This window comes from Amblyraja radiata, chromosome 4 (assembly GCF_010909765.2).
Source record: "Amblyraja radiata isolate CabotCenter1 chromosome 4, sAmbRad1.1.pri, whole genome shotgun sequence".
Taxonomy (NCBI): Eukaryota; Metazoa; Chordata; class Chondrichthyes; order Rajiformes; family Rajidae; genus Amblyraja; species Amblyraja radiata.
The window spans coordinates 99,163,406-99,235,494 of NC_045959.1; the positions used below are offsets into that span (position 1 = coordinate 99,163,406).

Genomic DNA, 72,089 nt, shown 5'->3' on the forward strand with positions numbered 1-72,089 from the left:
ATTAGACCAATACTCGAACAAATTTGAATATTTGAACAAAAATGTGTTTTAAGTCTGGATAGAGCTCCTTTCAAGAAAACATTCTATTTGGATGTGTGGGTGAACAGATCAGCAGACTTTGTGAACAAAGGCTAGATCTCCTCGAGGAGATACAGTTTTTTTAGACAGCATCATGTACATTAAATGTGCACGACACAGCAGCCGCCCCTGATCTAGATTGCAGGCATTTTGGCAAGACATATGCCGTGATACACTCGTGCTGACAGTGGAGCAAGAACTAATGCAGATGCAAATTTTATTATGTTTCTAGGATCTATATTTCTAGAATATCAATAAACAAGCTTAAACACATTTATGAAGTTATTATGTATAATGTCAAGAAAAGTCCTGTCTCGTCGTGAGGTTTCATAATTCAATGCTGTGAGCTCTGTAGAACCAACCATTCCAGACACAATTGAACCCAATTTGCTCTACATGTGCCTGCCTCACGATACTGCCCAGCAACAAACAAGGAGTGTTTAATCTTGATTCCACAATCACTGTTGGGTGTGGACAATGTTTGATGGACAATTTGTTTTGTTATCTCTTGGTTAATTTGGTTAAACAAAAAGGAGCTGTATTCTTGGTCAGTGAGTGTCAGTATTATTTTGGCAAATACCCTCTTCTGAAAATTAACAATGGATTTAATTGACTAAGATTTTTTTTTTTTTATTTCTAATCAATGCTACACACATAAGCTATTTTTCAGATAGAACCATGTTGCAAAAACACTGTACTAATATGCTGATGAGTAGGTCAAATTATTTAATGGAAGTATTTAAATCTATTGTATACAGTACATTAATTAAGAGTAGACTACACACCCAACCAGATTTCCTGACTTTGATTTTAAATCTTCTTGTATATGGGGGAGCAACCATGAGAAATAGATTTTGAGGTTGTAAGCAGTTGTACTATTTTTTCATTGGTGGAACTTTTCTCAAATATATCACCATCAAATTTCTATCAAAGGAAGGATGTGATGACATGGTCCCTTCTCAAACCTTATATCTTATGACAGAGAAGGACATTCAGCTCATCAAGTCTTGCAGGCTCTCAAAGTAATAATAATAATAATGGATGGGATTTATATAGCGCCTTTCTAATACTCAAGGCGCTTTACATCGCATTATTCATTCACTCCTCAGTCACACTCGGTGGTGGTAAGCTACTTCTGTAGCCACAGCTGCCCTGAGGCAGACTGACGGAAGCGTGGCTGCCATTCTGCGCCTACGGCCCCTCCGACCACCACCAATCACTCACACACATTCACACACATTCACACACAGGCAAAGGTGGGTGAAGTGTCTTGCCCAAGGACACAACGACAGTATGCACTCCAAGCGGGATTCGAACCGGCCACCTTCCGGTCGCCAGCCGAACACTTAGCCCATTGTGCCATCTGTCGTCCCAAGTAGTCCTATCCCTGTACGTATCTCTCTGTAACCCATTATATCTCACATGTTCATCATCTCCACACTAATTCTTCAAGCACCCACCTTCACAAGATGTAACTTACAGCCATCAATTAACCTGCCAACCAGCACAACTTGGAGGTGTGGAAGAAATCTACATAACTTACAACCTTGAGACAACAGCACTGCCTGCTGCCCTGACTTGAACAGAATGGGGACTGAAATATAGGATTTTATCTGCAGTCTTGTTAGTAGGCACTAACACCCTTTTATACAAAATCGCAAATTTATCTTCATTACACTAACATTAAGTAGCAAAGCAATAGCGTTAACTCCTAATTTGAAAGAATGCTATCTGCAAAAATCTAGTGAGCTCTGCGGTATGGATTTCTTCTTCTCCTACATCAGTTGCTGTCAGTTCAAGATTTCTCATACCGACAACTGTGTCATCTAGCTGAGAACTACTCACATTGAGAAATTCTCTTAAAGAGTAAGTAAGAAAATATAAACAACATCTTTTTACAAACATTTTAAACATTTCAAAGGGTGTGAAATAGAAGTCAGGATATATGCATGAGCTGAAAGGAGAATTATACATAATTAATTTACGAGTCACAGAATTTTAAAGTAATTAGCTCAGCGCGTTACACTTTCAACATATAAAATCAGTATCAGAAAGGTTAGTAAGTCTTGGTATGTAATAAAATCTCACACATCTTGCAACAAAGTATAACATTTATGAGAACATTATACAGTGAGAAGGAATTATACAGGAGAAGGACCTGAAATAGTGCAATTTGTGAATAAATAGGAATTTCTGACAACTATATTTTCATGTTTCCCTGTGTACTAGTAGTTCTCCTTTTCACGGTGTTACGGTGGAAACTTTTTCCACCAACACAGTTGCAAATAAAAAGCTTTGTTCAGTGACTGTTCTGTGCAGAAAATAGAATCTTTAACTGAATGAAGACAACATTAACTAGCAATAGTAAAAGGTTTTAAATCACCTTTTTGCATCGTAATTTATGGAAGTGTAATGATATGACAAGGAAAGTTTCTGCTTATGTTTTTTAAGGATAGACTTTTGTAAATAATCATTTCATGCCGTTAAAAGATATTAATTCAACTCAAATAAACAGCAAAAGGAATGTGTTTAAAATTGGACTGACATGAAATAAAATGTCTGAACTCTGCATATTTTCTGTGGAATTCTAAGTTAGTTCAGCAGAAGAGTTATTTTACAGTACAAGGATTCATCTGGAATGATTGTGAGATGGGCTTGAGTCCATGGGGAATGCCAATACATAAATCTAAAAGATTTTCTTTCGCTCCCCATCTTCCCTTTGCCTTTGAGTTTCATATCAGTGCTGTCAAGATGAAATATTTGTACCATTCTACACCACCACCGTGGAATAGCCATCTCTCTGTGATTCTTCAGCCATTAACAATTAATTTCCCAGATATTTGTGCTGACAACTGGAAGTTGAGTACTGTGGATGGATAGAAATTGATGTGAATTACTGATAGGAAAACGGAATGCCCTTCTCTCCCATGCAATACAATTGCATCACCCAGCCATGAATGCCTTTATTTGCTCAACTCCTCTCTGATTCACCTCTGCCTTCCCTACACAGAGATATTGTACTCTTATTCCCCCATTCACTGAGACACTCAACTCAGCACTCTTCTGCGGAACTAACTTCGAATTCCCTATCTCAAACCAATTGTCCCTTTCACCTTGATACGTGCAATCCTTGTAAGATAATTTTTCCTCATTCTTCCCATTGCCAAGAATTTATGGGTAGTGAGTATTCCTTCCATGGGACTTTCCCAGGGCAGCCATAATCTCTCACTTTGTTCAGCCTTTGGAGTTTTAGTTTTAGTTTTACTTTAGAGATACAGCAAAGAAACAGGCTCTTCGGTCCACCGAGTCTACACCGACCAGCGATCCCTGCACACTAGCACTATCCTGCACACTAGGGACAATTTACAATTTTACCGAAGCCAATTAACGTACAACCCTGTACATCTTTGGATTGTGTGAGGAAACCGGAGCACCCGGAGAAAACCCACGTGGTCACGGGGAGAACATACAAATTCCATACAGACAGCACCCATCGTCAGGATCAAACCCGGGTCTCTGCTATAAGGCAGCAACTCTACCGCTGCACCACCATGCTGGATGGATCACCTTAAACAACTTAAGTCAATTGTCCAGAAATGTTGTTACATTATACTGCTGTTTCAAGATTATGGAGATGACAGCTTTTTTCCCTGAAGTGAAACACAATATCGATCATTTCCAGTAATTGGATTTGGTACCTTGGGGAGAACTGGATGGTATCATTCACCATACAGCATTCATTTTGAATCGTTTTGGAATAACTGATCTTTCTGCTCCAGAAGCAACAATCACTGAGCCTCCGGGCCCATCTCTGTCTCGTCAGTGTAGCTCTGGCACAGGATCCCTATCAGTTTAGTCTTGCATCTCCCTTTAATTATTCTGGCCATTCTGTTATGACACTCCCAATCCACCAAGGACTACGCTGTAACCTCATAACCAACCACCCCCTCCACTCCTGAGCTCATCTTCTCGAGCCTCCAAACTGCTGTCCACTCAGGGTACTGGAACTGATCTCCTAACTTTCTAAAACCCAATCCTACAAGGCCGCCAAATGACCTCCGACAACCCCCTCGCTCACTTCACGAGCCTATTGCTTACCTCATATCTCCCAGAGATTCTCGGAAGATCGTCGGTTTCAATCTGTCCGAATCTTGGCCACAATCCCTCCCTTGTCAACTCAAGTCAAAGACAACCCACATTCCACCCCACCCCTAGCTAGGCACTGCCCCAACCCCTCAATGCCATCTACCAAACCAGCCAAGACTCAGGCCCAATCCCTTCTCCCCAACCACCTTCAAACCCAAGAACATGCAGTGCCTGTTGGGCTGAATTGACGGACATATACCATGGGCACATAAAGTTTACAGGACGGCCACATACACCATGGCCACACAATATGTACAAGAGGGCAGTGACTACTAAAGCAGATATCAGCACCAATCTTGGTGACCTAGAATCTCTAACCATAAATATTTAACTGTAAATAATAATAATAATAATAATAATAATAATAATAATAATAATAATAATAATAATAATAATAATAAACTTTATTATGGACTCAAGGTCCAGACAAGGGGCAACATTACATTAAAAATGCATTGCATATCAAATATCATAAATATATTTAAAATCATGGTATATCACATAAAAACATCATAATTAATATTTAACAAAAAATCCACAATACTTAAGTTAAAAATCCAGATTAAAAGATGATCAACGTCCTACAACGAGACAACGATACCATTGTCTCCACAGCTGGGATTCGTAGCGTGTAGTGCTAACCCTTATGTTTGTCAAGGCCACAATAAGCACATTTTTAGAGTCATTTATCATGCAAATGAATTTATACATGTGGTGTCTTAGGATAGCTTCTAAAGTACTGACTCCTGCAGCCACAAACATATTACTGGCACTACACCATCTAGGTTGCCTTAGCAGTGTTCTCATGGCATTGTTATATGCCACCTTTAGTCTCTGCATACTTGTCTTTAAATAATTCGACCACAGGTGCTCAGTGTAGAGTGGTGTGCAGTATGCTCTAAATAGCGACATCTTCACCACATCTGCACACGCACCAAATCTACGCAAGAGGATATTTGCCTGTACATACAGCATGCGTCGTTGCCTATAAATATCCTCATCATCTGTCATTTGTTCTGTAATAATATGCCCTAGATATTTTATCTTATTACAGACACTAAGATTGTTGTCAGACAATTTAAAAACAGGATATTTTAGGCATTTATCCTCTTTGGTTCTACAGACCATAACAGCACTCTTACTAGCATTATATTTAATGTCATGTTCCACACCATACATGGAACATATAGTAAGGAGCTGCTGGAGACCAGCACTGGATGGACTAAAGACCACAAGATCATCTGCATACATAATATGGTTCACTAAAATATTACCAATCACGCACCCAGTGTTACAGGCTTTCAATTGTTTAGACAGATCATCAATATATAGAATAAAAAGGACTGGGGACAAAATTCCCCCTTGTCTAACACCATTGCTAACCCCAAATGGGGCTGAGACCCTATTGCCCCATTTTATTTGCATAGTCTGGCGGGCATACCAGTAGGCCAGAATTCTAACAATGTATTCAGGCACCCCTCTTTGACTCATTTCACCAAACAGCTTTCTGTGATTAACACGGTCAAAGGCTTTGGAAGCATCAATAAAGCACATAAGGATTGAAGAGTTTTTGCCTCTATATTTGTTTACAATCTCCTTTAGGGCATATATGCATTAGTCAGTGCCATGTTTAGCTTTAAAGCCAAACTGGTTATCTGTGGAGTTAACAAACTCATTTATTCTATCCAGCAGAACTCTTTCTAAGACTTTTGACAATATGCTGGCTAAAGCTATGGGCCTGTAATTATTTAGGCTGCCTACTTTACCAGCTTTGTCCTTAATGACCGGCACTAACAGGACAGACAACATTGAGTCTGGTAACAAGCCATGAATCATAAAGCCAGTAAAACAAATAGCTAGGAGAGGAGCTATCCTCATACTCGCATACTTAAGATGTTCAGCAGAAATATGATCCAAGCCACTTGCTTTGTTGTTGGACAGCTTGTTCATGGCATGATACACCTCATGTGACATAATCACCATCGAGTCATTACTCTCAATATTTCCACCCTATACAAGTCACCTTGGACACAGTTGAATAAAGTGCTATAATGTTGTCGCCATAACTCCACGATATTAGCTGTTCCGGAGATTCCATCTACAGTACATGGTAGAGATGTTTTGCAACTGCTAAGAGCTCTCACTTCCTTCCAAAAACCTGTAGCATTGTTACTTAGCAGCTTCTTAGCCATGGAATCAGCCCTCATAGCTTGCTCATTTTTACAGATGAAGCGAACAGCATACTTATACCTTGCATTAGTGAGCTTCTTGTGCTCAAACACAGGCCCCTGTCTGGGTCTACCAGCCATAGCCCATGATTTGGTGGCTTCACGGGCTTCAGTATGATACTCAGCTACATACTTATTCCAGCCAGGTCTGATGTTATGTGTCTTATTTTTATGCTTGCAGTAGGGCTTACTGCCTACATATAAGGCGCTTACTATATCATTATACATGGAGCAGATATCTCTCCTATGCTCCATATCTTTACAATTAACATTGCTACATATTATTGCATCTTTAGGTAGATGAATATTGCTTAAGGATTTATCTGTATGGGCATAATAGGCTAGGATGTCTTCCTTTGTAAGCGTTGACCAGTCCAGTTTTTCTGTATTAAAGCTATTTCTGTTTCTTCTCTATCTATATATTCCTTCCTGGTTTTATTTTGAGATTGATGAGTCAATTCTCCCTTCCAGGTGACATCAGCTGAAACTTGAGTTGTGTTGAGTCCCTCGTAGAGTTGGCACCCTGTGCCTTGTGTGCAAAATGCAGGCAGGTCTGACATCCTGAGGAACATGGGCAACACGTGAGGTTACTTCTACATGGGAGTTAAACCCCTGTCCTATGGTACGAGTTAATTCCAAGAGTTCTCCCGAGTTTGCCCTGATTCGAACTCGGAGATTTACGGTAATGGTCACTTGTCGGTACTCGAGGCTCTCGTGGACATTTTTCAACATGTTGAAAAATCTTCACGAGTCTTCCCGAGCTTACCTGCCGTTAGCGAGTCTTCCCGAGTACCTGCCGTTAGCGCTAAGAGACGTCCCCGAGCTCTGACGTACCCGCTACGTTCATTCTCTGTGCTTACCACGGGTTTGATTTTATTAAAACTCGGGAGAGCTCATGGAATGAACTCGTACCGTGGGACAGGGGTTTTAAGCATTCCCCCACCTGCATGTCTCCAGGAGTGCATTAAAGTTGTTTCACCAGGAGACTGATGTTATTCATTCTTTGTCTATTTTTGTACTGATTTGTGAACTGTGAGAAATGTTAAAAGTCTAAAATGTCTCTCACGTCCAGCACTATGAACGTGCAATGATCAAAAACAGAAACGAATCCATTGGGAATGGAATGCGGTGCATGTGGTAATGTGAATAGAATGTGCTCGGATCCTCAAGCAAATTCTTCATCTCCTCCAGATTTTGTTAAGATTTCTCATGGAGTCGAAATCAATGTGTGAGCCCTGACATTCACTGGCATGTAATTTTACAACAATGATAACTGATGCAGATTTACACAGTAACAAATGGTCAAGGACAGATCCAGAACTCAATGCACACTATCGGCCTTTGGTTTATAACAAAGGTACTTAATTGAATTTTCACTCTACATTCTCTCTGTACAGAAACATAAGAAATTAGCAAAGACAAGCATTTAGGGGAATTATGTTTACGACAGATGCCTATTGTGTTTACTGAGCAAGAACTGTAATAAAGTGGCTTAAAAAAATGATTTTGTTTCCCGAGGTTTATCCACGGCTCATGTTGGAACTGTGTACAGGCCAAAGTTCATTTTTATCATGACTCCAGAGTGGTAAACACATCTACACTTGTGCACTTTGTTCCTTGACAAATCACTCACAGTTGCACAATTTATGACCTCTTTGTTTCAGACGAAAGAAACACGCATTAGACTTGCCGAAGAGAGTTGCTTTATTTCCTTTTCTGTAAAAAAAAAAGGTGCATCTGTGGATATTTGCTCAAAGGACATGTTAATGTTCTCAAAGTGTAGGGACTCACAGGAAATGAAAACATATATATACATTCTTTTGACAATTTAATCCTGAATAACACTGGAATCACCTAAGACAAAATCATTGATTATGTTGAATAAGGAATAAAAGAAACTAGTGCTTACATATTATATATTCCCTTAATAAACTCTGGTTTATTTTAATATTCAGAATGTTACCAGGAGACTGTGTTGTGATAGTTTTACAACGTGAATGGTTTAGGTTCAGTGTTAACAAACAACCAAAAAATATGCAAAATAATGGCAGTTATGCAGTGGTTCAACACCCTTATGTTTGATGACCTAAACAGGCTCCTGTCGGCCCTGTGTCTCTTAGCTACTGGGGAAAGTGCTGCATCATGTTTGGAGGCTTGCTATTCCTTTAAGAGGCTTTGCCATGCAGTCATGAGTCATTAAAACTGTTGTACCAGACTTGTAGCTGCAGTTCAAGCCAGATTGTCACAAAGGTTAGGATCGAACTCGGACATATGCAGCTGTAAGTTGTTGATAAGTGCTGTGGGTAAGTGCAGCTTTACCAACTGCGCCACTGTGGTGCCTCCGCACCCTATCCAAAGCCTCCACATCTTTCCGAGATGGGTCTTCAAGAACTGCACACAATACTCCCAATGTGGTCTAACCAAACTCCTATAAAGCTGCATCATGACTTCCTGACTCTTATACTCAATGCAAAAACCTATGAAAGCAAGCAATACCATATGCCTTCTTTACCACTCTGTCTACTTACGATACGATAACATTTTATTCATCCCCGGAGGGAAATTGGTCTGCTGACAGTCACAAAACACACGGTGCACAAATTAAAAGTGCAAAAAAAAAAAAAAAAGACAAGCGACTGTTGGGTGGCTGCCATGTTCACAGCGCCTTCACCGGAATGAACCAGAATGTTCAACAAACAAACAAAGACTTATCCCCTGGTCAGAGGATTCTAAACTAGAGTGCCCCCACCCCCACACCAAGTCCCCTTTTGTTCTCCCACCGTCCCTCACAGCGGTCCCCCCACGCCAGGTCCCCATTGTCTTCCCCGCCCTCCTCACGTTCCACCACTGCCGAGGTTCCCACTGCTACCGAGGCTCCCGTTGCTGTCGAGGCTCAAGCTGCCGCCGAGTTTCCCATCGCCACCACCGCTGACCCCTGGTTCCTTCGACCTAGGCAGGCCACGCCGCCCGGCTTCTCCGCAGTCCCCTTTGAGGCCTGTGGGGTGAATCGAGCCTACCGGGGCGCATTCCGGTCATTGGTCGTCGCTCCGGACATCGGCACCGCGGTTGTTCAGCGGGTGGATCGGGCCATTTGTGTTGCCACTTTCAGGGAGTCATGGACTTGGACACCCAAGATCCCTCTGTACATCAATATTGTTAAGGGTCATGCCATTTTGCCAATTCGACCTCCTAAAGTGCAACACCTCATACTTGCTCAGATTAACTCCATCCGCCATTCCTCTGCCCATTTCTGTAGCTGATATATATCCACTGTATACTTTTACAGCCTCACAGTTTGCGACCCCAGCAATGTTGGTGTCATCTGTAAAACTAACAAACCAGCCCATCTATATTTACATGTATATATCACAAACAACAGTGGTCCCAGCATAATCCCTTGTGGAACTCCACTGATCAGCTCCAGTACATCGGCGAGACCAAGCGCAGTCTCTGCCATCATTTCATTGAACACCTCCGCTCAGTCCGCATTAACCTACCTGATCTCCCAGTTGCTCAGCACTTTAACTCCCCCTCCCATTCCCAACCTGACCTTTCTGTCCTAGGCCTCCTCCATTGTCAGAGTGAGGCCCAGCGCAAATTGGAGGAACAGCACCTCATATTTCGCTTGGGTAGTTTACAGCCCAGCGGTATGAACAATGACTTCTCTAACTTCAAGTAGCCCTTGCTTTTCCTCTCTCAGCATCCCCTCCCCCTTCCCAGTAAATGCCTCCGCTCCTGACATACTAAACCGATAGGAAAGTGCTGAAGTAACTCAACGGGTCAGGCGGAATCCATGGAGAACAACGCTAGGTGACGGTTTGGGTCCCGACCAGAAACATCACCAATCCATGCTCTCCAGAGAGACTGCCTGACCCGCTGAGTCACTCTAACATTATGTGTCCTTTAGTGTAAACCAGCACCTGCAGTTCCTTGTTTCTACTCTAAACCGATTGTACCTTGTTCATGGTATGCCAGGGGTGTGAAGAAATACTCTCTGATTGTCAGCTCCACCCATGATGAAGAAGCATGATATCATCCTGCATTAAACCATCCCATTGATTCATCGCCAAGCACAGTCAGCGCACAGCAACTATGGTATGTGTACTATTTAGAAATAACACCACGGTTACTCACCCAAAGCACTCCAAAAGCACTCATAAACCTATAACCTCTACTATCAAAAAGGCTCCCGGCACATAGTTGCCCAATCTCTCAGACGATGTAAGCCAACTATTGACTTGTCCAAACCTGTGAAGCTAGCTACAACCCTATATGATAAATTGCCTCAAACCCCCAATATATTGTTGGACTTAACCAGCTGTCCCTAGTCAAGAGTCAAAGAGAGTTAGTTTAGTTTAGTTTAGTTTACTTTACTTTTGTTTAGTTTAGAGATACAATGCGGAAACAGGCCCTTTGGCCCATCTAGTCTGCACCGACCAGCGATCCCCATGCACTAACACTATCCTACTACACACACTGGGGACATAAAAACATAGATAGAAACATAGAAAATAGGTGCAGGAGTAGGCCATTCGGCCCTTCGAGCCTGCACCGCCATTCAATATGATCATGGCTGATCATCCAACTCAGTATCCTGTACCTGCCTTCTCTCCATACCCCCTGATCCCTTTAGCCACAAGGGCCACATCTAACTCCCTCTTAAATATGGCCAATGAATTGGCCTCAACTACCTTTACAATTTACAACTTAAATTTTTACCAAGCCAATTGGCCTACAAACCTGTACGTCTTTGGAGTGTGGGAGGAAACCGGAGCACCCGGAGAAAACTCATGCAGGTCATGGGGAGAACGTACAAACTCTATACAGTCAGCACCTGTAGACAGGAGTAAACCCGGGTCTCTGGTGCTGTAAGGTGGCAGCACTACCGCTGCGCCACCACAATAATATTTGGCAAATGGTGTTAACAAATCTCTAGAGTTGAGATACAGATTTCAAAGCACTTATCACTTCCTGTGCTTTAATGAGAGTCCATGGAAAGAATAGTTTGCTTCTCATCCAACAACATTTCTATTTATTCCCCCTCTGTAAAGTAAAATCTTTGCAGGGTCTAAATTATATTTACTAAAAGGAGAAACAGAAATCAAGATGGTGTTTTAGCAATGTTAATATAATTCTCCCTTTGTCTTTTCTTTCACTGTTTCTGACTGTTTTTGACCTTGCCACCTTGTGATGTCAATAACTTGAGAGTCTGTACATCTATAAGTGATTGTAGTTAAGATTTGACAAACTGTACTCAAAATGTTTTCTTTCTTTATGCAGGGCTTTTAACAGCTCTTCAGTTTATTAACAAATGAAAGTGACAATGTCATAAATCATGTCAGAACATATTAACACACCACTTGTGTACAACTTCATTGTGACAAAAAGTAACATAGTGGGGTCAAAAGCGCATCTCATAACGCAATGACCCAGCAAAAATTTAAATGAACACATTTAAAGCTTTTGCTCCAATCGTGAATATGGACAATAAATCATTTGTAACTATGTTTTATGGCTTACATCATCAGTCTCATTGTCTCCCATTTCAGCAGGCTGGTGATTGCTATTAACTAGAAAATAACTGGCAAAGCCTAAAAAAAACTATGGCTATAAGAACACACCAGAGACTGGATATTTTACAGAAATTTCTTGAGACCCCAAAGCTTTACCAAGAGCTGTGAAGCCCGATCAGGATTTAATGGAACTTTGAATACTGCCCAGGAACAGGCCCTTTCACCCACAATGGCTGCTGAACATGATCCAAAGCTAAACTAATCTCATCTGCCTGCACATGATCCATACCCCTCCATTCCCAGCACACCAATGTGCCCAGCTAAAGGCCTCGTAAGCACCACTATCATCTCTGCGTCCACCACCTCTCCCCACACTATGTGAAAATCCTGCCCCGCATCTCCTTTAAACTTTGCCTCTTTCATCTGACGGAATAACCTATCTATGCCTCTCATAATCTTATATACTGCTAATAGGTCTCCCCTCAGCCTACGAAGCTCCAGGAGAAACAATCCAGGTTTGTCTAACCTCTCCATATTGTTAATGCCCTCTAATCCGGGCAGCATACTGATAAACCTCATCTGCACCCCCTCCATAGCCTATGCAATAACAAAGAATGTCATTGTACCTAGGTAAAGTGACAATAAAGTAGTGTTGAATCATTGAATCATTAAATCCTCATCCTTCCAACATTGGGGCATCCATAACTGTACACAATACTCCAACAGCAGCTTAACCAAAGTCCTATAAAGCTGCATCATGACATCCTGACTATAATGTTTAAGAAAGAACTGCAGATGCTGGAAAAACGAAGGTAGACAAAAATGCTGGAGAAACTCAGCGGGTGAGGCAGCACCTATGGAGCGAAGGAATAGGTGATGTTTCGAGTCGAGACCCTTCTTCAGACTGATGTGGGGGCGGGAAGAAATAAGGAAGAGGCGGAGACAATAGGCTGTGGGAGAGCTGGGAAGTGGAGGGGAAGGAGGGTGAAAGCAAGGACTATCTGAAATTGGAGGGCAGTGGGGAAGATGAGGAGGGATAGTGCGGGGGACAGGAAGAGGTGAGGAGTGGGGGAGGTGGGGGATAGAGGGATATGATGGGGAGAGGAGTTATGGAGGGAGAGAGGGAGAGAGGGAGAGAGGGAGGGAGTGACTTTGGGAGTGACTGAGGGTAGGGGAAAGGAGAGGGAGAGAGAGGTGAGGGAGGGATTGGGGAGGGGAGGAGGAGAGGGGAAAGAAGAGGAAGGGTGAAGAGGAAGGGGAGAGAGTGCTAGGGATGAGGGGAAATGGGCTGCGCCTGTGAAGTTGGGGGCTATGGGTGAGTGGTGGAATATTGTGTTGGGGGACCAAGACTCCTGTGTGACAGGGACCCAACAGGTCCCACTTAGTCTAGTAACTATCTATTGTTAAATTGATAAATGTAACGCCTACAAATTTGAATGAGTAACCAATATAAATCAAAAGAAAAGTTATACAAATGTAAACTACTCTTCTAATGACATTGTGATTATTAATTCTTCCTTCGCTCCATAGATGCTGCCGCACCCGCTGAGTTTCTCCAGCAATTTTGTCTACAAAGGGTATTATGTTTTTGTTCCTAAATGCTTGAATCGGAAATCTGAAAGGAGCATTTCATGTTTTACTGAAAACTGGAATCATTGGATGTAGAACAAGTATAAGATAACAAACCAATATTACTTTCAAAAAAGTCACCTTTTAATCTGTTTTCAAGGAACAAATAACAATACAAGCAATGACAATAAAAATGCATTGGCCAGCCTAAACGCCAGTTTGTCTTTTTATACACTTTGCATTATCAAAGCCAACAATCCTCAAGACATTTGTTTCAGTAAAGTATTTACACTTCATCACATAGGTAGTAAAGTTTGCATTTTATTTTGTCTTGCATATATTTAACCTATAGACAGGCGATATCGACGTGTTTATTTTTTTTTACAAAACTTACAAAAGGTAATGCAACATCGAATTTACCTGAGAGGAAATTTGTTCTTAGCATAATGTTTCTTTTCTCAAACTACCAAAAGGACTACACGGGTGATTCTTAATAGACAGAAAATGAAGTATCCTGTTACAGATACTGACGTAGTTATTGTCTTTAAATTACATAAGTACCATTAACTTAGAAGGTTTACATTCATTACAAGAAGGTTGTTTAATTTTGAACCATTTTGATTTAACACTGATCACTGCAATGCTAATTGCATTTTGTTTTGTACAATGAAGTTTTCAATACGTGGAAGAATGAGTCCACTTGTTACCCTGTTTCATACACATTGACCACCATGAAGTCAATCACTACAATGGGAACTCACATTACATTAACTAACCTTTATTGTCACTAAGTCACTTCAAACATAATTTGCTTCCATACATAATCATTGTAGGGACCAACTGAAACAGTAATGTGGGAAGGTTTGTTTCCATCACACACACCAGTGAAAATGAGGCAATGTTAGATTAGTCCTGACTACAGTACAGAACACACCTCAGTTGTTTCTTCACATCAGTTTTGGCATCTGTTCCATCTATATTCCGAAAGTACTCATTACAGCTTTTTGTTAAATACAACTAAATGGATCCAAAATAAACAGGCAGCTTTACTAGCTGCTGGAGGATGTGCCTTTCCTTGGAGATAGGGCGGAAATTATGTTCAGAGATGTGCTGTTATCTGACTCCATGGAGCTGTTCGTCATCTGTCCACATTGCCTGCTGGAAGGGTTGAAAGTCCTGTAAAGTTGAAGTCAGTGGAGAGAAAAGAGTTAGAGAAAGTCTGGCCAAAGTTCCCTTCAGTCAAATCTTGCGAAAATTAGGTGCCATTTTTATGCTTGTGATTTTTTTTTTCATTTTTATAATGCCATATATCTGAAAATGTGAAATATGCTGAGCCCAGGATGATTTTAAAATATTTGCCAGAGGAAGGGGTGGAATTAATTAGAATTATAGTGCCCCACCAAAACTATCTGAACGGAACACAAATTTCAGATGCAGTGGTTTGATCCTGCCTGCCCGATTCTTGATCTGCAAACTTAAGTGCACTACTTCCTGGGCTGCCTGTTTCTGCTTGGACTGATGTTGCCGAGACTGGGCGGTCAACAAAGATGAAAGAATGCATTAGATTGCATCTGAACTGAGTGACATGCTGTACAATGTCACAGAACAAAACAAATGCAACTGACTGGAAACAAAAATACAAAAATCAATTAGCAAGGTGAAATAAAGTTTCATTTTATTCAGCAATGTAAGTGCACCTAAAATTACCAGCGTTGTCATTTTCCTAGCTCTCAGAGGAGAACTGAACGCAACCAAAAATCCTCAATTTGCCCTGACGTGAAATTTCACCTTTTACCATCAGCAAATATTGAATAGTCATTAACTTAGTTCTGTCTTTAAAGAAATAACATCATTCAAAATAAATAATCTTTTCCCAGATATTAATGAAAAATAAAACCCACCGAGAACAAACAGGGGCCCGGCGTGGGAGGTGGGGGGCGAGAAGGAAAAGGGACATCGGGACTATATTGAATACTTTTGTAACTTTGTCACTGCCCTATACTTGCGTACTTGTGTATTGTATGCAAAACAAGAATTTCACCGTAACAAGTAAAGTATCAATCAATCAATTAATAATATGCAAGACAAAAACAATCTGAAGCATGTCCTTTCTGAAGCTGGTGATTATCTGCTTTGACCATGTAAAGAAATTAGCTGATGGATTGTACAACTGCTTTGATTTTTCTCTGTACAAAATGAATGAGTGAATTAATTAATTAATTAATTAATTGGATGATTGATTCATGAATATGTTTATTGACCAAATATTCACATTTAAGGAATTTGCCTAACTAAACAGAATAAGACAAAATTTGGGGATGAGAATAGATTATATTCGCAGCATGGGATATTTCAATGTATATGTACTCAGCAATACAGTGGATTCTCCTATAGCTTTCCTGTTTGCAGCTTGGCATTGAGTAGACATGCAATGGAATGAGATATTTGAATAGATGAAATAAAGAAAGAAGGGAGAAGCTTATATATATGGAATAAACAGCATGGACTTATTTGGTCTAATGTCCCGCCTATGCAGTGTAAATTACATCAAGCTTATTCTGCCATTAGTTTACCTCCCATGCTTTGATACTATTTATTGTTCCTTTATTCTATAACATAGTAAAATCATATTTATCTTTTTACTTATTGCTTGCTTACAAATTAATCTCATTTTGCAGACATTAGGCTACCTTGTTAATTTTGATATCAGTTTTAGACAGCTGAACACATCAAAGTAATTGGCATAGATTTTAAATTTGTACAGGCAGACTCCCCACCATAACAAGTATTGACAATAATATCAAAGATATTTTTGACGTTGTTCTTCACCTTAAAGCTCCCCACTCCACAGAAAATACTTTCAAAATATATACTTGTTTTTATGTTACTTCAATATGACAAATTTACGTGAAGAAGGGTTTCGGTCCCAAACATTGCCTATTTCTCATCGACGCTGAGTTTCTCCAGCATTTTTGTCTACCTTCGACTTTCCAGCATCTGCAGTTCCTTCTTGAACAAATTTACATGTTTGTGTAGGAAGGAACTGCAGATGCTGGAATTGGTGATGTTTCGCTTCTGTCTGAAGAAGGGTCTCGACCCAAAACATCACACATTTCTTCTCTCAAGAGATGCTGCCTGTCCTGCTGAGTTACTCCAGCATTTTGTGTCTATCTTAAATTTATTTGTTTGCTTTTATGACAGAGAATTTCGGACAATGCTTAACTTCTGCAAATAGTGTTCACTTTTACTCGTCCAAGTAACAGATTGGAAGCTTACCCCAGAAGCTGAGACCGTGGTCTGGCCAGAGGGTGAGCAGCTTTTCACTCTCGGTATCTCCTCCTGATTCGATGCAGAAGATGATGAGGAAGATGGAGTCATTGCGACTGTATTGCTTGTACCTGCAAAAAGATAATTTGAGCTAATGAAGCATCTTGCTGAAGGTGAATATAATACTTATCTTTCAGATTTTTTCAACTAATAATTGCAGACTCACTTGAAGTGCTCTTGGACTTGTTTAAATTTTTAGGTTTTCTTTTTCGAGTCTGGATTCCTTCTTTCTTCATTGCCAGAGGCCTTGCGACCTTTGCATGTGAAGGAAAGTATGTATTTTTGAAAATGTTGTGAAATCTTAACTAAGAAATAACAAATGTAAGCACATCACATCAAAATATTTTCATTTTGATGCATTGGGAAATGTATAATTCCTCAATTATGATGTACCATATATTCATAAAATTACTACATTCCCCTGTTCATTGTAATAGAATATTTGCAACCAATTTTGTATTACAATTTCAAAGTAAAATTCTCTGAAGCACAGCAGTTAACAGGAGCCAAATAGCCAATATTAAAGATTGTTTTTTTCCTTTGATGCTGTTCGTATATTAACATACTCAAAGTAAGTCACTTTATTTGTCTTTTCTGAGCAGATGAAATGCAGACATAGAAAGTTGTCTGTTAATGCTATCTGCACATAGCTCTTTGAATTTCTGCCGATATGGAAAAATCTTGATATCCAAATGGTCAATAATGGAAGAATGTAACATACCCCATGAAGTTTCATATAAAGCCCACATGCATTGCAGACTGGCTCTCCCTCGGCATTCCTGCGCCATAAAGTGGTGGTGGATGTATGACAATTGGCACAAGCCAGGCCAATCCGTCTGGTGGACGACTGCAAGATAACAACAGAACTATTGTATCCAGGATGTACAAAGTATGGATAGCTACAATTATAATTATTGCAATCATTTTCTTACAGCTAATATCATAACGTTACATCTTAACATTTTCAAAAATTGAATCATAACATTACATCTTAAAATTTTCAAAATGTAAAGCAAGCCCAAACTAAATAAATTATAGGAACAGGATTGGGCCCCTTAATCCTGTTGTGTAATTTAATAAACTTATGGCTGGCCTGTTACCCCACTCCAAATATCTGTCTTTATCCTTTACTCCTTAATATATTGTGTTCACAATAATTTCTCAATCTCAATTTTACAATTAACAATCTACTTATGGTAAACTTCACTAAGAGTCATAGAATCATGTACAGTAGTTGTGCAGCAAAAATTGTGATCTTCAGCCTACCATATCCACAAAATATTTACCCATCTACACAATCCCATTTACCTATATTGTGTCGTTCTATGCCTTGCCTACTTAGGTATCCTGTCTAAATGCCTCTTATACATAGTAATTGTATTTGATTCCACCACCTCTTCTGGCAATACCAGATAAAAACCATTTTCAATATAAAACACTTACTCCTCAGATCCCCTTTAAAACTCCTATGTCTCACCATGAAACCTCTTGCTTTTGAGCCAACCATGGGAAAAAAAGATATTGACCATCTACCATATCTCTGCCTTTCATAATTTTATATGTTTCTATCCAGTCATCTGCTCAGCTTCCTTTGCTCCAGGGAAAACAACCCAGCCTATTCGGTCTCTCCTAATAACTAATGTATTCCAATCCAGACTGCGTACTAGTGAAACTCCCTTGCATTCTCTCCAGCACAATCATGTTTTTGTGGCAACCAGAACTGTACATAATACCCCAAGTGGACCTAACTGGTGTTTTGTTAAATTGCAACATAGCATCCTGATACTTATATTCTATGCCCCAATTTATGAAGGCAACATGTCATATACCCTCTTCACCTCCCTATCTATCCATGCTGCCATTTACAGGAAACTGTAGACTTGGTTCAAAGTCGCTCAGTTTATCAACATTCCTTAGTGCCCTTTCATTTCCATATCGGACCACAATAAGACTTCCCAAAATGCATCATCTCATACTTGTCGGGATTAAATTCCATCTGTCAATGTTCAGTCCAATTTTCCAATTCATCTATATCCTGCTGTAACCTTAGATAACCCACCTCACTATTCACAACATCACCAATGTTCATGTTCATACCTCCCACACTCACATCCACTGTTAATATATTTCAAAGGTCCCAGCATTGATGTCTATGGTACACCACTGGTCACAATCTGAGAAACATACTTCCACCACTACCCTCTGCCTCTTGAGGAAAAGCGTTCCAACCTTCCAATATAGGAATATTTCCATGTATTGTTTCTCATACAACTGGCTTTCATTTTTAGACTATGACTCCTAGGTGCGCTGTTCTCAGCCAATAGAAGTAGTTTCCATCTTTATCTAACATTAATATCCTGAAAAGCTCAATTAAATTGCTGAGTAAATTACAACAAACTTATTTTGTGAAATCTCTCAGCATAATATTATCATAGAACAGGGATCTTTTGGGTAAAGCTACACCATAATTTGCTCCAACAGTGCTTGAAACTGATCAAAGCATTCCAAATAAGGCCCTGCTTCCTGGATTTTCCAGATCTTTAGCATAACTCCTACCTTCTTGAATTCTTATCTTATAGCAATAAAGGTTAGTATATCATTGCATTATTATTTGGTACCTGTTCATGACATTTTAATAATGTAATTGCATTACGTAATAATTTACACTTTATGCAACTCCAGAATAAGTGACAAATAATAAATTAGGCTGATGCAAACATTTTAAGTATTAATCATAAACAGAGCAAGATTGACTCAATAGGCAATACCCGTGGGTATATTTATTGCAAATAAAAAGTGACAAAAACAAAAACCAGTATCACTATGACATTAATTATTTTTATTTTTTCAGTCTCATTTCAGTATGGGGCAGTTTTTCAGTAAATTATATATCACTAATACAAGTAAACTATTAATCTCAACTATTTAAAAAATGCCACCAAATTTGTAAGTGGGTGAGGTTCCACTCAAAGATGCAGAAATACCTATACCAGTCAAATGCAAAGAGAATGCAAAGGCAATTCAGCTTTGTTCTTTGAAAATTTATCAAAGTTTACTTTTAAACAATTACAACAAATGATTTTCTGTGGAGCTGTTTCATTGCTTTGGCATTGCAGCCGCAATAAAACATACATTATGACTGAACTGGTTCAATTTCAGCCTTTGACCCAAGATGTAAAGTCACACCCTATGCAAAGCTACTGCATTGGCTCCAGTGCATTTTGCAGTGCAAAAATAACACGACCTCAAGAGTCAGGTAAAATATCCAACTCTGTTAAGTTCTAGGCCAATATTGATAACCCTATCAAAAGCACTTTAGAGAGCATTGTGTTGAAAAAGGAGAATAGGGGTTAGGTGGGAAAATAGATCAACCATGATCGAATGGTGCAGCAGACTCGATGGGCTGAATAGCCTAATTCTGCTCATGTGTCTTATGAATCAATACACGTTAAATTCTCGAGTTCTCCCTGATAATAGCATGGATTGATCAGCAAAAATGACATCAAATATTTTTAAACTGTTTCTCCGTTGGCTAAAAAGGCATAAAACTACCTGTCTGACAACATTAATGCAATCCAGCACAAAGTGGTTGGAAAAAATGCTCATGCATTGCAACTGTTCATCTTTTCCTGAAGCAGCTTTATGTCCTTCCAAAAAAAGGAACACTGCTTGTAAACCCTGCTGTTTTATTTTTTTCTCTCAAATTAATTCATGGCCTCAGTGCCAACTGAATGTAATAGGTTGACCTCCAGTCTCTGCTGAAACTGCTGTCTTCCAGGATACTCTATAACAATAGCCCAGTATATATTGCTCCTGGACACAGTTCTAAGAGGTCGTTTCTTGGATTGCAAACAACACCAAAGCAAAAACACTGCGGTTTTAAGTCAAAAATGAACCTATAATATGTGCTACAAACGTGCTTGAACTTTTTTTTTTTTGGGGGGGGGGGTCTGTAGGATTTAGGCATGACTTCATTTTTGGATCTCACTAATGGCCCTTGGAAAGGTGGAGTTGAGCATTGTTCTTGAAAAGGGGTGACAGTAAAAAATATGTGACATCAAAGAGCCTGTACAGGGTAAATATAACAAAGGCATCAAAGTATGGTTTCACTGTACTGAACAATATTTGCAGGGGATAGAAAAAATAATGGAAAAGTACAGTTTAAAAATATTAAGCAGATGGCATAAACAACTTATTACTTTCAGACGAGCGTTATGCTAATCATTTTCTGTTGAATGACCTTGGATGTAATTCAGTTAATTTGGAAAATATTGGGAAATTATTTATTACATCACTCTACAGAATTATGTATGCAGACGTGTATTTATTAAGCCACTTATATGACATGCCAAGGTGATTTACTGCCATTACACTTTTGACATGTAATGTAATATGCACACAGCAGTAAATATGTTTCAGTGATGGTGGTTGAGGTGAGGATATTAGCTACAACGTCAAGAAATATCTCTTCAAGAAATCCCACTTACTCTTCCTCAATATAGTGCCATGAAATATATATCTTTCAATCAACCTGGCAGAATAAATAAGACCTAGGTTTCATGCATATGTTAAAGGCAGCATATCTTCCAGTGCTGCACTCAACTGGTGTTGATAAGGTTTATTTCTCTTCATTTTTTTTCTAAACCAGCATTGCAGTTCCTTGTATCTAGCAGGTTTTTTCCTCTCTGCATGGGAAATGGAACCAGTTCATTTGTGACCCAGATCCCAAAGTACTGCCAATTGAGCCCCAGTGAACACATATGGCTTACAAATGGTTCCTTGAACTCATCTTTCAACAACTAAGATTGCCGATTAACTTGTAGATTTACAGCTTGCAAATGGAGTCCATGTTGGGTTATGTTTACTTGCTGACTGAAGATTGTGGTAAATTATTAAATACGTCTGAGTTCAAGCGACTGCTTTCGTGTCTCTCCACCCCCTTCTGATTACACCATTGCATGTGCATCTTTACTTGGAAAATCGTATTAACAGAGTCTGAGGTGGAGGTTCAAAGTTTAATGCTAAAAACGGGGTGGGTATACGTTTAATTATTGGTAGCGTTTCAACATTTTAAATTGCCGTTACCTTATTTTTAAATTATCGACCTGTTCTATCCAGGATCGTGAGCTATCTATCAATAAATCTAAAAATTCCATCGTGGTTTTGTAGTATCTGAGAGCAACTGTATCCTGGATCCTTAAACCTAAATCCTAATCGTGGATAAAATACGCCTGAATTCGCTGCCATCATACGCATTGCCTTCATCTCCTTGTTTTAGTGGGGACTGTTGGCCCTTCATAATGCAAGCAGAAGATGATTCCCTGTCGCCTTATCTCACCCCACCTTGACCATTTGCCTCGTTAAATTAAGTGGCTGGGAGTGTTCAATGTTTTCCCACAATAGACTTTAACACAGCAGTCGATGTGATACCTTTTTTTTTAAAAAGGGCACATTCAGTGGGAATGGCTCAGTGATTAGAGAACCCAATTAACGCCTTTTAACTCGTTTAACCTGGAGAATAGATGCAATGATCATTTTTTTTCTGGGAGGGAGGGGTGGTGGGATGCCTCCTTTGGGTTTGCCAGGTCGGGTTTTGTTTTATTTTTCATCCGTTTAACACCACGCTTTCTCTATTCTGTAGTTCGCACGCGACTGTTGACAATTTTTCCTCACCACGTAACAGATTCATTTAATTCCACGGGCAGCAAAGAGGGGAAAAACAAACCAAAAAGAACATAAACCCTGGCATGGTCTTGCTGGGGACATTATATATCTGTAACTTTCGTGTATCTGTCTCAAGATTAAAAATAAATGGACTCATTTTCAAGTAACTGGGGTTGCATTACGAAAACTGGTTAGCCTAGTCGATGAAAGAATTGAAATACACAACTTTACTGCATTCACTTCGTCTAAAATTAGAATTAGAAAGCTGCAGGAGTTGGTTGGACGTCTCTTGCCTAATAGGGACGATTCACCCAAACAACCGGATAGTTGTGTATTTCCAGTAAGAATTTGTTTTAATTTTCGATTTACTATGTTGTTAAGTTTCTTCACATGGCATGTTATCCCTAAAAGTATATTCCTTCAATACGTGTGCTTAGGTAAGCAATCTTGAATGTTAGTAATTATCAACGAAAACTGGGCTGGTATGTCATAGAAATCGTGAATGGATCTGAAACATATACATAGCAAGGAACTGCAGATGCTGGTTTACACCGAAGATAGGCGCAAAATGCCGGAGTAACTCAACGGGACAGGCAGTGTCTCTGGATAGAAGGAGAGAGTGATGTTTCGGGTCGAGACTCCTCTTCAGACTGATTTACATGTGTTTGTATATTTCTGAAATGCACTTTAATGCGAAATGAATCCTGAGATGTCACTTTATATTCATGGAAAATCCTGTATTGGGACAAATCCTAATTGAGAAATAAATGTTTAGAGTGGCTGAGTAATATCATAACAGTGGATGCTTTACAGTCATAGTATAATCTATTAAAATACAGATTAAATTGTTCCCGAGTGCAAAAATAAAATCTTAGTGATGCATTGGATTACAAACGCTAAAAAAAGATAAAGACCAATGTTTCTCTAATTAACAGAAGCTTAAACTCTGCATGCTATTCTTGGAAGTATTGCTGCCTTGCAGACTGAAGTTATCATTCATATTTAAAGATAGTACCTGCTGTGTCTGGATTGGACTGGCGGGGTTACATAAGCCGCTTACCATTCTCTTCTGCGGTTTGATAAGAGGTCGGCTGAGTCCGTTCATCTTATGGTACAAACCGCAGGCGTTGCACAAGTAATGGCCGGTGCCATCGCGCCGCCAGAGGGGAGTGGACATGGAGCCACAATTGACACACTCGCGGGCCTCGGATAGCTCGTCCAGTAGCTCTGCCGTCCACGAACAAAAAATAAATAACACCAGTTGTTGAAATAACGTACACAACATATTTCACCAAAAATTGTGCAAAATGGTTGCAATGAATCAACGTCTGTGCACGACTACATTATGATTGACTAAAAATATACACGATTGTCTGTAAAGCGTTTCCGTAGATTCTGAAAAGACTGAAAAGCAAACCTTTCCTCCCGACCACCTCAGTGAATCAGAAGAAGAGTTTTAAATGATCTGGGGAAATAATATTTCGCTATGAATGGAATTCTGTTCTCCAGCGGTATTTTAAATTGTGTGCATATCACACATGGTGGACATTTTTTTTAATGTTTAAGGTTGATGATTACCAATGTTTGAAGAAGATTTGAATTTCTATTTTAATGTCTAACGAGTTTCAATTTTTAACGTTGTCTCATTACATTTGTCCAAATTACCTCAATATTCCAAATGCTTTCCCATGCATATTTTAAGGAAGTGGGCCAGCCATTAAAACAGGGAATTGATTTGCCACGACAGAATACTAAAAACAAAGGCCTTAAGGGTAAGAGGTAAGCTCATTGACAAACATATATAAAGTGAGCTAGGAAGGAACTGCAGAACTGCTGGTTTACCAAATATCATAGAGCGGAGGGTTTACACCGAAGATAGACACAAAAAGCTGGAGTAACTCAGCGGGACAGGCAGCATTCTCTAGAGAGAAAGTATAAGGGTGGACTCTGAAGAGGGGTCTCGACCGAAACGTCACCTATTCATTTTCTCCAGAGATGATGTCTGACCCGCTGAGTTACTCCAGCTTTTTGTCTCTACATTTATAAAGTAAGTTTTGGTCTGGATTTACTCGCTCCAGTTTTTCAACGGAGGTGAAGAACTCTGAAATTAAATTGATGATTTTGTCCAATCGAACAACTGGTGGAATTTTAGAGGAATGCATCACCTTAAATATCGGGTAGCGTTACTGCAGAGGATTTATCTCTCCGATTTCTCGAATGGGTGCTCGTGCTTATTGGAGAAGGATTTGTCTTCCACAAAGCACGACCTCCCGCCTAAACTATTATACCACATCTAATTCCAAGTCAAAACAGCACCAGCGGTGAACCCTGGGCTTTCTCTGTTGAGCTGGGGAATAGCTGACTCCAATGCTCCGCTTAAATGGACACAAAGTGCTAGGATAACTCAACGTCAGGTCATGCCTCTGGAGAACATGGATAGGTGGCGTTTCTATATGGATAGGTTTCTACATGGATAGGTTAGAAACGTCACCTAACCATATTGTCCAGAGATGCTGCCTGACCTGCTTTGTGCCCTTTTGAGTATTAACCAGCATCTGCAGTTATTTGTTTCTCCAATTCTCCGCTGCTAGTGATTTTTAGTTAACCGGTGACTCAAGAAAACGCTTGGTAGCGAGCTAACAAAACCGACCACAAATCTAGCGAGCAGCTACACGATGCAGAGATGTTTAAAATAAATAGTGCTACATGGATAAATGGAACATCAGTTCTCAATCTGACTGGCAACATTTCTGCCTTCGATTTATACAAATCATTTTAAATAGAGAGTTTACTCGTTGGTATTCTAATGGTGTTCATATCCATTTATTCTTCCGGTATTACTCTATCGATTGCAGTGACAACTAGCGGTTCTAAATTGACCAGAAGCTTCCTTTCCGTTAATCAATGCAGTCACTGAAAGCAAGGCGCTGGCCAGTGAACATAACATGATACAAAATGGCAAGTCACCGAGTTACGTGCATTTCGTTAATTACACGTTAATTACGTGTATTGCTTTCTCGTTGGATAGCCGTTCAGTGTTGATGTGCTTGGAGATGCATCTTACAGAAAATATTATCCTACAAATTAGGTCAAACGGGAAATGTAACGATTAAAATTTCACCTATTGCTTAAGTCCCAAAGTGGATGCTGTGATTACAACTGCAAATGCTGGAAATACTCGACAGACAGATCGTGCAGCATCTGCGTGTCAATGATCTCCCATCGGAAATCTTTCCTCTGTTTCTCTTTCCACAGATGCAGTGAGTAATTCCAGTATTCAATTTTTTATCAGATTTCCTGCATCTACAGTTTCTTTTTTTTTTAAATCTTCGTGCCTATATATACTGCATTGATTACTACAAAAGACATATACCAAGAATGGGGGACGTTTGAAAGAAGATGAGTGTGTGTCCCTCCCTCTCACTGCCTGCTGCCTGGCCCTCTGAGTATTTCCAGCAATGGAGTATTTGATTCCACAGACATGGAAACATCAGAGACAGGGAACCAGACGCCATAGATGTTTCAATTCAAATGGAAATCCTCAGCATATCCGCATTGTTCCACAATTGGTGAAAAAGATTCTAATTGTTAACACGTTGTAGCTGCGCAATCTACTCCTGTGAAATAGACTGCGGCATGTCCTGCAATAATTCTCGTCTTTTCATATTTGTGTATATGACATAAATATGAATGTTGTCAGATAAACATCTGGGCAAATAAACTTCAAAGGTTTCAAAGGTCTTTTATTGTCACGTGTACCAGTGATATGCGAAACTTCCCCTTTCCTATTCCAAAATGTTGGCGGTTCCGCTCTGAGTCTCTAACAGTTGCTACATTTTTTGTAATAAATGTTCGTAAATCGCAATACTTCAAATTGTCAACGTCTTGTGCGGTGATTAATTAAAACAAAACACTCGACGCGAAATAAATTAACCCCCACATCCCCGCCACCGACATTCGGCATCCTCATCTTCCTTCCCAAGATTGCTGGAGTTGTCGAGGCCAGGGCCACGGTTATCTGGTAGTTTTCAAGTGAAGGAACACGCGCTCTTTGCACTTTTCTCCGACCTTATAAAAACGCTCGACCTACAGCCTCGGGCAATAAATCATTTGCGCTATAATGCCATCAAATAAGACGGCTGGACCTTCCTATAATTGTCCTAGTTAATAATGATGATAAATGAACAGGGAATCCCCGTGGGATCCATGGGACGAAATAATTTTACGCTAGCAAATCCATTTACAAATTATGTTGTACCATTGTAATAAGCGTGTTTAATTTTAAAAATGTAACACGTTCAAAATGCACCTTTTTTCATCCCCTTCAAAATCTCGAAGATGGCCCGAGGGGACAGAGAGAGGTGTAACGTCCTGCTAAGGGGCTGCAAAATGCTGGAGGATTTATATGTAAGCTGCAAGCCTACACTACAAAGAATTACTCGAGACAATGTCTCCCAGAGATTGATCACTGCAACAACAAACATCAAAGCAGCGAAAGGAGAGAATTAATCCTCCATATATATATTCGCAGCAGTTGCTGTACAAACGCTGCCTTCAAACAGTTGAGGTGTTTCCACAGTCTAACAGTTTACTTTGCGGGTAGTTTAAAAGTTAATTGGTTTAACGCAATTGTCTCTACATTTACAATTCGCTTTAATATCTAACTGAAGAGATGTAACAATGTGGCTCCAAAGGGAGCTAGCAAACGAACGTCGAAATCCATTGCCAAATGGTGCGGGTTTACGTTGAAAGGTGACTATCCACGGTCTCGGCTGTATGGTGCAGATGGATATAATTAAAAACGACAATGTGCTAAATGCAGAAGGCAAAACACTTCCAAGTTCTAGAAGTGTGAGACATCAGAAAAAGGAGCCAGCCAGGATGCCAGACCCCCAAGGCCTGTTTCAATGTACAGAACCGTCTCCTCCATTCAAACAAGACATCGTTGATTCAACAACTCATCATTATGTCAGCATTCAGCAATGCGTAAAGAAAATAGTCTTTGTCAGTTCCGATTTTTGGAGTGTGTGTTTAGATATTTTGGACCATATTCCGTCTGGATAGAATTCATATCCCAAAGGCGAAATACCGCTCATAACCACGTATTGGTTATGATTACATTTTCTCTGCAAACTCTTGGGCAACCCCCCAACTCTAAACAAAACTGAGAAAGCAGCTGCCTTATTGCATTGGAACAGGAGACTACATTTATTTAACCCATCTCACATATAGCTGCACAGTGGCTCCAAGTATGAAATACTTTACATTTCAAAAGGTTCCGACTGAAAGTATTTATAATTAATTCACTGAGAAGTGAAAATAATTAAATCCCATCTCCTTGTCGTCGTTTCCTATTTTTCACCAGATCCAAAAATCTAGCTGCCATATTTCGTCAAACTGAACCATTCTCAGTTGTTTATAATTCATTTTACAATAACAAGTACAATAACTTGTATACCTATCTGCAATGATCTTATAAAAACCTAACCCAGAAATATTCTGTTCACTATAAATTGTGAATCCATCTAATGTGAAATATTGTAGCAACAACCAATGATTCATAAAATGGCTTCACGTTATAGATTTAAACTTAGGTTGTGAACTGTGTTTTTTTTTAATTTACCTGGCCTTATCTTATTTACCTGATTGGCAAAAAAAATATTCGTTTAATTACGAATTAAGTTAAGAAGCAATTGTTATAAGTAACTATAGCAAGGTGGATACGGTGGCGCAGCGGTAGAGCTACTGCCTTACAACACCAGAGACCAGGGTTCTATCCTGACCACGGGTGCTCTCTGTATGGAGTTTGTACACTCTACCCGTGACCCGCGTGGGGTTTCTCCGGGAGCCCCGGCTTCTTCCCACACTCCAAAGACGTACAGGTTTGTACTTTAATTTGGTTGGTAAAATAGTAAATTGTCAATAGTCTGTGTAGGATAGTGTTAGTGTGCAGGGGTCACTGTTCGGCGCGAAATCGGTGGGCCGAAGGGCCTGTTTCAACATCTCTAAACTAAACTAAACTGATGAAAATATAATTTGCTGTTTCTGTTAAACGATTTATGTTGTGAAATATTTGAATGCATCTGAAGTTGTATTTAATTTGTTGGTTTCCGCTTAATCTGAGACTTCGGTTTACAACCCGATCTATGGCTCATGAGTTTTACCCCTTCGACTTTCTCCAAGCAATCTTGGCCATAACCCCTGCCATCAATAGACTCAGAGACAGCAGGAAACTATGATCTTTAGAATGAACATGGCATTGTCCACAAGTACCTATACTGACAATTCCAAGGTTGACAAAAGTGCTGGAGAAACTCAGCGGGTGCAGCAACATCTGTGGAGCGAAGGAAATAGGCAACGTTTCGGGCCGAAACCCTTCATCAGCCAATTCCAATGTTAGACCAGCCTGGGGACTTAGAGATGCGTTACGGCATATTACTGTGGAATATCCAAAGGAAATACCTATTTGATACATAAAGGTGATTTACCTATTAGAATTCTATTACTGCTGACAGTTCATACGTACGCAGTGCAACTGTGTTAAAGATTGTTTTTGCTGCAAGCTGCAATTACATTGTGATCTTGAAATGAAATCATTTTATCTATTAAAACCTGGTCCGACAAGATAAGAATGACTAATGTCATGTGGAAGAAATTAAACTTGATTTTCGGATTTGCGGTTTAACCTCGACAGCAGGGCTGTTTTAAGAATCGTTACTGGTCCGAACCAGATATGTTTCCGTAAGAGGCGTAAAACGGTAACACGCCTACCGTTACGATAGCTCGCAACCTCCTGCATCGCTGCTATGGGTTTCTATGGCCTCGGAGGTGTCAACATTACAACGCCAAAAGTATGCCATTGACAACTCGCCAGCATTATGACAACTTCTTTCTACACGTTCATCCAAATAATCATTTATATTTAGTGTCGGTTGTTTGCTGCTCAGGAGTTTATTGAGGCGAACGTTGTAGGCCTAATGATTTTTTATTTTGCTTGGAAAGGGGCTACATTTTAAAATCTGCATCTTTTACATGGATAAAAAATATCGTGTGTTCAACTAAAATGATGTTTAAATTTGGGAACTATAACATGTTTTTTTAACTACTAAAGCTCGCTTATTTTCAAGTAATGACCTTCAAATGCCGATATTTTAATTTCTGAACCTAGATTTTCAGCTCGTCAAATTGATTCGGATTTGGCTCACTTTTGTTTTTCTGCATCTTTCCTGGAGGAAAGTCGTTTAACAGTCACTATTCATATTAAAGAAATGTCATGTGAACAAAATGCATCCGCGGAGAGTTTAATGTGAGGCCAATATAAGTCACCTGCACTCTCGGAGTTGAGCTTCAGACCTGCATGGTGCAGGATTCAAAAAAAGCAAATCGCTACTATTACAAAACTAAGATAGACACAACATGATGGAGTAACTCAGCGAGTCAGGCAGCATCTCTAGAGAAAAAATAATAGATGAAGTATCGGGTCGGAACCCTTCTTCAGTCACCTATTCTTTTTCTCCGGAGATGCCGCCTGGCCCGCTGACCCGCTGAGTTACTCCAGCATTTCGTGTCCCGTCTTCGGTTTAAACCAGCATCTGCAGTTTCTTCGTACACTATTGGTAAACAGTTATCGGGTGGGTGGCTGGGGAGTGGGTGGAGTTTGTTGCCCTACTCCTTAATAAATATAACAAAATTACTTATTCAAAATTACCAAATCAAATAAGTTATAACCTTCCGATGACATGGATGCAGATGGAAGTAGTCACCAATGATCATAGAATCTTTGTATCTTTGGATCATAGCTCTAGTATCTTTGGTAGACACTGTCCTTTTTATTTTTACTTGAAATACTTTATTGTATTACCTGTTAGCATGGGCAATGGGGATGAACGCTTATTCCTTTTATTGTAATATCTGTTATCTTGTTCATAAATCGGAGAGTAAGACTAGTTGTGTTGGCGGGGAACTGACAAGGACTCGCCGTAACCAATCTAAGACGTCACTGACATAATAACTCCCTCTGGGAGCTCATATTCACTACAATATTTCCCATTGGAGTTCAATTTTGCCAGACATGTCTTAAAAGGTGGGCATTTCTTTAAGTCTGTTTGCAAGGCTGGATGGTTTTGTGCATTTCAGATTCACCTTGTTCTGATTTGAGAACCCTGCAAACCCTGCATTGGGGAAAAATAAATGCCTTAAAAAATCGGAATTTGATAACCAGTACTACAGTAACGTTTCAGATTCGTTTATTACTACTCGATGGACTAGAAAATAGATTTAGATTACTGTCTGTGTACGTGTTTGTATGGACTCTTATGACATGAACCCGTCTCCTTAACTTCTGAAAGCCTTCGTTGAATTTCTGCAAGGCGAAATTGCTCACACTCCTAAAATATAATCATTTAATACAATAAATTAGTCTAATTTGGTGTCAGTTCCAGTATACGACGCACCTATGATTAGGATTAAGATTAATAGGATTCCCATGAGTATTGGATAGTGTTACGCGGAAATAAGTAGGAGAATGGCACCGGATGCTATGCAAGTGAGAGCCGACATCAACTCGATGGGCCGATCGGCCCCCTTGGAGTAGTAGGAATGAATCAGAAACGCAATTCCTGGGATTATGATTCAAGTATAGAGGGAAGTCAAAGTTCACCAAATTTGGGTGAAAATTATGACATTACTTTGATTATTATAACCCTTGTTCACCAGAATAGGTGTTTTTCAATGGCTATCAATCGATGTGAATGCGCGGTCTTAAAATTCCGCGTATCTACCAAAATAAAGTTACTTAACAACCGAAATCTCCCAATACAAATATATTTCAATGCGCGTTGTGACACTTGTGAATTCATCAAAAAAGAAACAAGCGTACAAGTTCATACAGTTAATTGTGCATGTTGTCGTTTGCGTTTATTTGGCAACATGAATTGACACTATCGAGTTATTTGACGTGTGAATTCGCCAGCTAAACCAACTGCTAATTTGTTGTTTTGCCGTCTTTGGAGGAGTCTCCATTGTGTATTTCAAAATTATTGCTTGCGTCTCGGAAATGTAACCCGTTGCTCTTTCTTGTCAGGTCTCGCCATTTAGGTGGTGTCGCAGACTTTAAAAAAAATGCATATTGTTATGCTTTCTTTTCTTGAATATGCTCCAATATTACCAAGGTTTATCAGCTGCAGTAACTTAAAAATCTACAGCCGTTGGTGGTATGTCTAAGTTATTGAGATGGACATTCTCAGTGAATTAAATGTATAGAAATGAACTGGCCTCAAAATACTAAACTTGGATTTTGTTCGGATTATATTAATCGATGTGATTTTTGTTGATTTTGCCCATGCTTTGTACACGATGCCCACTTATGTTGTATGATGTACACGGACTGCTCTGCAGTCACATACTATAGTGTATCCGCCCACAGTTTCTGTGGTCCGACAGGATCGAGGCTTAAAGCAGGAACGAAGCTAAAAGGCCAGTACAGAATTTCGTTCGCTGCTTGTTAAAAAGACAAAAAATTCGTGCACGAAAACCACTCCTGACAAATCCAACAATGGAACGAGTGAGTGGCTGGAAAACTGCAGTAAAGACCACTCGATTTCACAAGCAAGAGCGACGCACAAAACTACCACGTTTAATTTACCATTATTATAGTTGAAAAGGGACGCTCTCGATTTCAGGCTGAAACCATCCCGTCAATGTTGATCAAACATGACTGTGTAAGAGAGAACAGGAGAAACTCTATAAGATAGACATGAAATGTTGGAGTAACTCAGTGGGACGGGCAGCATCTCTGGATAGAAGGAATGGGTGACGTTTCGGGTCGAGACCCTTCTTCAGATTAAGTCGTTCCTTCTATCCAGGTACGCTGTCTGTCCCGCTGTTACCCCAGCATTTTGTGTCCATCTTCGGTTTAAACCAGCATCTGCAGTTCCTTCTTACACAGGAGAGACTATATACATGGATGTCGGCCATAATACAAGACACGTGTGGTTGTCTAGCACACAGAGGGCGACTTACCTCCATTGGGTCCCCGAACAGGTATATTTGTAGGTCTGCTTTGCAAACTCTGCAACATAGGGTTTTCGAAGGAACCTGTAGCAGTCCAAGCCGAAGCCAGCTGGGGCCCAACGTAAGAAGCGTAAGGGCTGGGATAAGATCCATTAAGAGGTCTGGTCAAAGGGCCAGTGTACTGATCTCTGCCATTCAGACTGTTACTGTAGCCAGAATCTCGAGCGGCTCCGTTGGAAATGGGAGGACTGGGGGAAAAGGTGAACCTGCTGGAAACCATATCGTGAGGTCTGCTGGAGCTGTATGTCGAGCTTTCCGTGACAGGTTGAGTCCAGACCGAGTGGTTAGTAACAGGGTGACTCTGTTGGCTTGATCCGCTACCTTGGAGATAGGGGATGGTCTGGATCATGGAGCTAACCCTGGTGGTAGGAACGTAGACGGGAGAACTTGTACTGGAGTGCATGAAGTTGTTAGGAACATCGTGTGGGTAGGTACTCGGACCCTGCACAGATGCCACAGGCAAACTTTGGTACATTTCAATCGATGGATGTGCCACAAATTCCCTTTTTATTCCTCTGGGCAGAAAGAGTTTGCCTGTTTGATCCAGATCCGCCATGAAGGTGGCGAGTTCGTGTGAAGAATGCCCAAAGGCGTCTACTGGCCTCCGCTGCAGGAGGTGATTCCTATCAATGTCCAGAGTGGGAGCCGAGGCTTCCGCCAATCTCAGGCCTTCTTCTGATCCCGAGCTTCCTTCTCCTCCACTATGGTGGCGGCCAGTAAATTTTAGGTAAGGCTGGTCAGGCGGCGAGCTTAGGCCGTTTGGTCCGAGGTGCTTTGCCACGTTTGACCAGTCGGGTTCATTCGGGTCCATCCAGGTTCCGAAGAGTCCAAACGCCAAAGTGTAGTCCTAGAGAAAACAAATAGACTGTAAGCGTAAAGGATCAATGACTGAGAAGAGAGGGGAGAGAGAGAAAGAGAGAGAGAGAGAGAGAGAGAGAGAGAGAGAGAGAAAGAGAGAGAGAAAGAGAGAGAGAGAGAGAGAGAGAGAGAGAGAGAGAGAGAGAGGGAGGGGGGGAGGGGGGGGGGGTGGAGGGAGAAGAATACACAGAGCAAGATAGACATTCGCGGGTTCGCTGTTAATTAAATTAACTCGAATCTATTTTTATCGTTCTAACGCCCAGGAGACAAACGAGACATCAGACACTTAAATACCTCTTGCAAAACAAACTCCCCGAACAATTCTGAGTGTTTTCTTTCAGTACAATGCAATTTGATATAATAGGAAAAGAGTTGACGTATTATCCAGAGGTCACCTAGGGCCCATATCCTTCGGTAGACTGCTCTGTGTGGTTCAATCGATAGGTCCCGAGAGTACACCACTTTAAAGTTCACGGACTATTTCCAATTTCTCCAAACGTTTGTCTCCTGATGTTGACCATGAAATAGTTACTGGCGGCCTTTTTCCGCTGGCCCGAGAGAATATTCACTACCGCTCAAAAAAAAGAACAGAAACAGTCGCGCAGTCATGAAGTTTCGCCGCGCCAGGAGATTGCTTTTTAAATTGTCAGAACACTCGCCTACTTACACGGAAGATAGGCGAGTTAAAAACAACAGCGAAAAGTTAAACCAACGGCCGTAATGTTAACGGAGAGAATGCGTGTGTGTGGTGTGAGAGTGAGAGAGAGAGAGAGAGAGAGAGAGAGAGAGAGCGACAGTCGGGTGGACTATAAAGCTGTAGAATCGCCCATACATCGCCATTTACCCACCTGGTTTACAAGCATAGGTTTTTATACGATAGCCACCCGAACCACCGCAAACTCTGCCTTTAAATGTTAAGTTTAAGAGATCTCTAGCATTCCTTGCGAACCGAGTTCGCAAGCCAAGCGTGCGACGGAGCATACTGCAGCCTCGGCGATAGCATGTAACCCCCCCCCCCCCCTTAGCGCTGTGCCATTTGAAGACCTCGATTTATAAAACGAGATAAAAGCACTGACTATATCAAATACGAGTTGGCTTGCACTTAGAATCCTGGCAATAACCAAGTGTCCCTATCCAACCCAGAGAAATCCAAGACTCGCGAATTAGAAAGTAATTAAAAGATTTCCAACGCTGCGAAACTGCTGAGGTTTCAAAAGATAAATCGGTCAGAAATGATAGAACTCCATACACCGATACAGATAGGCCCAAAGCGAACAGTAAGTAATATGTCTTAGTTACGCCAGACTAGAGAAAGATAATTCCGAGATAAGAAATATAATAGATAAGAGCTAAAGGCACGATAAATAACCACAAAATGATCCAGTACTATCACAGCCGGCATGCTACGCTTGAACCAGTCCGTCGAGCATCAGAAAGAAGTGTGGAAAGTAAGGTGCCGACCTAACGGTGGATTGCCATCAGTCAGGTGTTTGTAGAAGTCCAGTGTGTCTTAAGACCAGTATGTCTAGGTGCTGGGCGGTAGAGTGCGCGTCTCTGCTCTCTGTTGAGCTATTTGAGTGGAGGCAGCGCCTTTAACACAATTCACTGGAAAACTGGAGATCCTGATTGGATTCACACGGTGCTGACTTAAACACGGACTCCGCAGCGCCTCCACCGTGGTGCCAGTCCCAGCAAACAGCATGACCCTAGCAAAACTGGCCCGCAGATAGACTGAAGCTCTCTGCGCGTCTCGTTTATATCTCCAGTCTCACAGATAGGTAGAGACGGGAAGACTGCAGCAATCAGAGACAGGCTGCCAGATACAAAAAAAAGATAGCTTGGGATATAATGTGAAAATGATTGAGTGGAGAGGGAACAGCAGAGCCTTTGAACTCCGGCATTAACGCGCTAACTAAAAGCACGGCGGACTACATTCAAGGAAAGGAATGTGACACCGACCTTATACTCGTAGACATTTTTAAATTAAAGATGTACATACATTATAATGCGTTGTCGCAGGAAAATCAATGAGGCGATGCTGATAAACATTCATTCCACCTGTCGTGTGACGATTTCAGTTACTTTTGGGCTCGAACTGATCGGAATGAATACGCTTGAGGGCACAATGTGCAAAGTTTGGCGGGCACAGTTTAAACACTACTTTGCCTGCATTGTCTTATAAAGGACGGGCGGCTTCCTCGCACTGACACGTTGCCCGCTTAAAAATGGTTGCTCTTGAGTTCAGGTGCGCAGTTCAAATTTCTTTCATCAATCTTAGCCAAGCCGCTGGCGGTGTCCAAAGTCCGAACGATATTTGCCGCACAAAGATCTATAAATGCAAGGATTAAAATGAAAGAGAACATTTAAAGAGGTACAGTTTCACTAAATGTGGTCATTACAAGATCACTTCACGGTGTTTTCGTTTTAACTGGATATCCATATATTTTACCCCGGTGCACAGTTGTTAGAATCAGGGAGGGGGTCGGGACCGATTCAAGACCATTGTGGAAACCCTTTGGATAGCAAATGAGTCCGTCACCCTTTCCACACCAGAAAATTCAGACCCGGGCATTGAACAGCTGACTACAAACCAAGACAATGACACTTTCTCAATGCAGACCTAGTTTCAGAGCCCGCATCCCTCAAAGTGTAGTCTTATTCCAAACGCTCAAAATATTGTCTAGTCTGCTCTGCAAGAACTACCAGCCTCTGTGCTTCCTTCTTGCAGCAAGCCTGGCGTATTAAAAGCAACAATGCAGTTATCTCCATTTCTCGCTGGCATATCCCACACACAACCCGATCGATACTGCCGTTACTCTTTCAGAAATATCGATATTCAAGCGCCATCATATCTCTGGCAATGCGGGTGTTTAATTCTGACTCTTAAGTGGTTTGCAATGTGGTCACCATTATCCAACAACAGAGACATGCGTTTGATTTCGTTATCAGCTCTGTAAAATCCTTACGTCCGACCCTACGAGGGAGTTAAAATCTTTTAGTATCGCTCGCTGCTGGCTGCACGAGAAGAGCTAATTAATTAATAGTCTGTCCTGTTAATTTGTCTGCGACTGGATTCGAATATTTGTAAAAGTCTATCGGTTTAGCTAAACCATCTCGGCGTCAGGGGCCTGACACCTTCCATTGACTTTCCAGGGGATCCTCCTTTGAACCTTAAAAGTAAGTGATAATTTACTCCCTGGGTTCATTACCCAAACTGCATAGCCGACAGAATGCAAATGGGAATAAACAAGTAGTCAAATAATCACCATAGCGACTAAATAAATGTTTTAAGTTGTGGATGATAATGTAATGAGGCCGATTTTTGTGTGTTCCCATTCGTAAGAATGAAAATCGACCATACCTTGACTATATGTCTATGCATTATAAAGTATAACATCTATACAGGTAAAATGTATGTATCGAAAACTAAGCTCAACGATAATCGTGTTCAGGAAATGGTCCAGGATTATATGTTAAAAGTGTTATAATTGATGGAATAAGTGTGCTGCAACTAATATATATAACGACATGGATCTAGTATATTTGTACATATGCATGTGTGTACGTGTTCACGTAACACGAACCTGTTCACATAACAGTGCAGCTTCTTCTACAATCAAAGAGTTCATCCTAAATGCCTTAATTGTGCACTTGACTTGCATAAAAGTTTATTTTATGTGTTCATTCCGTGTGGTTGGTCGGCTTGTCATATAGATAACTCATCTAAAGCATAGTTTTTTTTTAAAAAAGCTATAGAATATCCTTGCGGTTTGTACTGCTGACACGTTTAAAGTATTCAATTCTCGTGATTTTTCCTGAATAACTTTTCTAAGATAGGTCCGAGAGTAATTTACACTTTGTTTTCTAAATGGCAAATCTGGTTGATTATTTCAGTACTGAAGGAGTGTGTAAAATTTAGAGTAGAGGGGCAGGGAAGATTGCACCACCTCGGATGCGTGAATGCGAATTGTTTGCCGAATGATTTTTGGTCGGTTTTAATTCCGATTGCTTCACGCGGTGAAGGATTGGGGAAAATATGCTCTCCCGCATCGGTTATTTTTGCGCAGAAGAGGAAGGCTGAGACTTTGCACCGGGTTGAGTGGCTGACACTTTCCTGCAGCCGAGCACGGCTGCGCCGCTTCCAAAACGAGTGTAAAGATTGTGGTGCTGCCGCGGTCAGTAGAAGAGTGATGAGGTGGCTGAACTAAACAGAACAAGCTGTGTGTGTTCTCCTCTGATAATAATGTTAAAGCACGGCACACAGGAATGAATGTTGGACGCCGTACTGTCTCCCCATCCGAGAGCTCTCTCTCGCATTTTAACAGGCTACAGGGAAGAAAGGAAAATAACATCAACAAATCTACACTCTCACGATAATTTACAGTACGCTTTATACAATTCAATCCAACGACTTACACACAAAATATAATTTATTATTTTATTCTGTCATTAACGCACGAACCATGCCATAACAAAATTAGATTTTTGATATGTTTTCCGTGAACCATTCTCATTTCTTCATCCTAAACGATTACAATAATTGTGTGTTTCATGCAGTATTTATTCGATAGGAGGCAGACGAACATTGCATTAAAATGTACATTTTAATATGATTTTTAATGTGCAAAATACTTTTGCAAGCATGCCTCTCGATTCAGCAATTATTGCATCGACATCCATGTTACATCGCTGTCCAGTGACACATCAGTTTCAAACCCAATCGTTGTACAATTCATTTGCGTTATTTAAATTTTTAAGAGGGAGCCAACATTGAACAGTGAGATATTTCCACAAATGACCTGAAAACCAATGACATTGGCTGTTCGCTGCTTCGTCTGAGCATTACTGGTGATTGGCGCCAGATTTTGTGTAGCCACATTTTTTAAAGTATTAGTGAGCTGAAATATGACTGTTAACGTTTAGAAATGAAATAAATAATGAAAGCGAGTGAAACGCAATGATTTAATCGAACTTCAAATTAGCGATTTACACGCGTGGTGACATTGATAGCGCGGCTATCACTTTTTTTTAAATGATCTCGCGAAGTGTGTTTCTCTTTTCTAATTTGCTAAACATTACAGAAAGTACATCGGAAAAATATGGCAACTCTTTTATGCATCGAAGGCACATACGTTTGTGTTCAAAATCATATATTCGGAGCAAAGCTCGTTTTAAAATAAATTGGGGTTAGTGTGCTGCATACAAGGTAATGAATAAAAGGTAATGTTTCCCGAATACATTATTTTGATTTACATTCACACTTTTAGATGCAACAGGATAAGGAAAGACTGATCCCATAAAATTTCTGCCAACGCAATCAAATTAGCGAAATTAAGACATTTTGCTCATATTCAGATAAAATAATGTTGTCTCTCTTTCGAAATTACAGTGGGTTGCAAAAGATGAATAATTTATCTGTTGTTCAGTGCAGTCGACGTGACATAGTTGATGCTGAAATAAATACATCAAATATTGGTGGTTTTATATAGTGGCTTTTTTGTTGTTGCTTAGTTTCACAGCTTGGCTACATTCTTGGCTTTTAATTAAACATCCAACCAATATCTCAAAGCAAAAATAACAACAGAGAGATGTTGGCATCAAAAAACACGGAAGAGCGAAATATGGGAGAGATACACCATTCTCTGAGCGCCTTTATTATGAAACTGTATAACGGAAGGCATTAGTTATCCTCTTCAATTATTCATCACCAAATAAAATTAGGATCATGGCTGATTCCACTAAAAAAAACGTTGCATTCATATAAATCGATTTTCGGTTAGACCCTGAGCCGTCCCCCCCCCCCCCCCCCCCACACCCACCCACATTGAAGTTTCATACACTTAAAATGAAAATAATATATTACTATCCAACGTATCGAAAAATGCCTTAGATTCTACTTTTCAAGGCTGAAATTGGGGACAGTTTGAGTCACAAGTTCCGTTATAGATTCACCTTTCTCTGAAAATCACGTGCCTGTGTTGGTCGGGTCGGTGGTTCAGTAAAATATTTATTTCCATGGGTGATGCTGGTCCTTTAAAGAAAAATAAGGAAACAAGGTTTTAAAATCTGTAGAGAACATGATTTCTGAAGTCAGAAGAAGGGTCTCGACCCGAAACGTTACCCATTCCTCCTCTCCAGAGATGCTGCCCGTCCCGCTGAGTTACTCCAGCATTTTGGGTTTATCTTCGGTTTAAACCAGCATCTGCAGTTCCTTCCTACACAATGATTTCTCCCAAGTTCTTCGACTATGGAAAATCCTTGGAGGCTTTAAGTTAGAAATGTTAAAATCAGCTAAATGTCGGTGTTAACTTTCACTGAGAAAGAAGCATGGACGAGTACGTATTTGGAAAATTAAACTAGTAATCTATTAATAATTATTTTTGCGTGGTGCATTTAACGAAACAAAACACAGACATATTCAATTGCAACTAATTGTTGACACGCCTTCCTTGAAAATATTTTACGTAGATAAGTTTGTGACTTATTCTTTTCATTTCTCATGTCATAGCAGAGTTCTAACCTGCTGAGTACCCATTGTATTTTCTGCATTTATTTCAGATTTCTAACATTAACTGCTGTTTTTTTTATTTATGTGGGATTGTTCTCAGTTACAAATATACTGTATGAAAGGCTGAGTAACCCTCAGTTTATAGAACGTCAGTATCTGGTGATATAAAGAGACAGCAGCTGCTGGAATCTGGAGCAAAGATAAACCTGCTGGAAGAATTCAGCGAATCAAGCAGCATTCGTGAAGGCACACGAACGTCGACTTTTCGGATCGATAAATTGCATCAGCCTGATACAGGATAGCGATCCGAAACGCCATCAAATAGCGGGTGGACATTGTAATATTAAAGAGTGGGTGAAATCAAGATCCGCCTTTGGAATCTGTCTCTTTCAAGCTTAGACACCCACAGCCTTTGAAACAGCACTATATAGAAGGTTGATGTCGCATTATATATTGCTTAAAGAGGACTGGAGAATTTATTACAGATTCACTAAATTTGAACATTTTAACGAAGATATTCGTGTGCAGGAGGGTTGGGTGTCAAAGAGGAACTATATTGTCATCGATGGTAGTAGAATCACTATTTCTTTATGAGTCAACAGAATAGTAAATTAAAAATCTAGAAATAAAGAACTGCAGATACTGGTCTATACCAAAGAGAGACACAAAGTGCTGGAGTAACTCAGCGGGTCAGGCAACATCACCGGCGAAAAATAATGGGTGACATTTCGGGTCGGGATCCTTCTTCAGACTGAGGTATCTAATAATTTCCAATTCCCGCAGGTAGAATTTCGTTATTTACAAAACCCCTACAAAGGTTACTTACTCTTAGATTTCAACACAAAAAGGACAATTTATGACATGCAATCGTTGGGGGGAAAATACCATAAATAAATGAATTTTAATCTTTTTTTTAATGTTTTTTAAAATAAAAGAAACAACCGACTGTTGCTGAAAAATGAATATTAACGTTAATTTGCAAACTTTAATTTGATAACCATAACGCAACTTTTTTCAAGTCCTCTTAGGGGCTACTATAGAACGCTACAGTATAGATTTTGGAGATACTTTGGGGCTACTCAAAGCTAGAGTATATATTTTGCAAAGTTTTCGTCAACATTTTCAACCGATATAATACAGATCAACTAAAAGTATTTTTGACCCAGGGATTTGCATTTACATTGTCTCTGTGAAAAGGTGGCATTGAGTCTTACATTTAAATCTGCTCATCATCTTTGGGTGAAATATAATAAGCAGATTTTTGACTAAATCCAAATATATATAAGTAAACGGAATATCGTATCTTCCCATGTTCTACGGAAGGTAAACAAGGAGAACGAACAAAGATAGAGTTGGCGCTAGCACTGTCATAGGTCATCTTATCTTTCCATTATTTCCAATCCAGATATAAACCAAACAGCTAGTGCTTTCTTCTTCCATGCAAAATAATCCTTTAAACGGACCTCTCTTTTGATCCCGTGTCTCAATTTTTCGCTAAGTACATTCCTATCTGACTCACGTAAAGTCAGACTTTCTGTTCTGTAGTCAGAAAGGGTTCTGCTCTTTTTCGTCAGGTCCCTGTGTAAAACAAAATAGTCACAGTGTAACTGATAGTTGTGACCTCCCACGTGTGTAGTTGTTCTACAGGATGACCAAATTCTGGGTGGAAGGAAAATTCCAATTTGTTAACATTTCCTGTGCTTCATTGTCAGGGCATTGTCAAAAGTTACTTGTTTTAGAAAGGGATCATGTGAATTTGAGTGAATAATATAAATATTGTTTACAGCCTAGAGCTAAAGCAGTAAACTATTGACCTGAAGGTTACAGATACTCAAGAGAATGTATATAATCCCTGAGTAATTCTGAACATTGGTTAGTTCTGAGGCAGATAGTAGAGTTGTGTAATTAATAGTTTATCCACAATAGTTTATCCATAAGACCAGAATTTAAAGTCACTAGCTGTAATTTTAATGTTACTGTCATATCATATTCATTTTAAGTGAAAAGTTTACACCTATTTGGTATGAACAACCAAATAGAGATTAAGCATCAGAAATGTCTAATTATTAATGTCATTTAGAAGGAAACTTTTAATATTGATTGTTCAACTGTTCAATATTTAATATTTTTATCAATGAGAAAAGTTGATTTCTTATACAATGGTGTGACAAAATTTGACATGGCATACTGTAATTGGATCAATAACTATTTTAAATCCTAAATTTTACAAAACTGCAAGGTAAGCTCGTATTCAGTGTATCATTCCATTACCATTTTTATAATAATAATCTGCAATTCATGATCACAATATTTAACTGAGAATCAAAAACAGAAAACATATGCTTTCTCAACTGCTGCAGAATAAATAGACCTGTGCATTCTACCTGAATACAAAACTGGTTCATTTTTTTAATCCAATATATCAAGATGAAAATGTTTTAATCACATTGCAATTAGCAAATGTAGGAGATTTCCGAAAGAAAGATTTACACCATCTTACATGTAAACTGACTTTTGTTTTACTATCGACAGTGGAACGTGAACTTATACATTAAACTTAAATATTTTAATTTATCTGTGAACGTATTACCAAGATCACAATACACAGTTTATTCATTGGTTTGCTATGATCAGTGAACATGCATAATGAAGCTATTTTGTTTTGATGAAGTGATTTTGCTCAGACTTGGTGTGTCTCCCTGATCTTCATCTGAATATGTTCGTCTGTTATCTTTTCATTGGACAGGCAACCAAAATAAAAATGGTAAACAAGGCTATTTTTATGTTAGGTGCAAAGTGCTTTTGTTTTCAATATATCTTAAATGTCCCACTGCTTAGAACCTAAAACATTAGAACTACAAAGCATTTCATATCTCAGTCACAGGCACCATTTTGTGTTAACCGTATAGGTTCACCCAGAGAACATTGGCATGCTTATTGTGATAGAAACGCCCATAATATCGGAACTTACATCCAAGTTTGCTAGCAGGAGAAACCAATTAAAAATTAAACATTTGTGAGTTTTGTTTTCGTTATCAATTTGGCTTGAATTAGTGTGATGTACAATTGGATATTTCTTATCCTGGTAGATGATTTTGGAGTTTCTCAGTCATTCCCTCTAAAGATAACACAGAGAGAGAAAGAGAAAGATAATGTGATAGGAGGAGAGAAATAATCTCCTCCAGTATATGGACACTATGGCTAGTTAGCAAAATATTTTCATGGAAATTATAATGCCCTGAAACTCCATGTCTGGCACAATTTGTAATCACATTATGATTTTGCTTTCCAAAGAGGAATATTTAAGTCAATGCCAACCACGAGTCTCCATAGAAATGTAAACACTGAAATGGACTATTTTGGGAGAACGGAGTTTGCAGATGTGCCTACTTCACATATTACTTTATGCTGTCCTGTCATCGTATGTACAATGTGTCATTGTTTCTGTTTATTTATCCACTTACTATCAGCTGAATCTGTTTGGCAATCTGTCCAGTGATTGGCTAATGACATTTTTATTCTATTCCTTCCCAAAGCTGACAAAGATCATGTGAAAATTTGCAGTTTAACAAGTAGGCTGAAATCTGTGGCAAGAGATTGCTGTTCAATCACCTTGTGTACCTTGCTGCTGAGCAAATAAAGATATACTTTGCAAAAAAAAACCAGATCATTGTCTTACCAGTGCAAAAGATGCTGTATTTGGAATATAATAATGGCAGGAATACCAAACAAGGCCAGATAACTGTGTTCCATTTTACGGTTATAAAATGTTACGGTTGGAACATTAGAATCTATTTGACTTAGATCAGGCAATTGAGGTGGTTTCATGTGTTGAAGTGGTTATGCTCTGACCGGGTGTATGTTTTTTGGACTAAATTCCCAGATGTCCATCCATTACATTTCCATTGGAAACGTGGAGCCTTATACTTCATGGAAAAAATAACAAAAGGAAAATGGTAAACGTGACAATTTGGTATAAATTATTGAGCAGTTTATTTTCAATATAGTTTAATATTGCATGGTGATGCCACCAAAGTTTATTTTAAAAATCCATACTACAGTTCTGTTAAGTTCAAAAGCTATGAGTTAATGAAAAGCAAAAATAAATTGCAAATTTTGGAAATCAAGAACTCAGCAGGTCAGACAGTATATGTGAAATGAGAAACGGTCAATAATTTGGCACTTGGTTTTGGCCTAGTTGATGTTTAAGTTGGGGATAATATGTGGTAAATATTTTTTCTGCATTTTCTAATAATAATTATAGAATTTATACTGTATATGTGATTTTTGCACAATAATGCACCATTTGATAATAGTATTTTTTATCAACAGTATAAGTGCTTTCTTTTTATTTAACTATGTCAAGAATTTTTGAGCTTGGTATATTGAGAACATTTGGTGGAAGAAACACAATCTATAAAACATTTATGAACACATTTCCCAGATTAGGGAAAATGCATTGGAACAGAAAGATTTTCAGTGTCAGGGGTGAACCTGAGTAGAGAAATACGTTTTTCCATTTCTTAATTGTGTTCCTTAGCCAAAGTGAAAATATAAATGTAAATGTGGAAGATTGTTTACTTTGGTGCATACCTGTCAGGAATTGGCTCTACAACTCATTTATAAAGATTCTTTACAAGCACAAGAGAGGCACGACACTTTTATCGGATTAGTTTATTCTGCTTTCAAACATGGGCCATTGAATTACAGGATAATGTGAAAACAGGGTGAATCAATCAAATCTCTTCAAGTGCATTTGTGATAAATTCAACAAATCTTGCTTGATAACAAATAAGGAATTTTATTTTATTTAATTGATCATACAAATTAAGCAGGCAATTATTTCATCCTTCTCAGAATGAGAAGATGATCACTATCAGTGCTGTTATAATATATTTTGATAATACCAATGAATTTGGTTGCCAATAATGAGGAGCTTTAGAATTAGGTGAATAGCTATAGACTGGATTAACAACAATAGCAAATTTAGGTAATTTGCTGACTGTGCTTTAATAAAATTCTTCACAAAATTACCATCCAATTTACCTCTGGGAAATGCTTTCATGTTGCATTACCCACTGCTCATCCTTACCCTTGCATTTAATTTTACATATGCAACTATTCCAAAGCTTTCTCAACTAATATTTTATAATCCTGCATCTGTAATTATAAACTCACCCAAACTCACTCACATTTAATTTCATTTGTCTATCATTACAGTACTCATTAATTTACTCCGGCTTTTGGGCCAACCATGACTTTAAATTCCCTAGCCTTATTTTCAAAGCAATTGATGGCTTTAATCAATTTTTATCCCTCCAACCTATTCCAAAACTATAATATTTGGAATTCTAAGTCTTGTGTTCGAAGTCTTCCCTAGATTATTACTCTCATTTTAAATTGTTCCAAAATTAGCCTCATACCTTCAATTGTCCAGGATCCAAGATTTAGAATGTTCCTTATATTAATTCAAGCTCTCTGAGTGTCAGCTTCTTAATGGAGATCCTCATGGAATGCCTTTTGGATCAAGCTTTTGTACATCAGTCTCAGCACTTACAATGATTATGCACCTGCATTATCATTTTCACATAAATGGACTATATAAAGGCATCATTCTTTATCTTTGGTTATGTGAATGATTAAATGACTCCAGAAGCCTTTGCTTGGTATTTTACAGTGTATAAAATCTGTGTTTTGTTTTAATACATGTTTTATTATTGACATAGCTTTCTTAGAGGTGCAATTCCAATGTTAATTGAAGTGAAGCTCTGGAAATATTTTTTAAATGATTATAAATATTCTATGTTAATTCACAAATTTTATTTCCAACAAGCAGTCTTTTTATTTGTACAGAAAAGGCAACTATGACAGTCACACAAGTGACAGAGTTTTGATATTTGAAAAACACTATGCAGGGCTATTTATTCAAGATTGAATTACACAATCCTTAAAAGTTCCTAAGACAAGAGAGGTGTTAGGGGGTTGCGAAGTGGAACAGGGGTAGAGACCCGGGTTCGATCCCCATACTCCAGGCGCTGTCTGTATGGTGTTTATAAGTTCTCCCTGTGACAATGTGGGTTTTCTCTGGGTGCTCTGGTTTCCTCCCACAGTCTAAAAGATTTGCATGTTGTAGGTAAATTGGCTTCTGTAAACTCTGCCTAATGTGTAGGATAGAACTAATGTACATAGATTGCAGCTCTCCCTAGACTCGGTGGGCCAAAGGGCCTGTTTTCACACTATATTTCTGAACTAAATTGCTGGTTAGATATAGTTTCAACAACTGCAATCTCTTGGCATTTATTTGTTTGCCTAAGAATTTTGCATTGGTTTTCCAGAAGTGGCCGAACATTTTTTTTTCTGTTTCTTGCCTGACAGATGATTTATGGTGGTTCCTGTGTTTAATAAATGATTTTTGACATTTTAGAATTGATTGAATGAGAAGATTTGATGAATCTGCATGAAAATAAACATGAAAATAATCAGTATTCATTTTGAGCAGTTTGTGATATATTACTTAGGCAATTGCCATTATAAATGTAGCCACAAAAGTTTATAATCGAAAGACTTAATACAAAATTATGAAGTTTAATAAAATAAAATTTTGTAGATGAAAAGTGCTTAGAGAATATCTGGAGGAAAACCAAAATCATCGCTCTTCTAAAACCCGGTAAAGATCCAGCATATGCAAAGAGCTTCCGCCCAATCTCCCTGCTATGCCACCCGTACAAGCTGTTTGAGCGCCTGATCCTCAACAGGCTTGCCCCAGTCGCTGAACCAGCCATCATCCCTCAACAAGCTGGATTCCGACCTGGCAAATCCACAACAAGTCAACTTCTGAATCTCACACAGCACATTGAAGACGGGTTACAGAAAGGACTGGTGACAGGAGCCGTCTTTGTTGATCTGTCTGCCACGTATGACACTGTGAACCACCGCCTCCTCCTAAAAAAGATCTTGGAGAATACCAAAGTCCTGGCACTCACGGACCTCATCGGAGCCCTCCTGAAAGATAGGCGCTTCTATGTTGTCCTTAACAACAAGCAAAGTCGCTGGCGACGACAACGGAATGGCTTGCCTCAAGGTAGTGTGCTGGCTCCACTACTATATAACATCTACACCAATGACCAGCCAATGGACCAGAACACTGAGCGGTTCATCTACGCCGACGACCTTTGTGTAACCTCCCAAGAGAGTACGTTTGAAGCTGTAGAAGCGAATCTCACCTCAGCCCTAGATGAGCTACACCTCTACGACGAGCGCAACCACCTACACGCAAACCCTGCGAAGACCCAAGCCTGCTCGTTCCATCTCAGGAACCGGGAAGCAAACAGACCCCTTAACATCACATGGTCTGGAACACCTCTTGAGCACTGCACCAACCCTGCCTACCTCGGTGTAACACTGGATCGCACTCTCTCCTATAAGGAACACGTAAAAAACACCAAATTGAAAGTTAACTCCCGAAATAACATCCTCCGGAAGCTGACCAACTCCAAATGGGGAGCCACAGCACACACATTAAGATCTACTGCTCTGGCCCTGTGCTACTCCTCTGCGGAGTATGCGTGTCCTGTTTGGGAGAGATCATCCCATGCCAAGAAACTAGACCCAGCGTTGAATAACACCTGCCGCTCAATCACTGGCTGCTTGAAGCCCACCAACATAAACAACCTGCACCTCCTCGCTGGCATTGCCCCTGCTGATGTGAGACGGGAAGTGCCAGCCGAGTAGAGATGACCAAGGCCACCAGTGATGAACGCCACCTCCTCTACGGACGTGTACCCCCGGCCCAACGGCTGAAGTCCAGGAGAAGCTTTCTCAGCCATGTCCAGCCCCTAATAGCATCACGGGAAGAAACCAGACTCCAACTATGGACAAAAAAGCTTGAGGACGAGCCCCCTCCTACTGACATGGGTATCCCTCCTTCTGAAGCCCTCCCTCCGGGCTCAGAAGCACCATGGGTCCAGTGGAAGACGCTCAACCGCCTGAGAACAGGAACAGGGCGATCAAAAGCTGCCATGGCCAGATGGGGCTATGAAACTGGCCAAACCACCTGTGAATGTGGAGAAGAGGACCATATAATGCAGCACTGCCTTGTCTGCCCCCTACTACCCAACCAGTGCAGCCCAAAGGATCTTGCAGTGTTCAATAAAAACGCAAAGGACTGTGTAAAGGAATGGGAAACTGTCATATAACCAACCAGCTTCAAAGACACGAAAAGAAGAAGATGGAAAGACAGGGTGGGTATAATTTGAGAGGGGAACATAATTTTAAAAAACTCAATGTCAGAACAACTCTTAAAAGTCATAGCAATCTGTGGGGTGAATTTGTGGAATGGTCTGGAACAGGAGATAAAACTTAGCACAAACATAATTCAGTTCAAAAAGATGTACAAAAACACCTTTTTTAAAGGAAATTGGGATGAGGATAGGTGATTGTGAGTGGGATATTTGTTATACTGATTATATTGGGAAGGGTGGTTATTAGGTGATGGGTTGTATATATGACTAAGATATACTGTATAGTATATGAGGGTTTTTTCTTTTATTTTTTTCTCTCTTTTTTTGTATGGCTTTGTAAATATTTGATTAGTGTATAAATATAAATAATTTGGTGTACATATAGCTGCCGGTGTACATATGGTGTACATATAGCTGCTGAATTTGTATAAGATAATTATAAGCAGTTGAATAAGTGGTGGGAATTAATAAGCTTTGGCTTCTTCCTGCTCCTTTTCGGACACATACGATTTCATTTATTTATAGATATTGTTTATGACACTTTATAAATATTCTTGTATTGTTTTTGTTTCACACTTGCTTTTTATTCTTTTATTCCGTTCGAAAATAAAGAATTAAATAAAAAGTCTCATCTTGACCACTTCCTGTCTGCGCTGTATATTGATTTTAGAAAAAATGCTACTGTATATATCGCTATGATTTTTGGCCATCTTACTCACAGTCCTCCTCTGCTAAGGCAGCCTCAAGGATTTTTCTGATCGATGAAAAATGAAAATGTTATGAGTGTTTAACAAATCTTGGAATCAGCTGATTGGTCCTCTCGCCTGTCAATCACCATGATGAAGGTAACGCCCCTTCTGGGGGGGGGGGGGGGGGGCAGGACTATAAAACCCCAGATGCCTGGACGTGAGTCAGTCACTCTGGAAGATCGCGAGGGAGAGGCCTCATCTCTGATTCTGCTGTGAGTCAACTAAACTGTGAGTCTACTGAACAGTGAGTCTGCAATGTACTTGCAATAAATGATTTGTTAGCCCTTAATGAAAATGAAATGACTTGTTTGGCCTGATCTGTGCTTGAAATTGAAATGGCAATGAAAATGAAATGAAAATGAGATGAGTTGTTTGGCCTGCCCTGTGCTTGAAACTGAAATGGTAATGGTAATGAAATGAAATGAAAATGAGATGAGTTGTTTGGCCTGCCCTGTACTTGAAACTGAAATGGCAATGAAAATGAAATGAAAAGAAAATGAGATGAGTTGTTTGGCCTGCCCTGTGCTTGAAACTGAAATGGCAATGGAAATGAAATGAAATGAAAATGAGATGAGTTGTTTGGCCTGCCCTGTACTTGAAACTGAAATGGCAATGGAAATGAAATGAAATGTTGTTTGGCCTGCCTGAAACCACTCATTTCGGCCCGTATTAGCCCAGGAATAACATTTTGGCCCAAAAGGCCCGTGCCAGGCCTGGAAAAGTCCAGAAAAAGTGCCTTTCACTGAGATTTCACTCAGAATTTTTTTTAAGAGTCTCTTCAACCCATCAGGCCTGTACTAGCCCAGGAGGAGTCCCTTCAGCCCATAAGTAAGTATTCCCCCTGCAAGTATTAAACGCACCCCATTATTTTTCTCCCTCCCTTCATTGGCTCCCTGTGAGATCCAGGCCAGGATAGACTTTCCTCCTTCATTGCTGTGATCTACAGAAATAGATGAAAAATGTCTAAATTGATTTTCCACCCTCTCCCCCTTCTCTCTCACGGAGTCTCTCACCTGTTTTGGGCAGAATTTCTGGCAGTTTCTAAGCTGCCAGTCCACCAGCCCTGAGTGACTGAGCTGCCAACCTACCATCCCTGAGTGACTGAGCTGCCAGCCCACCAGGACTGAGTGACTGAGCTGCCAGCCCACCAGGCCTGAGTGACTGAGCTGCTAGTCCACTAGGCCTGAGTGACTGAGCTGCCAGCCCACCAGGCCTGAGTGACTGAGCTGCCAGCCCACCAGGCCTGAGTGACTGAGCTGCCAGCCCACCAGGCCTGAGTGACTGAGCTGCCAGCCCACCAGGTCTGAGTGACTGAGCTGCCAGCCCACCAGGTCTGAGTGACTGAGCTGCCAGCCCACCAGGTCTGAGTGACTGAGCTGCCAGCCCAAGAATCCATTCGGCCCACAATGTCCATACTAGCCCTCTGGAAACCAGTCCCTTCAGCCCACAACCCCATACTAGTGCTCCAGAAAGACCACCCCCCCCCCCCCCCCCCCCCCACTGGCCACCAATATTGGAATTGGTGGAGAGGTGGAACATTGCATTGGGGGACCAGCCCTCCCGTGTGAACATGGGACCCAACGGGTCCCACTTAGTCTAGATATTCCATAAAATTAAGACAGCTTTGTTTTTTTCATCAATGTGAATGAGATTGTCTATATTAATTTAACACACCTGCACATATGTAAATATGTGTAGCCCAATACTTGACTGTTCCAACTTGCATAATTCCAATAGATATTCTTACAGGTCTCGTGTTGTTAAGTATGCAATGGCATAGCTCATGTCATTTGCAATAAAAGCTCTTGTAATGTGGAGAATTCCTGAATACAAGTATATTACCAATCTTTCTGAAGTTAATACCCTCGGACTATCCTAGATCGGACTTTACTGGTTTTACTTTGCACTAAACATTATTCCCTTATCATATATCTATACACTGTAAATGGCTCAACTGTAATCATGTTTTGTCTTTCCGCTGACTGGTTCACACGCAACAAAAAGCTTTTCACTGTACCTCGATACACGAGACAATAAACTGAAACTGAAGACTGGTGCTGGAGGCTGGCAATTTGATTCCGTTTGCAGCCTGGTCTTGAATAGACTTACGATTCAAATGTCACAACTTGCCTTCATGTAATACACTTATAAAATGAATTAAAATGCAGTGCTTCCTCACATATCACTTAAAAACAAATATGAATATCCCACTTCCAGCTGCACATTAATTTCCAGAATGTGGTTGTCACTGGCTGATACAGGAAGAACTCCAGCATGTAGTGCACTGGGTGTTTGTGTACTCTGGCTCTGTACACAGCTTGATACAATCGCACACAAATTTGTCCATGAAGATGGAACATGTCAGCTCATACAGGGTTAGCAGCTTTCCCTCTGTCTTCCTTCGAAACCCTTCAAGACAGAGGACAGCAAGTTCTGGGAGGCTGTGCTGCTTTGACCTTTCTGTCATATAGACCAGCATGGAGGCATTTGCCAGGTCCTCAGTTTGTTCAGCTGTGAAGATTGTTAATAAGTCCTCCTTTTCCTTGAGGACCTGGATCACAGAGCTCCTGCGGTGAACCCTTGGAAGAAACAGCATGAGAACCCCTCACCTTGCTCCACGGAGCAGCCTCTGGATCTGGAGACGATCTCGGAAGATTCCCAAGCAAAGTGCAAGTCTATGATTTACTCCTCTGTATCCACTTCTATCAACTGCAGCAGGATCAGATTCTGCATGCTTTTCTAGAGTTGATGCATTTTACTTTGACTCTCTTTCATTTTCTAAACACCTCACAGGATGAAGAACCTTTTGATATTCTCCTGGAATTCTAACCACTAGGGAGTTAGAACAAATCTTCATATTTTGCCAATCTGTGTAGTCCCTCTTCAGTTCCTTGCTGTTTACTGTGGTTGTCAGTTTACCGTTCATCTTCCTTCTCTCCCTGCCAGTGCCCTCATCTTCCTATGGGTGATAATCAGCCTGAAGGAGACACTGGTCAGATTTGAAGACCAGCTTGATGTCAGTGGTTTGGACCAGGAATGATTTGGTCTCGACTGAGCCATCTGGTCTTGTTCAGATGAATTGACATGGTGTGCAGTAAGGAACTGCAGATGCTAGTTTAAACCAAGGATAGAAACAAAATGATGGAGTAACCCAGCGGGGCAGTCAGCGTCTCTGGAGAGAAGGAATGGGTGATGTTTCGGGTTCGGGTTGAGACCCTTCTTCAGACATGGTGCTCCATTCACAGGGTTGTTGAAGACAAGACACACAGCATATTTTACTCGTTCCATCTGTAGCTCAAGAGGTGACATCTGGGTTTGCTGGTGGCCCTGCCAGACCATCCATGATCACTGACGATGCAGTTGAAGTCAACAATACTCATGGAGATCTCCACTGCAACGTCGTGAAGAGCTGCTGGAAGAGAGCAAGCTGTTTGTTACATAGAACATAGTAAAGTATAACCATGGAATGGGCCCTTCGGCCCACAATGTCTGTGCTGATAGTTGTTCAAGTGCATAAAGTATTGCACAGCCGCCTTGACCTTTGACTAAACTGAACTGAACTAAACTAAACTGAACTGAATCACGACACATCAAAAAGCACGTTTCCATCTGTGAACATTGACTGAAGTGACCTTTATGTCCATTGTTTTGAAGATTTAAAGTTGCATTACCACAGTTTATTATTCTGTGCCAACATGCCCAAAGCTTGTGTGAATGGTGGTACTTGTTTTGGGCTGAGGTACATGCTCTGACCACCCCAAGGGGTGGGTTCCCCGTGTGGTGAAGTTAATGGTATTTCTGGGGGGATATAAGCTTGGTTCTCCATACCTGCTGTCTCCACTACTGCTACTCTTTGTCACTACTCTCAGTCTCCACGTATTAGGTCACTCTGGGCACAGGACTACTCCCTGTCGCATGGAGCTTTAATTTATTTCAAAGTAAACTTTGTTCATTTAAGTATGTACAAGACATTTATTGAAACTGCATAGCTTTCTTTGCATTCTCATCACATGAGTCATCTGCTCTATACAATCGTAGCATTAATGATTCTATACATTTGTAGTGTTAGCACATTCCGTTTAGTTTAGTTTAGTTCAGAGATACAGTTCAGAAACAGGTCCTTCAGCCCACCAAGTCTATGCCGACCAACCATTCTCGCACACTAACGCTATCCTATAGGGACGACAGATGGCACAATGGGCTAAGTGTTCGGCTGGCAACCGGAAGGTAGCCGGTTCGAATCCCGCTTGGAGTGCATACTGTCGTTGTGTCCTTGGGCAAGACACTTCACCCACCTTTGCCTGTGTGTGAATGTGTGTGAGTGATTGGTGGTGGTCGGAGGGGCCGTAGGCGCAGATTGGCAGCCACGCTTCCATCAGTCTGCCCCAGGGCAGCTGTGGCTACAGAAGTAGCTTACCACCACCGAGTGTGATTGAGGAGTGAATGAATAATGCGATGTAAAGCGCCTTGAGTATTAGAAAGGCGCTATATAAATCCCATCCATTATTATTATTATTATCCTAGTCACACTAGGGACACTTTACAATTATACCAAGCCTATTAGCCTACAAACTTGTCTTTGGAATGTGGGAGGAAACCGGAGATCCTAGAGAAATCTCACGCAGCATCTCTGGCGCTGTAAGGCAGCAACTCTACCGCTGCCACACTGTGCCACCCTGAGCATCATTACAATGTATGTGGGCTCCTAGGATGAAACTATGTCAGGTGTTTGGGAGACTTCAACAAGGAGCTTAGCTTTTAAACATCTAGTGACAGAAGGATCCAGATGCAGTCCTACATGACAAAGCCTTTGTGTCGGCTGCACCAAGCTTCAGTCATCCCTCAGCACATACTTCTGTAGCCTGGAATGGCCCATGTGGCAGCCTTTCTTTAAGGACATCATGTGAGGCTGGAAAACCAACAAATTTCAGGGACACCAAAGTCACCAGGTTGATGATCTTCGAGCAGCGCTTAATGTTATCTAAGATCATGTCCTTGGATTCTACAACCAACTTGATGAAGCTACACACAAAGGTGGCCATCAGGATTAGGGCGTTATGCAATGTGTTTCCCCCCCCCCCCACCCCCTTTCGCTTCTGGGGACATGCATCATGACCCGATGACCACCTTGACCATCTGAGATCCCCTTATGGTATAGAGAATGACTCAGTGACTGCCACAGCAGAGGAGAGGGGCCTAGGCCACACCATCAGCAAGTACAGCAACACCAAGAGCATCTTGAGCCTGGTTCTTACCAGTCATCAAGATGGAACACTGCTCCTGCATCTACACCTCAGTAAGAATTTCATTGTCCTATCTGGAATATATGACAATAAAACACTCTTGACTCTTGGCCTATCCGCTCTAGTCAATGGAGTCAGCTTGAGCTGGAGTGCAGGCCCTCCTTTTAGCTCGCATTCAATAAATTGAATGTCTGGTTGTTGTTTTCTACACCCTCTGGGTGTCATTTTAATAATAAAATGATCCAATTCGTTCTCAGTATTCTGGGTGGAATAAAAGCAGACACAATATGTCCTCCACAGGTTTGTTTGGGAACTATTCAATTGGCTCCACTTTCCAAGATCATGTTATCTTCCTTCACAGCTGTGCAGACCACTTGACTGCCTTCAACAATCTCTGCTTCCATTAACGTGAAAGCAATGCAAATTATCACCTGGTGGTCCACTGATGGTCTCCTGAGCTCTGATTGTAACTCTGGCAAGAAAGCACAGGGGTTGGTTGCAGTTTAAAAGGCAGTTTACACTCTAACCACAGGATTTTAGCTGGACTTTGACTGAAGTCATGGTGGGAGATTAGAAGTGCTCTCTCAAAGTTCAGCTGCTTGGGAGGATGACAGTGGGTGGGGGAGGGGACTGCTCAGTGTATGAGTCAAGGCAGCAACAGCTTAAAGAATTTTTATTTTGGTGGAGTGTGATTGGATGGAAAGTAGAAACAGTGATTAAAGAGATAGATAGAAAGTAAGTAATTAGAAGGAAAAATGAGACTTAAAAATGATTTAACAAACATAACATTTAGAGATAAAGCTACAGATATAAAAAAAAACTTATAATGGTTATTTTTGATGATGTTTGAACTTACCAACTTAGTTCTGCTTTGTTGAACAATGCCGACTTTTTCCAGCAGTTCTGATCAAATCATTTGTGTTCAGTTTTTGAAACTGAATCCAGTATCATAGTGAAGATAGACACAAAAAGCTGGAGTATCTCAGCGGGGGACAGGCAGTATCTCTGCAGAGAAGGAATGGGTGACATAGAAAATAGGTGCAAGAGGAGGCCATTTGGCCCTTCGAGCCTGCACCGCACGTTTTTGGTCGAGACCCTTCATCCATTCCTTCTCTCCAGTGATGCTGCCTGTCCCGCTGAGTTACTCCAGCTTTTTGTGTCTATCTTCGGTTTAAACCAACATCTGCAGTTGCTTCCTACGCCCAGTATTATAATGACAGACCGAAGCCCACGGCTACTGTACTGGACCCATGTTGTGACAAAGCCCTGCCCAGAGGTACTGCACCCTTGTTATAATGACAGAGCCATTGCCAGAGGCACTATTACCATGTTAAGGTGACAAACCTATGCTCAGATGCACAGTAACAAAGATACCCACCAGTACTGTAATTAGGTTATAATGATATACCTGTATCCAGAGCAGCTGTAACCATGTTATAGTGACAGGCCTGTATCCAGGCGCACTGAAACAATAATATATAGTGACAGACCTGTGTTCAGAGGGACTTTAACCGTTATAGTGACAGACCTGTGTCCAACAATACCGTACTCGGATTGTAATAGCAGATTCCCGTGCTCAACAGCATGATACCCTGGGTCTACAACAGACTTCAATCCGGACACATACACAAAAAATAAGACTGGGCTCAAAACAGGGATGGCTGGTCGCAAGCGATGTCTGGTGGGATGGGAGATTGCAACCTTCACGTGGTCCACCCTGTTTCGACGAATGCAATCAACCCGACATGCACAAACAAATAGATCAAATAGAACAACTTGTCCTACAACTTTATGCTGTGCACGCCATACGCAAGAAGAAGTAGAAGCGATGGCCGGTCAGCTTATCTATGTCCGAGCCCCAAACCCAGTCTGATCTCTTTCTTCCAGGCACATCGTGTCCATGAGCGTCTGATCTCTGCCTAATATGGTCCCTGCTACCTAGTCCAGTCTGGGTCTGATGCCACACTATCTGGTCCCTGCTGCTGCCTGGTCCAGCCTGGTTCTTGGATTCTGGGTCATCAAAGTACCAGAACAATCTCCTTGACGTACTCACCAATCTATCTGTGTTAGATTAACTGCTCATGGTAAAATGAGTAGAGGTCACCTTGTGGAAACCTGTGTAAAATCCCATCTCCATGTGAGGACTTCAGGAGCACAGGAATACTGCCTCCTCCAAGTCCCACATCACTCTAACTTGGAAATATACAGTATTGCCATTCCCTTGTCCTTACTAGGTCTAAATCCTGAAACTGCCTACTTGACGGATTATAGAGTGCCTTTGCCAAAAGACCTCTAATCGTTCAAGAAGACGCTACTACCTCCTCAAAGATAATTAAGAGATTGACGATAAATGCTGGACAATAAATATCCCATGTGCTGGATCCTGCATTGTGGATCTTGGGATTAGACCCAGCTTTGGTTAGACTCAGGGAACATGACCATGACATGGCAGAGCTCCAGGAACTGGGCCCAGTGCGGGGAAATCCCACTGACCAGACCTAAAGCGGCATGGTTTAGTAGAGTAGAGTTGCTGCCTTACAGCGCCAGAGACCCGGGTTCAATCTTGATTACAGATGCTGGCTGCACGGAGTTTGTACGTTCTCCCTGTGACTGCGTTGGTTTTCTTCGGGTGCTCCGGTTTCCTCCCACACTCCAAAGACGTACAGGTTTCTAGGTTAATTGGCTTCTGCAAATTGTCAATTGTCAATTGTCCCTAGAGTGTGGGATTGTTCTAGTGTTCAGAGTGATCGCTGGTCAGCGCGGACTCGCTGGGCCGAAGGACCTGTTTCCATGCTGTATGTCTAAAGTCGGAATGATCTAGTGTCCAACATAGTGACGGGTGAATCCCAGTGGCCAGACCCAGTGTTGTAGGATGGAACTGCAAATGCTGGTTTAAACCGAAGAGAGACACAAAATGCAGGAGTAATTCAACGGGACAGGCATCATCTCTGGAGCGAAGGAATGGGTGATGTTTCGGGTCGAGAGCCTCCTTCAGACCTTACCCAGTTTTGGTTCATCCTCAGTGACCAGACCCAGTCTAAGTTGACTCCCCTCAGTGACTAGAGCCAATGTTATAAGTTCCAGAGAGATCGGGAAAGTCGAGCCCTATCTGTGACACTAACTGCAGCCTGCACCATGTTCCCGAGCACACACTCTGATGGGAGCCACATCCCAATAACCTCCACTTCTGTGAGGGTTGGTGCCCTGTACCACTGCCACAAGAACAGCTGATTTTTCCACCAAGTGTCTAATTTATTGCTGGACGGAATCTTTGGTAACCCTTGTCAGGCTGATTCTAGGATGGATGACCAGACCAACACATCTAGCCTATTCATTATTCATAAGTATGCTAATATGCAATTTTCCATTTTTTCTCTAATAAATGGAAGTATGTAGGGTATGGTAATCTATGATGAACATTTCTGGTGCTGTGTAGTTTTATTATTGTTCAGGTGATATGAAGCCAGAAAATCTAATCAACTCTTCTCACATCTGAGGAGAACACAATGGTCTCCACATTGCATCAGGCAGTATTGGCAGCTGACCAATACTTGCTCAAAGTCCATATTCCTACTTACTTTGTTTAAGAAGGAACTGCAGATGCAGGAAAATCGAAGGTAGACAAAAGTGCTGGAGAAACTCAGCGGGTGCGGCAGCATCTATGGAGTGAAGGAAATAGGCAACGTTTCGGGCCGAAACGTTGCCTATTTCCTTCGCTCCATAGATGCTGCCGCACCCGCTGAGTTTCTCCAGTACTTTTGTCTACCTTCCTACTTACTTTGTTCAGGAAGGAACTGCAGATACTGGTTTACACCGAAGATGGACACAAAATGCTGGAGTAACTGAGCGGGTCAGGCAGCATCTCCGGAGAGGAGTAATTGGTGACATTTTGGGTTGATACCCTTCTTCAGGCTAGAAGGGTCTCGACCCGAAACGTCACCCATTCCTTCTCTCTAGAGATGCATCCTGTCCTGTTGAGTTTCTCCAGCATTTTCTGTCTATCATTCCTACTTACTTTAAATGCTACTCTTCGTTAAAACAATCAACAGAACACCACATACATGCAACCGGCAGAAATGGTCTTGTCATCAGTAACTTTGAGACATATTGATTGTGAGACAGTGCCTTAAACAAATCGTGAAAGAGTTCTGTTCAGTAAGTTGATTGTCTTTCACCTTTATTTAATTACCAGACAAAGCATCCAATTGAATACACTACTGGTTGTTTGTACAAATTGTCTGGATAGCTCATGGATAAGAACTCAGACAGTTGCCTAAAAAGTTAGGCAACTAACATTCTGCATTGTAACCTTCAGTAAGTGTTCTCTGCATCATCCATAAACTAAGAAAAATGTTCCCATGGTGTATGGAATTAGGGGTTCATAGTAGGAAGGCATGGCAGAGGGAAACCATGTCTCACCTTGTGTAATCTTGAGGGTCTGAAGCTTCCGGGAAGGACTTCAATGGATTAGTAGCAACCAATATTTGTTAGACAATGTAATGTTGCACCTCATTTTCACCTGATTGTCACAAGGAAGACAAGTGACTGAATGACTGTGAGGGAGACAGACACATCAGCTCCCCAATTAATGCTTTAATTCTCACCGAATGTAATTTTAGGCATGTCTATAAGAAGACTCGGACTCTACTCAATCAAAGTGGGGGGAGGTTTAACTAAATTTATAAATTAAAGCTATGCATCATTTTCTGAAAATCTACCATCTCAGTTACATAATTTCAAAGAATGCTATTTATTAAAAATTGCAGATGCCAGAAATATGAAATAGAGTAGAATCATACAGCATGGAAACAGGCCCTTCTACATACACCGGCCAACATGTCCCAGCTATGCTAGTCCCACCTGCCTGCATTTGGTCCATATTTCTCCAAACTTGTCCAATCCATGTACCTGTCTAACTGTTTCTTAAATGTTGGGTTAGTCCCAGCCTCAAATACCTCCTCAAATAAAACAGAAAATGCTAGAAACATACAGCAGGCCAGGATTTTATTACGTAATTTCAAAGATGCTGTTGAGGTGAGACTGCTCTCGGGGAGATTCAGATCAGTTTTGGCCTATGATTATGCGAGTACTAAAATGTGGCTGAGAAGTTTCTAGTCTTATCATCATCTGCCTCATCTGCGAAGAGAAGAAATGCCAGGTTACTTAGAAGGTAGACAAAAATGCTGGAGAAACTCAGCTGGTGAGGTAGCATCTATGGAGCGAAGGAACTAGACAACGTTTCGGGTCGAAACCCTTCTTCAGATGCCTTCATTGTTCTAAACAAGAAGCCATCCAATTCACTACACAGTAAATCCAGGTCAAATGAAAAGAGCTGCAGCAACCACAGTACATAGCTTTTATCAACCTCACAAAAGCCTTTTACTCCATAAATTCAGAGGGATTATAGAAAATTCTTTTCAAATTTAGTTATCCCGAGAAGTTAATGAAGACCTGAAGAATGGTCCCGATCTGAACCGTCGCCCATCATTTTACTCCAGAGATGCTGCCTGACCCGTTGAGTTACTCCAGCACTTTGTGTCTATCTTAAGTTCATGACAATTCTGTCTGAGATAAATAATAACATACAAGCTGCAGTCTTAACCAACAAGACTAACACACACTCAATCCCAATGCAAACGGGGTCAAGCAAAGATCTTCTCAATCTTCTTCACTATAATACAGCACTTCATCTCTGACAAATATCCAGCTGTGCAGTAAGGAACTGCAGATGCTGGGTAATACCAAAGATAGGTACAAAATGCTGGTGTAACTCAGCGGGACAGGCAGCATCTCTGGATAGAAGGAATGGGTGATGTTTCGGGTCAAGACCCTTCTTCAGACAGCTGGATTGGAGTTAACCCAGAGGATGAATGGGTAGTTCTGCACTTTGTAACCAAAATCCTCCCCAAATTTCAACCATTTATCTACACCACTCAGATGATATTTGATAAATGCATCTCATCATGTTGCTCCTCATAATATAACTGCTGGGAAGGGCTGACATTTAGGCTATGCAGTTTTGTGTCCACTGGATCCTGACTGTTGCAGACTTTTCTTCAGGCGTGCATGGTGACCAATATCACATTCTATGTGGCAGCAGGATTCCCACGGCATACATAACATCACACCTGATAGTGAACGGCACACCAGAGTTAATGTCAGGTGGTCATGGAAGGTCCAGTGGCTAATATTTAGTTTATCCTGGTGATTGCAATGTAGATTGCATGGTGGACTGTTGCAGAATGAAGTGATCAGAATAGAAACATAGAAACATAGAAATTAGGTGCAGGAGTAGGCCATTCGGCCCTTCGAGCCTGCACAGCCATTCAATATGATCATGGCTGATCATGGCTGATCAATAGCTTCCAGGACACCAGGACGGACCTCCGTGATACACTGTCTTTGCCACACAGTCACTGCACGGAAGTGGAATTTCCCTTTGGGCTCAGACACAGACTTAAACAATTCATTCACAGTCATAGAGTCATGCTACACAGAGACAGGCTTTCCGGCCTAACTCATTCATGTCAACCAAGATGCCCAGTCTCAGCTACTCCCACCGTCTGTCGATGTAGTTGCAATGTCAGCATTTATTAACCAGCTACTATTTAATTGAGAAGGCTGATAAGAGTGAATCACGTTGATGGGCCAGGAATTATATATTGATCAGAATAGGTGGGGATGTCAAATTTTCTTGATCATTGATCAATAGATAGGGGGTTTTTTTCCATTTGAATTCTAGGTCCAGAACTCCAGCTGATAGTGATGTAACTAAATACCCCATGGTATCTTGTCCTTTGCATCATGCCTGGCTCAGTAACCCAAACACCCAGGAATGAAGGAGGCTGCAGAAAGTGGTAGACACTTCCTGGTTCATCATGGGTACTGACCTTCACCCCATCAAAGGGATCTCCAGGAGGCATTAACTCAAAAAAAGGCAGCTAAGATCATAAAAGACCCACATCACCCTGGCCATGCTCTCATCTGGCTACTGCCATGTGGAAGAAGGTACAGGAGCTTGAAAACCGTAACCTCCAGATTCAAGAACAACTTCTTCCCAGCAACCAACAAGGCCCTTGAACAATGCACAACTCCTACCACCATCTTACCAACTATGATCTGCCTTGAGCTTTGTTTTGATTGCACTATGAACCTCTGTTTTTTTTCACTATTATGGTCTGATTTTAAGTAGTATTCAGTCTACTTATGCATATACTAAATATGCAAATTTCAAGACCAACCTACTGCAGATGTGCATGTACTTAGTTTAACTACTGTCGATTCCAGAAAACACACCCTGGAGAGATATAGCTAATGCACTGATGTTTGGTGAATAATATGTCTGAAGAAGGGTCAAAACCTGCAATGTCATCTGTCTACTTCTTCCATAGGATGCTGCCTCACCCGTTGAGTTCCTCAAGCACTCTTCTTTTAGATTCATATGTTAATCAGGTTCCATTTGTCAAACATTTTCAATCAATACAATTTACGGTTAGCTGTCTGGGTTTGCCAACAGTCAGAGATTAAAGGGAAACAAGAGTAGACAGACGCAAGAGGTCAGGGTCCAGATGACCACGCCAAACAGGAATTGTTCCTTGACCCTTTAAACAAATCTTCCACCCCAGTCTGTCTCTCTGTCCATTTTCTGCCCATCAACCCCGAGCATTTAGTTTCCCCGTTGCTCTCTCCTCTTCACAGCTATGTTTAGAAATCTCTTTGCTACCGACCATGCCACAACCTTTTCCAGTTACCATTGACCCAGCAAACACCAGCTGCAGCCCCAGTCACTAGCCTTTCTGTCTATTAGCCAGCCAACCTCAGTTTGGCTGGGTAAGGAGCAGTAAATGGCCTGTCCCACTTACGTGTCCTTGGTACGCAAAGTACGCAACCTCGTGGTTGCGTTGAGGCGCATGGGCATCGTATGGCAGCGCGGGGCTGGTCCCACTTAGAAGCGCGGAGGGGTATGCAGTTGTGCGTGACATCGTGCGGGTCTCAGAAATTTTTGTAGTGAACAAAATCTTTGCACGCCAACGGCCTGTCGCGTAACTGACAGCCAAAGAGGGACAGGCCCAAGACCCTGACGCGACGCAATGTCACACCTTCAACAGCAGCAGAAGCAGGCAAACGATCGGCGAGCTCGGCCTGGGGCTCACGGCCGTTGCGTCCGGATCCGCACTCCCAGAGCAGGGCCAAGAAAGTTGAAGATAGACACAAAATGCAGGAGTAACTCAGCGGGACCGGCAGCATCTCTGGAGAGAAGCAATGGGTGACGTTTCGGGTCAAGACCCTTCTTTTCAGACTGAAGAAGGGTCTCGACACGAAACGTCACCCATTGCTTCTCTCCAGAGACGCTGCCGGTCCCGCTGAGTTACTCCAGCATTGTGTCCATTGTCAAATGACGTCACGCGCTCCAGACGGGTGTGCACACGCATAAAATCACGCGCGACCTTCGCGGGACCGCCGCGGCACGAGGTTGCGTACTTTGCGTACCAAGGACACGTAAGTGGGACAGGCCCTTAAATGCCTTGTTATTAAATTTCACAGCATGTCTAACATGGCAGCACTTCCACAGACATCACTGGAGGTGTATATCTACAATTTCCTCTAGCTTCCTATAGACAATAGACAGTAGACAATAGACAATAGGTGCAGGAGTAGGCCATTCACCCCTTCGAAGAAGGGTCTCGACCCGAAACATCACCTATTCCTTCGCTCCATAGATGCTGAGTTTCTCCAGCTTTTTTGTCCACCTTCGATTGTTCCAGCATCTGCAGTTCCTTCTTAAACTTATCATATTTCTAGATCATTTAAAAGAATACTCAAAATCTGGTAGGTAAACCTGTAAAAAGGGAAACAAGTTTTATCGTGAAGAATTTATGCACCCAATGACCACCAAAAGCTTTCAACAAAAATTAACTTGTCCCAATAGTTGGCTTCAGAAAATAAATATTTACTTCAAAACCGTCCTTTGATTAATTTATGTTATACTTCATGCATAACCAAAATAAAATAATTTGGCAAAAGCAACTTGTAATCCTATTAAAACCTGTTTTGTAAATAAATGTTCCTTTTAAACATGTGCGTCAGCATCTATTATCTTCTGTCTGATTTCTTTTGAACAGTAGTTAAGAGTTACAGCTGTGTCAAAAATAAATGGATTAAATACATAAAGGAATTGATCTGACATTCGCAAAGGCTTCAAAATATAGGACTGTGAGGAATGATCATGAAACATTAAGTAAATAGAGTATATCCGCCACAGAAATATCATTAGATTACTGCTTAAGTTGCAAAGTGTGCAAGCTTCAAATTTGACCATTGATTCCTTAATGTTTTAATAAAGGTTCAGAAATATTCATGCCATTAAATTAAATAACAAATTTAAATTTTGTTTGTATAAAAGATGGTATGAGCGATTTTCATACCTGCACCCACATAAACACAGGCCATAAGCAGGTGTGAAACGAATCTGACCCCACACCACTCCATATTCATTGTTGCCAATTGTTACAATGCACTGGTATTTTAGTTTAGTATAATTTAGAGATGTAGCATGGAAACAGGCTTTCGGCCCATCGGGTCCTCACTGACCACTAACCACCCGTTCACACTAGTTCTATCTTCTTCTTGTGTATGGCGTGCACAGCCTAAAGTTGTAGGTCAACAAAGAAAGAGATTAGTTAAAACAAATGTAGGTCCCTTGCAGTCAGAAACAGGTGAGTTGATCATGGGGAACAAGGATATGGCGGACCAATTGAATAACTACTTTGGTTCCGTCTTCACTAAGGAAGACATAAATAATCTGCCGGAAATAGCAGGGGACCGCGGGTCAAAGGAGTTAGAGGAATTGAGTGAAATCCAGGTTAGTCGGGAAGTGGTGTTGGGTAAATTGAATGGATTAAAGGCCGATAAATCCCCAGGGCCAGATAGGCTGTATCCCAGAGTACTTAAGGAAGTAGCTCCAGAAATAGTGAATGCATTAGTAACAATCTTTCAAAACTCTTTAGATTCTGGAGTAGTTCCTGAGGATTGGCGGGTAGCAAACGTAACCCCACTTTTTAAGAAGGGAGGGAGAGAGAAAACGGGGAATTACAGACCAGTTAGTCTAACATCGGTAGTGGGGAAACTGCTAGAGTCAGTTATTAAATATGGGATAGCAGCACATTTGGAAAGTGGTGAAATCATTGGACAAAGTCAGCATGGATTTACGAAAGGTAAATCATGTCTGACGAATCTTATAGAATTTTTCGAGGATGTAACTAGTAGCGTGGATAGGGGAGAACCAGTGGATGTAGTGTATCTGGACTTCCAGAAGGCTTTCGACAAGGTCCCACATAAGAGATTAGTATACAAACTTAAAGCACACGGCATTGGGGTTCAGTATTGATGTGGATAGAGAACTGGCTGGCAAACAGGAAGCAAAGAGTAGGAGTAAACGGGTCCTTTTCACAATGGCGGGCAGTGACTAGTGGGGTACCGCAAGGCTCAGTGCTGGGACCCCAGCTATTTACAATATATATTAATGATCTGGATGAGGGAATTGAAGGCAATATCTCCAAGTTTGCAGATGACACTAAGCTGGGGGGCAGTGTTAGCTGTGAGGAGGATGCTAGGAGACTGCAAGGTGACTTGGATAGGCTGGGTGAGTGGGCAAATGTTTGGCAGATGCAGTATAATGTGGATAAATGTGAGGTTATCCATTTTGGTGGTAAAACAGGAAATCCAATCCAATCCAACTTTATTTGTTAAGCACTTTAAAACAACCAATGTTGACCAAAGTGCTGTACAGAAGAATAAACAAGACATCATAAACAGACAACATAACAGCAAAGTTCTTTACATAAATTAAATAATAAGTTCCATTACAAACATAGAAAAAGGTTAAAAAAAAAATGAATAAAATGGACACAACACATTTTAGAGTCCAACACAAACGTCCCCCCACAGCAGAATCAAAACTTTCCACTGTGGGGAAAGGCACCAGAAAGTTAAGTCCTCTTCCTCTGTGAGACACCCGAGGTCGGGGCCCATTTGTGGCCTTGCAGCCAGTCCGATGATTTTCAGAGCCCTCTTGCCGTAAAGATGGAACTTCGGCGTCGGGTGAAACATTCCTCAGCGGCTTGGTGAAGTCTGGAGCGGCTGCCTCCTCCCTGGGGACCGGGGCACTCGTAGTCCTCAGGCCGCGCCGGTTGTAGCTCCGACCCCGGCAAACTCGAACCCTGGCTCTGCGGCGCTCCAAATCCAGCGCCGCCCGTGGCCGGACGCCCGCAGCCCCAGCTCCGCGATGTTGGGATCGACAGCCACAGTGTTCCGGAGCTTGCCGCACGGCGACCCGGTAAGGCATCGCCCGCTCCCTGTTGGTATCCCAACGCTGCACCACCGCCGCCGAAGCTGTAGTCCCGGCCGGTCCCGACAGGAAACGCTGCTCCATTCTCGATGGTAGGCCGCGAGGACGGGGTGAAGAAGCAGCTTGGAGGAATGCTGCCTCTCCGACCAGGTAGGGGACTAAGAAATAAAGTTTCCCCCTTCCCCACCCCCACCCCCCCACATAGAAGACCTCCACTAACATTTATTTATTTATTTTTTTTAACAGGACTTAAAATAAAATAAAATAAAAAAGGAGTAGAGACGGACTGCGGGCAGGCAGCCATACACAGACGGCGCCCACTCCCGCACATCCGGAAAGCAGACTATTATCTAAATGGTGGCCGATTAGGAAAAGGGGAGATGCAGCGAGACCTGGGTGTCATGGTACACCAGTCATTGAAAGTAGGCATGCAGGTGCAGCAGGCAGTGAAGAAAGCGAATGGTATGTTAGCTTTCATAGCAAAAGGATTTGAGTATAGGAGCAGGGAGGTTCTACTGCAGTTGTACAGGGTCTTGGTGAGACCACACCTGGAGTATTGCGTACAGTTTTGGTCTCCAAATCTGAGGAAGGACATTATTGCCATAGAGGGAGTGCAGAGAAGGTTCACCAGACTGATTCCTGGGATGTCAGGACTGTCTTATGAAGAAAGACTGGATAGACTTGGTTTATACTCTCTAGAACTTAGGAGATTGAGGGGGGATCTTATAGAAACTTACAAAATTCTTAAAGGCTTGGACAGGTTAGATGCAGGAAGATTGTTCCCAATGTTGGGAAGTCCAGGACAAGGGGTCACAGCTTAAGGATAAGGGGGATATCCTTTAAAACCGAGATGAGAAAAACTTTTTTCACACAGAGAGTGGTGAATGTCTGGAACTCTCTGCCACGGAGGGTAGTTGAGGCCAGTTCATCGGCTATATTTAAGAGGGAGTTAGATGTGGCCCTTGTGGCTAAGGGGATCAGAGGGTATGGAGAGAAGGCAGGTACGGGATACTGAGTTGGATGACCAGCCATGATCATATTGAATGGCGGTGCAGGCTCGAAGGGCCGAATGGCCTACTCCTGCACCTAATTTCTATGTTTCTATGTTTCTATGTTCTATTTGATCTATTTGTTTGTGCACGTCGGGTTGATTGCATTAGTCGAAACAGGGTGGACCAGGTGAAGGTTGCAATCTCCCACCCCACTAGTTCTATGTAATCTCTCTTTTGCATCCACTCCCAACACACTGGGGACAATTTACAGATGCCAATTAACCTTCAACCCCGCATACTTTTTGGATGTGGGAGGAAACCAGAGCACCTGGAGAAAACCCACGTAGACACAGGGAGAACATGCAAACTCTGAACAGACAACACCCGAGGTCAGGATCGAACCTGGGTCTCTGACGCTGTGAGATAACAGCTCTACCAGGTGTTGCCTCACATCCCCCCACAACTCCTTGGCCAGAAATGGGAATGGAACTCAAGCCACTGAAGGGGGCTTGTTGTGTAGGAAGGAACTGCAAACGCTGATTTAAATCGAAGGTAGACATAGAATGCTGGAGTAACTCTACGGGACAGACAGCATCTCTGGAGAGAAGGAATGGGTAACGTTTCGGGTGGAGATCCTTCTTCAGACTTGTTGCTGTACTAACAGACTCCCACAAAAACAGCACCATAAACGCCAAAGGTTTCGATCAACATCTTGCAGGCCATTGCGAATCAGCAACCTGCTCTTTCATGTCATATGTTTCCACCCATAGGTTGCTCACATAGTCTGACTGAGGTAGAGCAGGACATTTCAGATTCAGATTCAGATTCAATCTTTATTGTCATTGTGCAGTGTACAGTACAGAGACAACGAAATGCAGTTAGCATCTCGCCTAGAAGGGCGAACATAGAATAATGAACAGTAAGTTCATAGAATAGAATAATGAACAGTTCAGGTCAAGACGTCAGCTTGGGTTCAGTCTGAAGAAGGGTCTTGGCCCGATACATCACCTATTCCTTCTCTCCAGAGAGGCTACTTGACCCATTGAGTTGCTCCAGCTTTTTGTGTCTATCTTCGGTTTAAACCAGCATCTGCAGTTCCTTCCTACACGGACACCATATTCTAGTTCAGTTTAGTTTATTGTCACATTTACCGAGGCACAATGAAAAGCTTTTCTTGCATGTTAACCAGTCAGCAGAAAGTCATTACATGATCACAATTGAGCCTTTCACAGTGTACAGATACATGATAAGGGAATAGACACAGAAAGCTGAAGTAACTCAGGGAGTCTAAAGGGTCTCAACCCAAAATGTCACCCATTCCTTCTCTCCAGAGATGCTGCCTGGCCCTCTGAGTTACTCCAGCATTTTGTGACTATCTTCAGTTTAAACCAGCATCTGCAGCTCCTTCCAACACATGATAAGGGAGTAACGTTTAGTGCAAGGTAAAACCAGTAAAGTCCGATCAAAGATGGTCTGATTGGAGTTCAGGACTGCTCTCTGGTTGTGGTAGGTTGGTTCAGTTACCTGATAAAAACTGGGAAGAAACTGTCCCCAAATCTGGATGTGTGCATTTTCACATTTCTATACTTTTTGCCCAATGGGAGAGGGGAGAAGATGTGGTAGGCAGTGTTCGACTCATCCTTGATTATGCTGCTGACCTTGCCGAGGCAGCGTGAGGTATAAATATAGTCAATGGAAGGGAGGTTTGGCTTGTGCGTTGGTCTGGTTCTACTCAAAGCGCAGGTTGGTTTAGATGACACTGATGTGATATTGTATCCTAGCATTACTCCCAGTGTTTGGCCGAAACATAAATATTTTTCACTGTATTGGATAATAGCTTCTGGACAATTCTATGTTGGTGCTCCATTGATTTCCTGAACGTTTCTAAGTTAAAATGCACAACTTTCAAATGTCCACTTATCCGACTAGGAAAATATTATTTATAAGGACAAGGACAATTATTTCCTTCCTGTGTGGCTTAGAATTTTGATAGGAAAGATCTGCGTTTTTGATTATCGAATATGTTTTCTTGCATGAGCAAAATATTTTAGCGTAGTGCTGAGTTAGGCCACAAAATACTTCCAGTTTAATTTGTATTGTTGAACATAACTTTGGATAAATCTGCAGTGAAAAATACTAATCAATAATTTCTAAAAACTGATAAATCAGAAGAATTTTGGCATCAAGGCAAGATTCATTTTGAATATTAATTTTGACATCAAAAATATGTTTCTTACAGAGTTTTTTTCAGTTTTGCTGTACCTAATCCACACAAAAAATTATAAGTGAGTTTGGTCCATGAATTCATTCTCTGAAGAATGTGAAGCAACTTTGACATGTTTGGATTATACAAACTTCAAACATGTTGGGAATTTAAAGTTCAGACACTGACGTACACTGACACTGATGGATATCCACATTTCTATTATCCTTAATGACACAGAAACAAGTCATTTCAGCCCTTCGAGTCTATGTGGCTCACAGGATAATCCCACTCTCTCTCTATTGTTCCCTGTTATCGATTCTCTCCACATCCCCATCAACTCAACCCTCATATTCTATTTCCCAGCTGTACATAAGGGATAAATTACTATGGTGATTTAACCAACCGCCTACTGCTCATCTTGGGATGTGAGAGGAAACCGGAGCACCCAGAGAGAACTCATATGGTCATAGAGTGAATTTGCAAACACCACAGGATTTTACCTGGGTCACTGCAGCTGTAAGGCAACAAGTCTGGTAGCTGCGTCATTGTGCTGCCCAAGAGAGGTGGTGGGGTGGGGGGGGGGGGGGGGTGGACGTTATATGGCAGATTGAGAATCATTGTTCAGAACTGGGGCAATTGTGGTCTGAGAACGTAGACAGAATGAGTTTTAGGATGGGATTAAGAGAAAGATTAAAAAAAAAGAAAAAAAAGAATAAGGGGTAGGCCATTTAGGACTGAGATGAGAAAAACCTTTTCACCCAGAGAGTTGTGAATCTGTGGAATTTGCTGCCACAGAAGACAGTGGAGGCCAATTCACTGGATATTTTCAAGAGAGAGTTGGATATAGCTCTTAGGCCAAACGGAATCAAGCGATATGGGGAGAAAGTAGGAACAGGGTACTGATTTTGGATGATCAACCATGATCATATTCAATGGCGGTGCTGGCTCGAAGGGCCGAATAGCCTACTCCTGCACCTATTTTCTATGTTTTTATGTCTATGTTTCTATGTTATAGATGGAGTTATCTCTGGAAGGATGTTGCAGGAGTAGCCTAATGATTAATGGTAAGTTATTGGCTTACCTGATGGAGCTTCTAGTCCAATATTACGCCACAAACATCATAACGTCAAAGAAAATACCACTCATGGGCAGAACGGTGCAAGTTGGCTTGCAGAGTTCCAAAAGGGAATGAGAATATCTTGAATGCCCCTGATGCAAATTGTACCTGAAGTGCCTGACTGAATTCCTTGAGTGATACTCTGAATGTTTCTGAATGTTTCTTGACACTGAAAAACATTCAGAGACATTAAAAAAATAATCCCTATCTGTTGATTATACTGAAAAAAATAAGGACAAGGTATAAAACCTAAAACACTTGAAGCCTTAAATAGTCTCATTTTAAAATATCAAAGTGATTTACTTGGCCCTTGTGGGCATTCCGTTCAACATCCTTGAATCAATTCTAGGCTGGTATGGGATGCCAAAAAATACCTCAGCCTGGGTGGTTGTAAACCACATTAACATTGTGCTCTGTCGCTGGATTCCTCGAAGAATCTGGCATTTGACATTTGTACATTTGAAGAAACAACAAAATATGAAAAATTCCCACAAAACCCAATAGTTTTTCACGTAACTTCACTGTCAGGCTCAATCAAGCATTAAAAATATGGCAAAGTTAAAAGAAAGGAATATCATGCATTTAATCATGCAATATCACATTCTCAAAGATACCTCAAAGCACTTTGCAATAAAAAATAGCGAAGAAATATTTTGGAATCTGTGGTGTTCTGCATGTTAAAAAAATATATATTGTGGAAGTTTCAAACAATTCTCTGAATTTATTTTCATGTTTAATGTTTACAGTTTCCAGCAACTTTATCAATTAACAGAGATACTTAGTGTTCATGCGTAACCTTTACTGTGTATCACATTGAAACCTCCCTTTCATCTTGATTTGGAGATTTTTATATTTTCTGGTTAGCATTACACTTACTGTAGCTTTCTTTTAAACCTAATATTAAAGCTGGCAAAAAGATCATGGATCATTTGGTGAAAATGTTTTGTCATGTTGTTGTACATGATTGATCAATAAAGCTAGCAAGGAGAAATATTTGTACATCTTTCTTTATTTCAAAGAGGCACAATCTGTTGAATAATTTACTTTTGCATAAAATAAAGAAAGTTGAACAAGGTTTCTGTGCATGTCTATTAAGCATTCTATTCCCATTGTCGAAGCCTGATTTTAGGAGTCCTCTGATATTTTTCTGGTGGTTTCATTTTGGGGTATTGAAGATCAAAGTTTATTTTAAACAAATTAAACACTTGATATTTACCATGGCAACCTCTGCTAAGGCTCAGAACAGATATTGGGTAGGATGAAAGCTTGCTGGAAATCTCTAAATGTTGCCAAGATTTTAAGCAAACTTCTGTGACCCACAACATAAAAGAAATCTCCCTGTGTCCGCCTATGTCCTTCCTGTAAGCGGTAATAAATAAAATAAATGTCTCCTCTTGTGAAGCATCAGATCTATACAGAACCTTAAGCATGTTTAAGAAAGAACTGCAGATGCTGGAAAAATCGAAGGTAGACAAAAATGCTGGAGAAACTCAGCGGGTGAGGCAGCATTTTTAGAAGAAGAAGGGTCTCGACCCAAAACGTCACCTATTCCTTCGCTCCATAGATGCTGCCTCACCCGCTGAGTTTCTCCAGCATTTTTGTCTACCTTAGAACCTGAAGCATAACCAACCACCAATTAGTTCTAGTTATCTGGCAATGTTTGACATCTCTTCAGCTGCTGCCAATAATTTCTTGCCCATTTCCCTTGTCACAGCACACTTAACGAGGCAGTATCCTCTAACCCAACTGGTATAGATCATCAACTAGCATCCAAGATCATCAGCTAGCATCATTACCAGTGTTCAACTTTGATGGGTTTTGCCAACTGTTTTGTGGCAAACAGTTGGTGTTTAATTATAATAAATGCCAGCACATACGGACTAGGGTCAAAGATGGAAGCCTTGAGCTTCAAGCCATCGCCTCTGTCAGTACACTCCACTGAAGGGTCCCATGTGGGAGCAGAACTTGCCAAATTCATTCAACATTTAAGGTAGAGGATCTGTTTGTCAATCCGAAATTAGTGAGCTAATTAATTTTATGGCTGCAAGGAAGTTACATTTCATTTTAATTATTTTGCTGTTGTAATTGTTTTGGTTTATTTATTTTAAAAGATTTTAAATATTTTTATAACTTTAGTATTCTATTCTTAATTTAATTTTTAACATAGAACAGTATGGCACAGGAGCATGCCCTTTGGCCCACAATGTTTGTACTGAACATGCGGCCAGGTTAA

At 41.0% G+C, this 72,089-nt stretch overlaps 1 protein-coding gene across 6 annotated transcripts; it reads right to left on the reverse strand.

Annotated features, from left to right (window-relative positions):
- Window positions 1-13,660: 13,660 nt before the first annotated feature.
- On the reverse strand, window positions 13,661-36,275 carry LOC116972402 (GATA-binding factor 6-B-like). Of its 6 annotated transcripts, none has more exons than XM_033020045.1 (8): window positions 36,075-36,275; window positions 35,454-35,783; window positions 32,546-33,443; window positions 23,541-23,752; window positions 17,583-17,708; window positions 17,028-17,115; window positions 16,811-16,932; window positions 13,661-14,710 (listed from the first exon to the last, which is right to left on the reverse strand). In XM_033020045.1, exons 2-8 carry the CDS (start codon window positions 35,505-35,507, stop codon window positions 14,648-14,650), a joined length of 1,563 nt encoding a protein of 520 aa, XP_032875936.1. In that variant the 5' UTR covers window positions 35,508-35,783; window positions 36,075-36,275; the 3' UTR covers window positions 13,661-14,647. The 6 variants fall into 6 exon arrangements, with proteins under 6 accessions (XP_032875936.1, XP_032875940.1, XP_032875937.1 ...); XM_033020048.1 differs by having other exon boundaries at window positions 13,665-14,710; window positions 23,586-23,752; XM_033020049.1 differs by lacking the exons at window positions 35,454-35,783; window positions 36,075-36,275 and adding an exon at window positions 34,916-35,111.
- Window positions 36,276-72,089: the final 35,814 nt, after the last annotated feature.

Bases quoted from the DNA above. Each gene is read 5' to 3' on its own strand.
- LOC116972402 (XM_033020045.1), bottom strand. From the start codon at position 35,507: ATGAATGTTTATCAGCATCGCCTCATTGATTTTCCTGCGACAACGCAT. The intron at 23,753-32,545 runs GTAAGTCGCCCT...CGTGGACGGCAG, and splicing joins TGTTCGGGGACCCAATGGAG to AGCTACTGGACGAGCTATCC. The intron at 16,933-17,027 runs GTGAGTCTGCAA...ATCTTTTTGCAG, and splicing joins CAAGTCCAAGAGCACTTCAA to GTACAAGCAATACAGTCGCA.